Raw genomic sequence first — 66,930 nt, forward strand, 5'->3', positions numbered from 1 at the left:
TATAAATACCCAACCCCTATACATTGATGGGATTGAATTGGAGATAGAGGGAGAATTTTATTTGACTGTGCGAAGCCTCGTTTCTGGCTTGAAGTTATTATCTTCGACTGGTGCGCTCTTTCCCCACTGTTGTAGTGTTCATCCGTTCCGGAGGCACTCTCCACCAACACTAAGTTATGGAGAAAAATAACTAACCCTTTTTGAAAGAAAAAAAATAAAAAATCGCCTCCCCTCCCCTCACTCAGCTGCAATGAACAGTGAGTTCACGGCAGCTTGGAGGGGGGAGGGGTTGGGGTATTTATAGGCGTGGGCCAAAGGCACCGGTTGGTGCTCAATAATCGGTGCCAAACAATAGGCTTAGGCACCGGTTGAAGTTACCAACCGGTGCCTTTGTGGTGGGCACGTGGCAGCACCGGGTCATGGCAAAACCCGGTGCCTATACTGGGGTTTTGGTACTGGGTGATGCTTTAACCCGGTACCAAACCCCTTATCTTTGATCGCCGCTGGCCAAAGGTACCAGCTGCTTTTGCAACCGGTACTGATGCATGGCATCAGTACCGGTTGCAACAGCAGTTGGTACCTTTGGCCAGGACCTTTGGCCCGTTTTCTAGTAGTGGGTACTCACCCACCATCAGACACCATGTTAGATGCTCCATCCAAGAACTGTTTAATGCTATGTGAAAAGACAATTTTGCCCATATTGGCCACACCACCCTTCTCCCTCCTCTGCTCCACCTCGATGCCGGCTGTCGTGCCCTAGCTGGTGGGCGGACGCCGTCGACCGCCCGTGCCCCCGCGGGCGCTCATCCGCGCCGAGGCGCGCGCACCTGCGCCGCCAGTGCCAGGGCCTCGTGGTCGTTCGCACTGCTGATGACACTGCCACGGCCGCCTGCCGCTGCTGACCCTCCCGAAGCAGCCCGCATCCATGCTCCCGTCCAACCACTGTGCCTTGTGGAAGTGTAGTAGCACAAGCACCGCCATGACGTTCTCGACGTAGATGCAGATATCGCTGCGCATGTCCAGGAATGACAAAAGCGCTAGCAGCTGCCACCGCACCTTCACGCCCCCGCCGCACTTCGCTTGGTATGCGTCTAGCGCCTCAGCAATGAGCTTGCGCATCTCCGACACCTCCTGGTTCACCACTATCACGCCGTTGAAGCCCCAGCCTTGATGATGGCCTCCCACAGGGCCTGCCTTCTGTTGGGCACGGCGGCCTCCTTTGGGGCACAGCGGCCGTGGGGCATGGTAGCTGGCAGCGGTGTGGAGCAGCCAGCAGGATCCCGTGCACTACTGCATGGTGCAGTTGGGTCGCTGACATGTGTTGTGGACCCAATCCTACACGTCATTGAAACTGCACTACTGCAGAGGAACTACTTCCGTGGAGCAGATGCGGGAGAAGGGAAGGAGATGAGGAAGAGGGGGTGGCCTATAGAGGTGGAATCATCTTTTCACGGGATATTTAACCGTTCTTGGATGGAAAATCCAACAGAGTGTCATAAAAGGAACCAAAGTTAAACTTGGTATCAAATAGGGAACAAAATTTTTTAAAGTCCAAGAAAGGAACCGGTAATTTTTCTAGTGTCAAATAACGGATTTTTTCTTTGCTTAAAGGGTGAGGAGGTGAGTGAGGACACTTAGCTAGGGCCTAGGGGTAGCTTTTCTAGATTGCTCCTTCACGAGAAAAAGTGCACTTTATGTAGACCCTAGGGAACTAGCGATAAAAGAAAAATAGCTCATTGCAATTCGCAAGCTGGATCAGTATGAACCTTGTGAATTTAAACGAATCACCAATTTTCTTGGTTCATAGTAAGTTTTACATTCAAGCAGGGCTCAACAAATATGAACTATTCCAGCAGTATGGCATCACAGAAAAACAGACTAAGGAGGTCCAGTTCCCACATTTCATAAAGCATGCTTGATCGGGTATTTTTATAGGGGCAACATATCCTATGCAAACCAGTCATTTTGTGGAAACTATGGAAACTACAATCAAAACCACAGGATCCTCATCCAAGGGCTAATAGAAGAGGTGGGTTGTTTTAGCACTTAACCCCTCCCTCTCATCCCTCCTAATCCAAAATTATGCAAATCCCCCCGCTGCCAAAGACTGATCGGATGCTGCCCTCCTCCCGAAAGGCCGCCGCCCTCGTCTGGGGATTTGCTGCGCCATTGGCCGCCGCTGGCTGCTGCCAAGGGACTTCACCGTCCAGTCATCTGGCCGGAGGAGCTTCTAGCCAGAGGAGCATCAAAACGAGTTTGCCTGTGTCTCGCCGCCGCCATGGCCAAGGTCGGGATCTGCTTTGCGCGCGAGTTCGCGAACAGAGACATCCTATAATGCAAAAAAAAACTATTAGCATGGATCAGCCGAGGAGGCTTCGATTCGGCGGCGGCGGCGGCGCAACGCGACACGACGTGATTTACCTTGGTGACCATGAACTGCCACAGCCTCGCTGACCGCGACTGCTTGGCCGACAGCCAGGGCTGGTTGTCAACGAGAATGAACACCTTCTTACTGAGCGGGGCGAAGTAGAGGAATGCTCGTGAGATGTAGGATTGGATGTCCCTGCACGCACGACATGGGAATCAATCCCACACCTTCATCCTTGTACGGATCGTCTTCATCCCAGTAACCAAATTGATGAACAAGAAATTACCCAATCTGCAGGCCTGTCGAGGGGTAGATATCTGGCAAAGGCTGTGTTGGGCGAGGGCCCTGCACCTCCAGGGGCGGGATCTCACAAGGGACCCTGGACCTCCAGGGGCTGCGTCCCCCTGACGGCGGAGGGATCGTAGACCTCCATGGGTGGCGCCTCGTTCTGGTCCACGGCCGACGGAGCTCGCTGGCCGGGCAAGGGGCGGCGGAGCACTGGAGGCGGATGTGGTGCGGCACAGGTTGGGGGAGAAATAGGGGATGGGGGCTGGGCGCCGGAGGGGATGATGTGCAGGGGGTTATCCACAAAAGTTTGATTACTTGGGCTAATGGTGGGAAGGGTTAAGTACTAAAACAACCCACCTCTTCTTCTAGCTCTTGGATGAGGATCCTGTGGCTTTGATTATAGTTTCCATAGTTTCCACAAGTTGGCTAGTTTGCATAGGATATGTTGTCTTTTAGAGGTTATTGCTTCAGAGTTTTGAGTTGATTCCAAACCTGAACACATCTAGCAGGAACCAAGCTACTGAATGAAGAAACGAGCAGCATGTATCGAGATAAAGACACAGAAACATTCCAAGATTCCAACAGCGCTAAAGCACAAGCAGACTGTAGGAGTTCATGAACAAAGATCGATTTACAACTCTTTTCAGTACCCATGAGCAACTGCCGTTCCTCTCCCTCCGTGCTCGGACAGGGACCGCTTTGTCGCTGCAGGCCACCTCTGACGGCGGGTCCAGCCGCCCCTCCTCCCTCTCCCAGCGGTGATGCGGCCGGCGCCCGCCCCTCCTTGCTCTCCCAGCGGCAATTTGACCGGCGTGGAACGGCACCTGCCCCAACGGTGGCGGTGCGGCGAGACCTGCGAGGCGGCACGGCGGCACTAGCCTGTCGGGCCAGTCCAGCACGCCAAACATGCCTCCGTGGCGTGCCTGTGCCTCGGCACGTGGGCCGGTCTGGCCCGACACGAATTGATAAACAAGACAATCGTACAAGGTCTAATCGTGCCAGGCTAAATCAGGCCCGGATCGTGCCGTGCCGAGCCTGGGCAGCCGGAATGGCCAACTATACCTCCGCTCCGCAACATCAGACCCCGTTCGCTGGTCAGCAGTCGGCACCCCACTCCATCCCGGACTTCCGGCTCCCCGCCGTCCAAGAGTCCGAGTCCTATCTAACACTCGACAGGGAACCTTCTTGCCTTCTCTCCCTTTTTGCTACAGTTGAAAAGGGCGACTCGGAGGCGAACCGCATCCCGGCACCGTTCTCGTCGGCTCCCCGTCGTTTCCTGGCAGCCTCGCTGCCGGGAGATGATGGGGAGCTAGGATCCAGTGGCGGGTGTACATACTTTCTCTTTCTAGTCTAGATCTAGGCAGAGTAGAAATAGCTGTTCCCATGTTGAGATACTCGGATGGGCTCTTTTGCTATCTCTGCTTCTTCTCCGGTGATGTTGCTGTCTGTACTGCTTCTTCCGGCGAGGAGAGCGGCAAGATTAGAATAAATCTCCCTATGTTGGTCAGCTCGATTGGGGATCTGTTGTGTCCATGCCTCTCTTTCGTGGCGACGGCGTCGGCTTCAGCTTCGTCTCCGTTGGACGAGGATCCAGCTTCTGCGGTTAAGAAGGAGTATGTTATCTTACCAATCTGTCGAATCGGGTTGGTTGTTCGTCCCACCTCGTGGTGGTTTACTTCCCCTTCGAGGTTCCTGTTGTCCGGCGAGCCGGGGTCGTCCTTTGTGGCGTTAGGCCCCATGTTCCGAGCGCGATTAGGTGTCGCTTCAGGTGACGTTTGCCCCAACTGTCACCTGAAGCGCGGTTCGCTCTGCCTCCGAAAATTTTAATGGGCTGTCAGCCGAACTAAGATGTTTTACGCGTGCAGCATATTTCACGATAGAAAAAGTCTATCAAGTACAGTAATCAATACCACATGCAGCAGATTCCATAGTAGATAAGGCCATCTCCAGTAGCGAGTCGAACCATCCTCTGTAAAAGTAGCCACATAAGCATCCCTTCCAGTCGAATCCTGAGCCAATCCAAACTATGCCCCCCCCCCCCCCCCCCCGCACTCCAAGAAACAAGGCATAAGAGAGCAGGCTTTCTCTTCTAAAAGCTGCAGACACCCAAGGAGCAAGACATGGCAGGTGGGACCGATCCATTTTTTATTTGCGAGGAGTCGACTCCCAACGACGATTCGACTTCTCTCTCTTTCCTTGAAGATTCGCTTTCTACAGTGGTGAATTCGACTCGTGCATGCGTCAGCTCGGACGAGGATTCGCTTTCAACTTCTCACTGGAGAAGCCCTAAGTCCACCAACTATAGGAGTAATCATTACCATATGCAGTGCTCTAGTGAAAGTGATGTGTAGCGAAGTAAAAAAATATATATAAAATTGTGACTCTACGAGCAAGAAACATTCAATGTAAAAAAAGTCGTAAATTTCAAATCGAGTATCTAAATTAAATTTTGATTTCACCATAATGTTTCTCATGATGAGATCTTCAAATCAAGACCGCACTTGACTATGTTTGTACGATATTTTTAAAAATATATATTTTTTAATAATAAATAATTAGTTTCAGCTACTGTGAACAAATATTTTAATAATATGAACAAATAATCATTTTTATGAACAAAAAATTTACACATAACGAACAAATAATAATGTAGAATGAACAAAACATTAAAAGTCATGAACAAATGAGTCAATATGGCCGAACAATTTAATCTACAGAGTGAACAAATAAATTATACACCTCAAACTTTTATATTATGAGCAAAGAATAAAATATAACTATCTATAAAACATAAATGGATAAACAAATTGAATAACAAGGAGTAATAAAAAGTTTTTGTTTATGCATTTTTTAGGAAAAATTAAAAATAAGATGATGGGAAGGAACAAAAAATCAAAGAATGGAAAAGAAAAAAGAATAACAGTGAAATCGCAAACACTAGCTATATAGCTACATAGGTTAGAATCAATACGTTTACATGGGTGCATGCATGCATAAGCTACATGCACACATACATAATAAATCAACTAGAGAATCAACACTCCCTGTATAGCTGCATTCATACATAATAAAGCATTTACGGAATATGAGAAGCGAAGACTGTTCGGTGCACGTGGGACCAAAGGTGGATTAGAAAAGATAAAATTAAAAATAGAAAGGAAAAAGTGGAAGAAAATAAATAGTTTGAAAAATAAGCGAAAAGTGAAAGGAAAAAAATAAAATAGCATGGGACGTGAGCCCCAGCTGTGTTGTTGGTGCTAGAAATAAAATAACTAAACATATAATAAGAAAGTTTAAATGAGTAAATAAGAGAAAAGAGAAATAAATAAATAACTAAATAGATTAGCGAGATACAAAAGAAAAAATAAATATGGCGACAAGAAAGAAAGGGCGAAGAAGATGGAACAGGTAACAAAGGAATAAAAAGGAACGAGATAAGAAGAAAATGAAAGCAAAAAGAAATGGAATAAAGTACGTCGCCGCATATGCAGGCACATAGCAAGATGCTAATGGTTAGATGGGTCACACGTGACTGGATAAATATTTGGAGTGATGGGCCACATGAAACAAACCGAGAAACTATATATTAGGCCGAATTTTAAATAACAGCTCACGTAAAATCCTTTGGATTACCACTTTGTAGCCCGGGTGATATATAGCCACAGGGCCAGGTTCCGGCGGTGTGGCGATCAGCTTCATGGATGGTTGATAGCCACTTCTCCTGGCATGTTCGTTCATCGTCTTCAAGGCGTGTTGGGTCTCCGATGTGCTGTTCATGGTGCCTTTAAAACTTCATTCTTTTGTCGGTGTGGTGGTCAGATTCTTGGATGGCTCTAACCGTCGGCGACTAGGAAGATCGGGGATTGCAAGGATCTGGATGTAATTTTCATTTCTTTGTAGGTTGTATTTGCAAATTGGGTTGTGAACTGTCATCTTTATGGTTAATGATAATCCCGGTTCCTCTAAAAAAATCTAACACTCGACACGCCAGCTCGAGCTCTCGCTGAGCCGAGCCGAGCTAGCTCTCCGGCTCTTTAAGCTGAACCGAGGCGAGCAGAGCCGGCTCGTTATCCAGCCGTGCCAGAACCACCAGTGGGGTCGGCAACCGGCCGTTATAGCCGAGCGGGAGAGCACCCCCGCCGGCCTCTTCGTGGGAAGGAACAGCAGCTCGCGCTGAAAAAAAGAAAAGAAAAGAAAGAAAGACGGAAAGAAAAGCCCACCCATCTCCGGCGGGACCCTCTCCGGCGAGGGCGTGATGGACCCTGGCCGAGGCCCCGCTGAGCGCCCGCCGTCGCTCGCCGCCTCACCTTGTAAGAAGCGAAAGGTAAAGTAATCCCAAAACCCCACGGCGGTTGGTGTTACGGGTTCGAAGCCCGCAGGTCTATTGCTTTCTGTTTTCTTGTGCCAGGAAGATGAATCTATTGCCGATTCACAGGAAGGTTAATCTTGTGTCGATTCAGCCATTCAGGTGGACTTCTTTTCGGGTCTTTTGTATTTGGTGTTATCGAATTGAATGTTTCTTGGCTTCTTATTGATGTAGCCCTACCGATGTTTTGGTTCATGCCTTTCTTGGCTGGAGAATTATAACCCTAATAGGGAATGGATTCTAGGCCCGCGGTGCGTCCACGCTTTCCAATTCTTTTTTTGCCAAGATTTGTTATTTTTTCGGTTCAGACTTCAGAGTAAAAAGATCGTTCTTGTTGTGTCTTTTTGTATTTTGTGGTTTTGAAACTGAATGTTTCTTGGCATTCTGGTGGTTTGAACAGTCCTACCGATGTTGGTGGTTTAAGCCTTTCTTTGACAATTATAGCGCTAGTTTCAAGAGGGAATGGATTCGAGCCAGGCCCGCGTTGCGTAAACACTTTCCAGTTTTTTCCTTCTTTTTTTTGCGCCAAGATTTTTTTCTTACATCGGTTCAGAGCGAAAGATCGATCTTGTTTGGGTTCAGGTGGAATCATTTTTGAGTCTTTGTATTTGGTGGTTCTGGAACTCAATGTTTCTTGGCATTCTTGTGATTTGATCTAGTCCTATCAGATGTTGGTGGTTAATGCCTTCTTTGGCTTAGAATTACGAAAAAAAATTGTATTTCTCCTCATGATTATGTTAGATTATCGGGGCTGGCGGAATATTATATTGAATACCTGTGCTCTGCCATAATACGTGTCATGTTTACCTTTGATAGTTCTTAAATGCACCGTGGCTTGCAAGCAACTTGATCGATTCTTTAGTTGTTTTGAGTTACTGTCTGCACTGGACAGTGCAGTTATTTGACAGGATTGACAGGAGAGGTTATTGTTGTGTTTTGGGAATATCCTCTATGGATGATGTTACTAAGCATCGCATTCTTGCCAGTTGTCACTACGGTGCCTTTTTTGGGCAGCTAAAACCTTGCGGGTTTGCATGAAAAAAATTCTTTATTAATCTGGCTTAGGATTTTGTTTGGTTAACTGAACATTTTATAAAGTTATAAAGTTATCTTCTTCTTCTTTAATCTAGGTTGCTGGTGCACATTCTCATGGTTCTTTGGACTCCCCAAACTTGATCATAGGGATTGGTTTCGCCAAGAGCAATGAATGTACAGGTACGCATATGACTATGTGAACTTTCGCAAATGTTTTTTAACCTTTTCTTCTTGCCTTTTTTTTTCCAAAAGAACTTATGATCACTGTTTGTAAGCAGGGAAAATCTCCAACAAGAATTTGCATGTAATTGGGGACACTCCAAACCCATATGAGCAGGTTATTTCCGCCATAGGGAGAACTCTGTCACCATTTGATGAGGAGAAGCTTATACTATGCTTTGGATTTGGCGATGGTCAGTTGCTAACATGCCTTGATTCGGTCTTTTTACACAAATCTGATACATAATATTTTAACATTTTTTATTGCAGAAAGCACTCGTGACCATTCAGTATTTAGCTTCTATAGTGATAACCAGCCCTGTTGTGGTTTTAAACAAGCACTTGCTCGCTACAGGGAACTTGTTCCGCAACTTAGTTTTGCTGGTTGGTACATCATGTTTTGTGTTAAGCTTCAGTTATAACAACTTATTAAGGTTCATTTGGCTGATGCGTGATGATAATGCCTAACAGGTCCAACTTCATTTGCACCTATCATCGAAACTGTTATAGGAATTGTTGAGAATAGTGGTGGCCAGTATCATGTCCTCCTTATAATTGCAGATGGACAGGTCTGTTCTTGAACAAGTATTTCAGTTCTGTTAGAGAATATTAATTCCTTGCCCTAAAAAAAGAGTATTAATTCCTGGTCTGATGAATTCTTCTGATGTATAACCAGTACTGTGGTGTTTACTGTTTTCTTATTTCCAGGTTACACGAAATATTGAAACTGGAAATGGACAGTTGAGCCCTCAGGAAGAGGAGACCCTAGATGCCATTGTTAAAGCTAGGTAACCATACGCCCAATATTTCTGTATAAATTGCTCATATTAGCAATAAGTAGCTTATTGCTATACTGGGATTTTATGTTCCAACAAAATCCACCAATTTTGCAGTAATTATCCTCTTTCAATTGTGCTTATCGGGATCGGTGATGGACCATGGGACATGATGAGCCGATTTGATGACAACATACCTTATCGTGCATTTGATAATTTTCAGGTAAACCGTGTTTTCATTCTCTGGAGCTATGACACTTCAATGTAGATTAAACATGAGAAATACTAACTGGTGTTGGTGCAATGCAGTTTGTGAGCTTCACAGAGCAGATGTTGAAATCATCATCCAGCAAAAAGGAAGGAGACTTTGCTCTTTCCACATTGATGAAGAGTGCAGGACATTTTGAGGCCGCATCGAGCTTCCAGCTTGATGGGTATTTTTTTTTGTCTGGTCAAAGCCACACTCATCTCTAGAAATTTAGGTCCCTCTTTTAGATCTCGGTTGATTTATATCTAATAACTTTTGGGCAGTGAACAAAGAGGATTTTCAGATCGAAACGTGTTACCTCCACCTGTGGCTGATCAGAGACAGTATTCTGGATATTCATCCACCTGCAATAATGCATCAGTTCAAAAAATTGCATCAGCGGACAGTGATATGTGTGATCCACTGGTATGTCAGTGTCTTCCGAAACAATGAAACTGCAATTGTTGTCGGCCATAGTTCTGTTCCTTTACACATTTTTGCAGTGAATTTTTACTGGTCTTTTTCTGGTAATTGCCACTGGTTATAGTAGCAATCCTACCAATTAAATGATGGGACAGACTATAAATTTAGGTTCTTCCTTATATGTTACACTGATGCCTGACAGTTAATATGGCATATTGTTACCTGTGGGTTTTGAGTTTGCGCATTCCTCCCTCGAATGACAATGACAGGTGCAAAAATGCCATAAGAAAAGTTAGAAACACATGTGGCAAGTTAATGTGGCAGCGAATAACACATTCTAGTTCATAGTCTTAACGAGTTCCTAGGCGGAAGCTTGGATGTTTAGCAGCATAATTATTCGCTATCATTGAATAATGAAATGATATGTGCCGGCATTTCAAAATTGAAAAAAAAAACTTGTAAGTGCACCATCTGGTGATTTCATTTTTAGTCAGAAACTTAACATTAACTATACGTGATTACAGACTGCTGAGGGTCATAAAGTTACCAGTGCGCACAGGAATCCCAAGTTTGTAGAAATTGATAATGTCCATCATCCTGATTTGGAATCATATCTTCACATGACTGAGAGTCCTTCGGAAGAACTTGAAGACATAGAGTGCATTGAAGATCGACATGGTTGCAGATTGAAGCAAGAAATTTGTTCAAATGATAACGGAGATATTTCCAGGTAATATGTTGTTGTGGATTCGTATTTAGCAGAATTCTTTAAACTGTGCGGTATACATAGATCTTCCTGAGTCACTGATATGTACACTGCTCAATATTGTCAGTTGCTACATTCAATATTATACCTAAAATCTATAAGCAGCCAAGCCTTTTTGAACTGTAGTGGTGAAATCGTTTGAATGATGTCGAGGTCCATCTGCTTATGATATTTTTTTAGAAGATAGCTTATTGCTTTGCTTTATAGATTGCCATTTGTTCGAGTAAACTTGCTTATGATATTTATTGCAACAAAATAGTTCAGCTGTGGGCAAATCTGCTTATATGGTGTTTCTAAAGTGCTTTTATTCTCATTCATCTATAGTTCTATACTTGTTTGATGCAGTACATCTGACAAGACAATTGTGAATTGGCTTTCACTCCCACCCGGTGTGGTGTGGCGCATTTGGGGTTCACTTTGCAAAGATTCTGATCGCCAAAAGATGCGCTTTGTCTCTAAGGAGTGGTATAAGGAGATACCTGAAGTTATGGCCCGACGCCCTTGGGTAATTGGGTCTGGTACGATTCATGGAATCTTCCATTCTATTAATGGGAAGAGTCTGTCGCAAATGAAGTTCAGGTGTGAAATACCAGATGGGTCTTTCTATAGTAGCTGTTCAAGCTTTCTCGTGATGCAGACAGACAACGAACATTTTTTGTGGAGCCCTAGCAACAGGATGTCTCTGAAACTGCCACTAAAGACATACGAGAAGATTGTAATGCATGAAGACTCTGATTCTTACGCCTTTGCCTACTCCAGTGGTAAGGTCAAATTTTCCTATGGAAGACCCCAAGTTGAGTCAAGCTGGAAGCAGATATTGTGCTATGACAAATCTATCGGAGATATTTGCCAGTGTGATAATGAATATTATGCTGTCAGTAACATGTTTCGCCTCTACTGGCTGGATCAAAAGAGCAGTAAGCTTGAACTTATTGGACCCGAGCAAACGTCAAATGACATCAAGAAATTACTGCTGGATGGAAATTTTCCAGACCACCTCTTCCTCGCTGATGTAAATCATGAGCTGGTGATTGTCGCAGTTGGCCGAAATCTGCGGTCTGTGGACTTGTTCAAGGTTCTCTGGATCAGTGACCGAATGACAAGTTTGGTAAGGGTCCCGGACCTTGGTATTTGGTCATTGTTTCTCGGCAGAAACCAAGCAATTGCATTAAGTGCTGACGACTTCCCTGGTATTAGTCCAAGCACTTTGTACCTTGCTTTAGATCCGCTGATGGATGATGAGGAGCCTACCGTGCAGTTGTACAATCTTGCGACAAGAAGTGTTGTAGATACAGGCTATCCGGTCCACAAGCTAGGTTCCCCCTTTTTTTACCAACCTGATATAGTTTCAGCATCTGTATTGTATGAGTGATTTGTCAGAACACTCCTGTTGATCATTACATGTTAAACACCGGATAAAATTCATCTAATGCATCTTGTTTACCAAGAGTCCCAGGACCTTGACGCTAGGGGTGGATATCAAGCTGGCTCGGATCGGCTCGGCTTGCTTCCGCTCGTTTTGATAACTTCGGCTCGTTGTGATAACATGCTGGCTCGGCTCGCTTTGGCTCGTTTTGATAACGAGCTAGCTCGGCTCGGCTCGTTATCTAAACGAGCAGAGAATGCGAGCTCGAGAGGGAGAGGACTAGAGGACGCCCGACCGCCGACCGCAGCACGACGGTGTGAGGGCGAAGGCTGGGCAAGGAAATCGAGCAAGAAACGAGAAGAGTTGAGAAATCCAAAACTGGCCGCCAGTAAAAAATAGCACTTAAAAATAATCCAGGCTCGTAGCAACTGTATTCTCATACCGACCCAAATTTAGCGCTTATAGTTATCGCATTGCATCCTTCCTACTTCTTTCTCTCTCTTCCTGGCATCTCCTTGGTCCTTAGCCACGACGCTGGAGCTGCAAACTCTGAGTTGTTATCCGACTACGACTTCTTTGAAAATAATACCCGACTCCGACTCAGTTCCGATCCCTTTCTTGCACTAACCCTACACGGCCTTTGACCGAGAGGTGACAGCCCTTATAATGAGAGCACCGTGCTAGATTTGCAACCTACTATTGTTACCAGCCGCGCGTTCGATCGCCGCCGCCGCCGTCGCAATGTCGTACCACGTCGAACACCTGCACTCGGTCCAGGCCGTGGACGACGCCATCGACGGCGAGGGCGAGAGCGGCCGCCTGGTGGTTGTCCGCTTCGGCCGCGGCGGGCACGCCGACTGCGCGCGCCTCGACGCCGCCCTCGCCGCCGCCGCGGAGCGGGTCGGCCCCGTCGCGGCGCTGTACGCCGTCGACATCGACGAGGTGCAGGGCTTCAACGCCATGTACGAGCTGCACCTGCCCTGCACCCTCATGTTCTTCTACGGGTACCGGCACGTCGACGTTCGCAGCCTCCGCGGCAGGGACGACGTCGACTGGGCCGCGTACTGCGGCGGCGGCGGCGGCGGGTTCCCCGGCCTCGTCCAGACGGTGCACCAGAGGGCTAAGGCCGGGCGTCGACTAGTCATACTCGACTAGTAGTAGGAGGAGGTAGCGAGCACCTAGCAGCGTAGTGAAGTAGTAGCAGCAGTGTGGTTGCAAGTTTTTTTTTTGGATAATTGGTTGCAAGATAGAATAGTTGACAACGCTCATGCAGCAAACATGTTTTTTTTTCTTCATCTGTTCCTTCTTGTTGATGGGGTATCCCTTCATCACACACACATATATATACTTCCAATATGTTCCCCAGACATCAAAGAGAACCCATTCAGATGTATACATTTCCATCTTCTAAGACAAATACAGGTTGTTCCAAACATCAGAACCCAGGGATATATAATGACTGAAATTGGACTCCTCGAGAGTTACAAAACACAAGAAGATTGGTCCATGTTGGGGCTCTCCAAAACTTAACGGTATCGACTAGTTATCGTCCCTCAGAGTTTGCAGCTCCAGAACAATACGTTGAACCATTCTAAGCCGCACGGTTCGAAGACTATAATATATTTACAGGGGTAAAAATAATAATAAAAAACTTCGGGGGACCTGGGAGGCCTGGGCAAAGCTACCACGATATAATTTATATTGAATTCCCGCCAGCGGGCTCATGTAATATCCGCCTTTAGAATCCTCATCTTCCTTGGTCATACATGCTTAGAATCCTCATCTTCCTTGGCCAAACATGCTAGTCAAGTCAATCTTCAGAGTGGCAAGTCCAGTAGATCAGCCCACTGCAAGGTGCATCACCAACATTATAAGCGCTGGCCGGAAGGAAGGCGCAGCAGTGCAAGGAACAGACTATGGTATAGGCACGCGATAAGGAAGTAGCAAATACCTGACTAACACACAAACACACTGTATGACACCAGCAGTGCCAGTCCATGTAGATGGACCTGTGTCTGTAAGTGCGTCTTGAACCAAAAACCCAACCGCCCCAGCCAATGAGACAAAAGATACAACATATGAAATGAAAAGCCAGAGTTTCACCCTGCAATTCAACACATTCAAGGGTAAAAGTTAAAATCAGAGTGCAGCTCAGAGACATTTTGAGAGAATATCCTGACTTACCACAGTGGATCGTGCATGATAGTCTTTCCAAAAATAGCAAGTAGAGAAACAAGTCGTTGAAAACTGTGAACTAATTTTCACAAAGCCCAAAAGTAACAAGATTATGTATCTTTACCTTCCTATACATTTTAGTTTATTTGGCACAAAGGTTGGAAATTAGGGACAGAAGGTCTTGCCTTTGTTCTGATTATACTGATACCTGTTAGGATTTCATTTATGTGTTATTTTTTTGCTTACTGTTGCACTGATCCCAGTTCCATGGTTGTTTGATTCATACAACATGAAAACGGCATCATCACATAATTTTACCACAGTTCAGTTGTTCAAGTGCACAGTTCAACCATAATTTATCAGAACACAATATCTACCCTAGTGCTTCTGTTATGACCCTGTTTTTTAAAGAAATCTTATGACCTTTTAAGTAACCATTGCTTCAAATTCAAACCAAATAAGCCCAAATGCCTAATACACCGCTCCTGTCGAAACAAAATTGAAACAACTAAAAATCCAAAATCACTTGCTCAATCAATCAAGACACTTTGTGATGATGCCCAAATGAAGATTTAATTTTACACCTCATAATGTTCTAGGGTACAATGAAAATTTCTATGCTACAATATGCATATCCAATTTAATTTCAAACCCATGTACATATGGAAAGTCGTCCAGCAAGTAATGCAATCACAACTAGCACGATCAAGCATCGAATTTGCCAAATCAAACTGCTAAACCTCCCAGTGTTCAATTAGACGCATCATAGTACAGTTAACAAACGAAATAACCGCAATTACACCGACAAGTTCGAGAATCTTGGCCTTACCTCCACTCGTAGTCGTCGTAGGGCGAGTAGTAGCCGTCGCCGATGTCCTCCCGGTTGACGCAGTTGAACATGAGCGCCGCGAACATGGCGAAGAACCCTAACGAAGCAAGAACCCAGAGGGCACGATCGGTTGAAAACCCCAAGATTTCGGGACGCACGGAGCGAAGGGAGGCGGGACGGCGGGGACGACGCTTGCGGAGACCGCGCACCGCGCGCGTACGTACCTGGGAGGTAGTGGAGGAAGGGGACGGCGGCGGCGCTGCAGACGACGGCGTCGACCCAGAACCACCACCCGGCCCCGAAGACGGCGCCGGCGACGCCCGGGCCCACGACCGGCCAAGCCGCCAGGAGGTTGTTGTGGTCCATCGCCCCGCGGTGGCCGCCTCCGACTCCGACGCCGGCAAGGGGAGAGACCGACTGGGGAGTGGGGACGGGGAGACGATTTGTTCAGTCTAGTCCTTGAAAGTTTTAGTATTGTGATTTTGCTTAAAGGCTGAGGAGACGAGTGTAGCATTTCTAGATTGCTCCTTCACGAGAGAAAAGGTGCACTTTCTGTAGACCGTAGGGAACTAGCGATAAAAGAAAAATAGCTCATCGCAATTCGGAAGCAGGATCAGTATGAACCTTGCAAATTTAAACGAATCACCAATCTTCTTGGTTCATAATAAGTTCTGCATTCAAGCAGGGCTCGACAAATACGAACTGTTCCAGAAGTATGGCATCACATAAAACAAAGTTAGGAGGTCCAGTTCCCACATTTCGTAAAGCTTGCTTGATCGGGTATTTTTATAGGTTTTTGCTTTAGAGTTTTGAATTGATTCCAAACCTGAACACATCTAGCAGGAACCAAGCTAATGTATATCGAGATAAAGACACAAACACATTTCAAGATTCCAGCAGCGCTGAAGCACAAGCAGACTGCAGGAGTTCATGATCAAAGATCGACATACAACTCTTTTCAATACCCACGATCAGTGACAAGAGCCCACATTTGCAAGACAAACACGGGCCTACAGGAGCGCACCACTATGCCACTACTTGCTAGCCGATTTCGATTGGGAACTCCGATGATCCTTGGCGAGGCCTGACCTCTGGAGACTTTCTACAATCTGTTCCACCGCGCGATCTCCTCTCTCGAGGACGCCCTCCAGCACCTTCACCTTCTCCATCAACTGCTCAGCATCCATGTTCGCTGAGCTCACCAGCTTATCTGCAGCCTTCAACGCCGCGCATAGCTAGAGGCAGACAGAAAAACAACATTCATAGTTCCATAGAACAGCTACAGGCGCAGTTGCATTAAAAAAAAGAAACGGGAAAGCAAGAACCATACCTTCAGCATCAGCGATGGCCATGAAGGATCGTTCTCTTGGAGCGCCTTCATCAGAAACGGGAAAGCAAGAACCATACCTAATAGCACCAGGAATAACCCAAATTCAATGGCTTTGAGTTGAGACTTGAGAGAGATCACGAGTCCAATAAATCAGATCGCAAGTAGGTTACATTATAACAACATATCGATGAACAAAACAGCAGTTTTATGACTTGGGAGGGATGTCTCACTCATATCACTCATTGCTCATTTCACATGAGGATTAAGCAAAGCAGCAAATACAGTGATGACTCAAATTCGCAGCACTGACTAAAATTGCAGCAAGACAACTACTCTTATGACTGAAACTGCAGCAAAGCCAAGCACAGGACACCAGATCTTAAACTAAAAGTTAAGCACGAGAAGACAACTAGCCTTGCATCAATGTAAATCGAGCTGAGCTCTTCTGAGCCGTATATTTTTTTTATCCCCATGAAATCAAGTAAACTAAAATTGTTGCTGCCACATTCGTGGGGGACGGCCGGGTGCCTAACAGAAAACTAAAAGATACGAATCACTTGTTCAGCTCCAAATTGGGATGATTAATTCTACAAATCGAGGAGTACACAAGCAGCAGCATACGATGGATCATGGATGACAATGGAGGGGAACCGGATCGAGAACAGGGGGAGAAAAACGGAACCAAGACCTAACCTCGAAGAGCCGGCTGAGGTCGGACGGGTCGGCTTCCCCCGCCTGTTGTTCCGCCGAGGGAGAGGAGGGAACGGACGCATCTCCGCCAGCGGCGAGGGGATCATCGCCGCCGTCGACGGCGAGGTCGCTGAGGAGATCTCCGATGGTGAGGAGCGGACCTCCGACTCCCCGCATCTCTCCGACTCTGGGGGTGTTTGTATTCGCTTATAATCCGATTGTGGATGGAAATAATCCAAAATCCCACCCAAACGGTCTGCTTATTTCTCGATTAGGTGGGTCGTAGCTTCTCCCGGAATCACGAATACAACGTGAAAGGGGATTTTTCCCACCGCGTCCCAGGAGCCGCGCACCCGAGAAGCGAGGGGATTTTCCTCCCCCTGCCCCCGATACCCCTCGTCCCCGAGCTTCCGCACCCCCGTCTAGCGAGCTGCGCCGCCCCGCCCCCCGAACCCCCTCCTGCGCCGCCTGCCCAGCCCCCCTCCTGCTGCTGCCGCGCCTCCCGCTCGCCCCTGCTGCCGCCGCGCCGCCGCCCTCCCCTGCTGCTGTCGCGCTGCCGCCCGCATGCCGCACGGGCCCTGTTGGGGTGCGCCTGACTGCCACGTAAGGCTAGGATCCCTTCTTATAATATTTGACCCCACCAAGGAATAAGTATAAACAACCACCTTCTTCTCCTTATAAATAAGGGTTAATTGGATTCATGCCATTATAATTTTCCAAACTCCCTGATCTGCCATTATAATTCACCTATTCCGAACGATGTCATTACAATTCACATCTTCTTTGAGTCATGCCATTTTATACGTATTTGATGCTTCCAGGCCCACCCGCAGGTATCCATAGTACCGTATAGACCAAAATACCCCTGCTATGATTCTCTCAACCCGCTCATAGACTGCCAGCCCCACATGTCATCCCCTTTCTCCGTCCTTTTTTCTCCCCCCCCCCCTCCTTTCCTCTGCTCGTTGTCATGCGAGGCCCGCGCCGGCGGCGCCGTGCTGCGCCACGCCCCTGCTCCGCGCCACCGTTCGTCGCCGTCCAGAAGTCCGCTCTTCAGGGCGAACGCGTGCGCCTCACGGCCGAGGCGCAGATTCCCGGTGAGGTGGGAGCACGCGAGCACGGCGGTGAGGAGCGCGTCGGCAACGGCTAGGGAGAGGAGGTTGCAGGGGACGAACGGGTCGGAGTAGTAGGCCGGCGGCGGGGCCCGGGATCCGCCGTTGCTTGCGGCGGCGGACGAGGAGGCAGCCCCGACGCGGCGACGGGCAAAAGCGCGGACAGCAATGGCGTGGGACCGGAGCACTCCACCATATCCCCTGCGAGCGAGTAGACGAGCGGCATCCACGCGGGCACGCATCAACCGCGGCACGGGTGCTGCCGCCGCCGGTGTTGGAGCGCTGGCTCCCGTACAGCTGCCCCGTCCCCATCCCTCTCCCGTTCGGCAAGCTCGAGCAGATCGTCCAGCGGTTCGACGGCCCGCTGTTGGAGGAGTGCTTCCTCGCCTTCCCTGCCAAATTAATCAAAATCTTCCTCACAAATCAATCAAACTAGCACAGAGAGACAAAATTGGCCAGCGAATCGAGCTCCCTGGCAATCGAATTTCTAGTTTCCCTACTGGATCGATCTCCCAAGCATCTGAATTGGAAGTCCCCTTCATATGTGGCCGGAGGCCGGAGCAGAGTGGCCAGACGGAGCAGAGCAGAGAGGGAAGGAACTGAGGACGAGCACGGCCTGCTCGATGCACAGCTGCTGGCGCCCCTCGCGGCACTTGGCGAGGAGGCCGAGCACCTCGACGGCGCGGGCGGAGCCGACGGCGGCGAAGTTGGCGAGCGCGGGCGCGGCGCTCTCGCGCACGGCACGGCGGCGGTTCTCCGGCAGCTTGCAGAGCTCGTAGAGGGTCGTGGCCGCCTCGCGGCGCTCCCGCGGGCCGCCGCGGCGGAGGAGCCCCACCAGCTCCGGGATGGCCGAGCGGTGCGCGCCGATGCTGCACTTGTTGACGTCGACGGTGGCGAGGCTGGTGTGCAGCCGCAGCACGCGCAGGCGCCGGACGACCTCGTCCCTCGGGAGAGGCTCCGCCCGGCCGCTCGAGCCGTTCTCCGCCGGCTAGCTCTGTGCTGTGCTGGATTTGGTGAGGGATTTGGCCGCCGGGGCCGTCGCCGCCGCTGCGTACTGTTTCTTGCGGAGTCCCGCTGCGCTCAGCCCCGACGGGGAGGAGGGGGATTGGGATCAGGGGCGGAGGCGCGGCACGGCGGCGGCGGCGCGGGCCTCGTAGGCGCTGCGTGCGCGGAGCAGGGGCGGAGGCGTGGAACGGCGGTGCCGGCGCTGCGCGGAGCGCGGCCCGGTGGCGGCGTGGAGCAGGGGCCGAGGTGCGGCACGGCATCGCGCGTGCGGAGCAAGGGCGGCGACGTGTTCGGAGGAAGGGGATGACATGGGGCCGGCTGTGTGTGAGTGGAGAGAGAATCATAGCAGTAGGGGCATTTTGGTCTATACGGTAATATGGGCGCCTGCAGGTGGGTCCGAGGGCATCAAATACGTATAAAATGACATGTCTCAGAGAATATAAGAATTGTAATGGCATCGTTCGAAATAGGTGAATTGTAATGGCGGATCACAAAACTTGCAAAATTATAATGACATGGATCCAATTAACCATATAAATAACCCCCATGGAAGGAGGTGGGGGACTTTTGGCCTCTTGTTTATTGGCTCACTTGGCTTGCTCTCCCTTCACTCTATCTCATCTCTTGTCTGTTCGGGGGCAAAACCCCAACAGCTGGCGTCCACCGTGCTTGGCACGTCTTATTTTTTTAGAGAGATGATGATATTGAGATGGAGCGAAGCTTAGTGCGCCTAAGCAATTCAATATTTGCCAAAGAAAAACACCTTCGTGCAACAACATCACCCACATCGAAGGTCCAAGTCGAAGGCTGCTGAAAAGGATCAATACATACTTATCACCTTCGTGTTAAAAGAGGAAAAAAAAGAATAAGGCAAGAAGCAAAGTGTTCCCGGCAACGGAGCAGGCTAGGTCCAGCGAAGCTGCAGATGTCACCTGACCTTCGATCGTGGAAATAATGTCCGGCACCTTCGCCAGTTTTTATTCTGCACCACCATTCTACAGGGTGCATGTATCCTTGAAAGAGCTTTATTAACTATTTATCTTTACCACCTTCGCATGCCATAACCTCATTTTAACTTGGGTTGTTTTCTAGTAGAGCAAATTAACTAACCCCCATTCGAGGTTATTCTGTCTCCCTAAAATGCAGTCATCATCTTACGTGGCTTTTGGAGAAGTTCATGACCTCGCGGATCCTCGCGACAAGCTGCGGTCGTAACTTCCGCAACAAGCCGAGATCATTCAAACACCACACGAAGCTGCTGTCCACTGCACGGAAACCGTGATGAGGGCCAACCTTGTGACAGCTGCCGACGCCCACTGAACCTCCGCGGAGAGTTCGGAAGTTCATATGCAAGCTGAACCTCCGCGGCAAGCATCAATCCTTGCGGCAAGTTCAACCCTCGCAGCAAGAAGCTTCGCGGCCATCAGCAGCCAGCCGAACCTTCACTCGACCATCTGCGACCTCCACGGCAAGACTGAAGTTTCGCACGTGGCCCAAAGCCAACGACGGAGGCAAGAACAAAATCCACATTTGGTGAAAACAAGGAACGAAGGTTGTGTTCTTCCATGGCATAAGTTATTTGGTCGTGTTACCTTCGTTGGTTTCCATTCTGCCTCTAATAAATATATAAAACCTATATTATTTCTAATGCCCTGATTGGCCTATCACTCGTTTTTGACACAACCTGTGGAGGCCCGCATGGCCCGAGCGAAGCTGCCGAGAAAGCAACAAGGCTCAGCTGAAGCCTACCACGAAAGTTATGGAAGCAAGAATACAGAGGCATCCTGGCCTCATCTTTGCACGTGCTGCATGCAGCAGACTGCAGCACAACTCCATCGTGAGCTGTCCAAGGCATCGTGTCCTTCGCGGCCGTCCGTCTGCGGCGAACCTCCGCGGCAAGCTGGACCTTCGCGCACAGGCGAACTTCCACGGCGAGCACGAACCTCCTCGGCAAGTTCAAGCTCCACGGCGAGCTGGACCTTCGCGACCGCCGACGAACCTCCGCCGGAAGCACACGCCAACCTCCGGCCGACCAGCCTCTGGACCCCCACGGCGAACAAGAACCTCCTCGGCAAGCTGAAGCTCCGCGGCGAGCTGGACCTCCGCGGCAAGCCGCGACCTCCGCCGGCGGCCCACCCTTCGGGAAGAGTGGCAAACCTCCACAGCAAGTCGCGACCTTCGCCAGCAGCCCACCCTTCGGGAAGACCGACAAGAAGTCGCGACCTCCGCGGCAAGCCGCGACCTCCGCCGGCAGCTCAACCTTCGGGAAGAGCGACAACATCCGGGACAAGCGGAAACCTCCAAGCCACGACCTCCGCACACAAAACTGCGGAACCCAAGCTGAACCTCCGCGGCGAACCCCTGGAAGCTCCTCTGCAAGCTGAACCTCCGCTCGGCAAGCATCGATCCTTATAGCAAGTCTGAGCCTATCGCAGCAAGAAGCTTCGCGGCCGTTACCGGCCAGCCGTCGAGGTTAGAGAACCGCCCAATTTGATACTATTTTAAATGAATCGCCGGTTATTATCATCCAGATGAGAGTTAACACGTGCATGCCGGAGAGCGTGACACGTGTTATCCCACATCTAGAGACACGAATAACCGACACGTCATTCATCCAAAATAATATCAAATCCGGTAGTCCCGGTATATGCTCCAACATACGCCCAGAATCAGCATATGCACATACCGTTTACAATCGAATACATCGCCAAGAATCCACAAAGAGTAGTTTTATACTATCAGAGTTCACAGCTTAATATTACAAGTTCAACATAGGTGGGTTTCAAACTTCACTTACAAGTCTTGGGCTCACGAAAGTCATATTAAACAGAAACATAAAGTTTATTGCATTTACATGCTCTCCCGAAGCTCGATTACGATAAAGACTTACTAAAGTAATGACGCCTTGCTCAAGGACATCATTACAGCCACCACGACCTAATCTTCCCCCGCGTTTGGATCAGCGGAGTAGAAGTGGCCAAACACCACTTCGGGCTCACCTGCAACTAGGTTTAGAAAGCACCCTGAGTACAAAGGTACTCCGCAAGACTTACGCGATTAAATAAGCAAGGATCATGCATTGGCTCAAGTAAAAGCTTTAAGGTTAAGTAATTATTGCATAAGCATTAGCTTTCTACACTATCACCTATCAGAATTAATTAATCTTGCCCAACCTCAAACACTTTTAGTTGATTAAAAGAGTAATTTAAATAATCAATAGATCATTGACAAGACATGATTCCAAAACCAACAATACCAAAACTCTCTAAGAGGAATTCGGCGAACCAAGAGCTTGCTCATATCCGAGAGCGCGGCAATTCGAATTGATTATAACCTTGCAAGAGTGTACTACTTTACCCACACGACGCGAGGACCATGCGACTCACCCAACCGATCACGCCGGGCAAGGGGGGTACTCACGTCAACCGTTCCCAACAAGGCTCGATCATTGAACCTCACACCTAGATTACGAGTAGAGACTTAGTTCCACCAGGGACATCTCTAAACTTTCCTACACATAGGTCCACCTGGGGACACACTAAGCCTCTCTGCATAGCCCGTAACCACGTATCTAGGACTGCACATCAATGATCAAGTCAAAGAAGGTAATTGGTTCATCCATACCATTATTATTGGATATGTGGTAGCATGGAAAGGTGCTCAAGGCCGATGGCATCCACTCGGTCCTTAATCGATCCAAGCGGACTATGCCCATGTGACTTCATTCTTTAGGCCCTAACATTCCGCTCAAATCTCGGTACTACCACTTCACTAGCCACCAGACCAAACCAGTGCGATCAAGGGTAACCGGTAAATGTGATACTCCAGCTGTTCCTTCTAGTAAGGCAATTGAGTATTCTAAGCAGAACTAAGCATCTAGTCAAATTAAGTTATTAACTGACTAACATGTGGCAAGGACATGGTTAAACAATTCAAGGAAGGATAGTGCATCAAAATAGATACAAAAATGCAATACATACATGCTAAACATATATAGCCCAACAATACCCAGGTGTAATAGCTAAACTAAATTAAATTAGACAGGTGCAAGGAATATGCTTAGCTGCTTGCCTAGGTTAACTTCGGGCTCGACCACAAACGGGACTCCAGGCTCGGGCTCAACAGACTCGGCGGGCTCCACGGGTTCGTTCTCCGACGGTTCGGTCACTGTAATGCATGAATGCGATGCAAGAATTAAGAAATGAACTAAACAACAAGAATAAATCATGAAATAATTTGAGCATGCATAGGACAATGCAAAGAACTCATGAAAATTGGTTTTGCAGCAAAAGCATTTTCCTATAAATAACCATAAATAGATCAATTTTCAGCTACTCTAAGAAAGATAAATCAGAAAAGGCATGCAAACTGAAGTAAACAAATCCAATAAAATTATCATAGAAACTAGGAAGCAACATAAGGCTAAAAAAACTGGTTTTGCCATTTTACCACTTTCCAGCAAAAATTTCTATATTAAATAATTTTCAGACAAAGTATAAGAAAACAAGCTAAATCTTTGCTAAACAGCAAGGAACCAAGTGAACAAATAGTACCACTGGAAACTACATCTCACAAGGAGTCTAACAAAATTTGGTTTGGCATTTTTCAAGCAGTACACAAATAAATAAGCATTAAACTCACTTTTGCAAGATAAATCTATAGATAAATCTATAACAAAGTAACATGCAAAAAAAATATTTTTCCTAAGTAGATCTCAGCTAGAGGAATCCAACAAAACAAGTTTCATAATTTTTGGAGCTATACATGAATTTCTACAAATTTTGCAAGATTGCAGATATATGAAACCTAAGAAACCCTAGCGAAATTGCTAGGTCTACCCGAGGGTAGCCACCCCGGCCACCGATAGGTGGGCCCAGGGGGCCGGGCAGCACCACCAGGCCGGGTCAAGTCCAAGGCCTGCCTTGACCCAGCGCCTGGGCGCGCCCACGCGCGCGGGGCCGGCGGACGGCGGCGCGGCGGAGCGAGGCCGGAGCGGGCCAGGGCGGCGCACACGGGGATGAGGAGGAGGCGGCGAGCCTCACCGGCGGTGGCGCAGGCGAGGAGCGGCGGCGAGGGGGCGGTGCGACGGGCAGGGGCGGCGGCGGGCGGAGGAGAGCGGCGGCGGCCCTGCAGGGAGGCGGATGGGGCCGGGTTAGGGACGAAATCGAAGGCCGACGACGCGAGGAAGCTCCCAACGCGAAGAATCGAGGCGGCGTTCACCGGAGATGGCGAATCGACGGCGGCAAGGAGCTCGGCGGCGACGGCAATGGAGGTGGGGAACGGGGCTAGGGTTTGCGGGGATCGTGACCGGTCGTGCGCGGATAAGGAAGGGCGGAGAGAAGAATGAAGCGGCGGCACGGAACGCGAAGATGAACGGCACGTGGCGCGACGCACGAGGTTGGACGCCTGCGACGGCGACGCGTGCGCGCGGCGTGGCGCCGAGCAGAACAGAGAGGAGGGAGAGGGAGAGGCTGACAGGTGGGCCCGGCGGGGATTTTTCTTTTTCTTCTTTTTTTTTCTCAGGGCTGTGACAGTTACCACTAATCAAGCTTACCATGATGCCACCACCAATCGAAGGCCACGTCCCATTCTTTTTATATACATTACTTTAATCCACTAACCTTTTATGGTTTGTTGCAAGAAATGAAAAGCATCGATTTTAATCATCTCGGTCCTTCGATTCTGTACACAAGCTCGTACAACTAGCTGAACAAAGCACGAAGCTGCCATCAGGCCAAAGCGCATCATTTTACGCGTGCATGCGCATGTGCACGTGCATGCCTGCACTACCTATGCATGCATCTCTTTTTGTCACGTATCTGTATTCTATCGCGTGCATCAAGGCAGCAGCTAGCTTTGCTTCAGGTTGCAACACGAAACTCCAAAACAAGAATGCAGCTGCGGTCACAACGTCAAGCTATGGAACCCTCGCTCAGAACCTCCGCGGTAACCTCGGAACTTCTACTGCGAGCTGAAGCTTCGCGATCACCAGCGGCGAGCTGAACCCTCGCGGCCATCAGCGACTCTCAAACTTCGCGGCTCGCGCTGATGAGCTCCGCGACAGCAGTTGGTGCCTTTGGCCAGGACCTTTGGCTCGTTTTCTAGTAGTGGGACTCACCCACCATCAGACACCCTGTTAGATGCTCCATCCAAGAACTGTTTAATGCTATGTGAAAAGACAATTTTGCCCATATTGGCCACACCACCCTTCTCCCTCCTCTGCTCCACCTCGACGCCGGCTGTCGTGCCCTAGCTGGTGGGCGGACGCCGTCGACCGCCCGTGCCCCCGCGGGCGCTCATCCGCGCCGAGGCGCGCGCACCTGCGCCGCCAGCGCCAAGGCCTCGCGGTCGTTCGCACTGCTGATGACACTGCCACGGCTGCCTGCCGCTGCTGACCCTCCCGAAGCAGCCCGCATCCATGCTTCCGTCCAACCACTGCGCCTTGTGGAAGTGCAGTAGCACAAGCACCGCCATGACGTTCTCGACGCAGATGCAGATATCGTTGTGCATGTCCAGGAATGACAAAAGCGCTAGCAGCCGCCACTGCACCTTCACGCCCCCGCCGCACTTCGCCTGGTATGCGTCTAGCGCCTCAGCAATGAGCTTGCGCATCTCCGATACCTCCTGGTTCACCACCATCACGCCGTTGAAGCCCCAGCCTTGATGATGGCCTCCCACAGGGCCTGCCTTCCGTTGGGCACGGCGGCCTCCTGTTGGGGCACAGCGGCCGTGGGGCATGGTAGCTGGCAGCGGTGTGGAGCAGCCAGCAGGATCCCGTGCACTACTGCATGGTGCAGTTGGGTCGCTGACATGTGTTGTGAATCCAATCCTACACGTCATTGAAACTGCACTACTGCAGAGGAACTACTTCCGTGGAGCAGATGCGGGAGAAGGGAAGGAGATGAGCAAGAGGGGGTGGCCTATAGAGGTGGAATCATCTTTTCACGGGATATTTAACCGTTCTTGGATGGAAAATCCAACAGAGTGTCATAAAAGGAACCAAAGTTAAACTTGGTATCAAATAGGGAGAAAAAAATTTAAAGTCCAAGAAAGGAACCGGTAATTTTTCTAGTGTCAAATAACGGATTTTCTCTTTGCTTAAAGGGTGAGGAGGTGAGTGAGGACGCTTAGCTAGGGCCTAGGGGTAGCTTTTCTAGATTGCTCCTTCACGAGAAAAAGTGCACTTTCTGTAGACCCTAGGGAACTAGCGATAAAAGAAAAATAGCCCATCGCAATTCGCAAGCAGGAATCAGTATGAACCTTGTGAATTTAAACGAATCACCAATTTTCTTGGTTCATACTCAACAAATATGAACTATTCCAGCAGTATGGCATCACAGAAAACAGACTAAGGAGGTCCAGTTCCCAAATTTCATAAAGCATGCTTGATCGGGTATTTTTATAGGGGCAACATATCCTATGCAAACCAGTCATTTTGTGGAAACTATGGAAACTACAATCAAAACCACAGGATCCTCATCCAAGGGCTAATAGAAGAGGTGGGTTGTTTTAGCACTTAACCCCTCCCACTCATCCCTCCTAATCCAAAATTATGCAAATCCCCCCACTGCCAGAGACTGATCGGATGCTGCCCTCCTCCCGAAAGGCCGCCGCCCTCGTCTGGGGATTTGCAGCGCCATTGGCCGCCGCTGGCTGCTACCAAGGGACTTCACCGTCCAGTCATCTGGCCGGAGGAGCTTCAAAACGAGTTTGCCTGTGTCTCGCGACACCTGGTCTCGCCGCCGCCATGGCCAAGGTCGGGACCTGCTTTGCGCGCGAGTTCGCGAACGGAGACATCCTATACTGCAAAAAAAACTATTAGCATGGATCAGCCGAGGAGGCTTCGATTCGTCGGCGGCGGCGGCGGCGCGATGCGACACGACGTGATTTACCTTGGTGACCATGAACTGCCACAGCCTCGCCGACCGCGACTGCTTGGCCGACAGACAGGGCTGGTTGTCCACGAGGATGAACACCTTCTTACTGAGCGGGGTGAAGTAGAGGAACGCCCGTGAGATGTAGGATTGGATGTCCCTGCATGCACGACATGGGAATCAATCCCACGCCTTCATCATTGTACGGATCGTCTTCATCCCAGAAACCAAATTGATGAACAAGAAATTACCCAATCTGCAGGCCTGTCGAGGGGTAGATATCTGGCAAAGGCTGTGTTGGGCGAGGGCCCTGCACCTCCAGGGGCGGGATCTCGCGAGGGACCCTGGACCTCCAGGGGTTGCGTCCCCCTGACGGCGGAGGGGCCGTAGACCTCCATGGGTGGCGCCCCATTCTGGTCCACGGCCGACGGAGCTCGCTGGCCGGGCAAGGGGCGGCGGAGCACTGGAGGCGGATGTGGTGCGGCACAGGTTGGGGGAGAAATAGGGGATGGGGGCTGGGCGCCGGAGGGGATGATGTGCAGGGGGTTATCCACAAAAGTTTGATTACTTGGGCTAATGGTGGGAAGGGTTAAGTACTAAAACAACCCACCTCTTCTTCTAGCTCTTGGATGAGGATCCTGTGGCTTTGATTATAGTTTCCATAGTTTTCACAAGTTGGCTAGTTTGCATAGGATATGTTGTCTTTTAGAGGTTATTGCTTCAGAGTTTTGAGTTGATTCCAAACCTGAACACATCTAGCAGGAACCAAGCTACTGAATGAAGAAACGAGCAGCATGTATCGAGATAAAGACACAGAAACATTCCAAGATTCCAACAGCGCTAAAGCACAAGCAGACTGTAGGAGTTCATGAACAAAGATCGATTTACAACTCTTTTCAGTACCCATGAGCAACTGCCGTTCCTCTCCCTCCGTGCTCGGACAGGGACCGCTTTGTCGCTGCAGGCCACCTCTGACGGCGGGTCCAGCCGCCCCTCCTCCCTCTCCCAGCGGTGATGCGGCCGGCGCCCGCCCCTCCTTGCTCTCCCAGCGGCAATTTGACCGGCGTGGAACGGCACTTGCCCCAACGGTGGCGGTGCGGCGAGACCTGCGAGGCGGCACGGCGGCACTAGCCTGTCGGGCCAGTCCAGCACGCCAAACATGCCTCCGTGGCGTGCCTGTGCCTCGGCACGTGGGCCGGTCTAGCCCGACGCGAATTGATAAACAAGACAATCGTACAAGGTCTAATCGTGCCAGGCTAAATCAGGCCCGGATCGTGTCGTGCCGAGCCTGGGCAGCCGGAATGGCCAACTATACCTCCGCTCCGCAACATCAGACCCCGTTCGCTTGTCAGCAGTCGGCACCCCACTCCATCCCGGACTTCCGGCTCCCCGCCGTCCAAGAGTCCGAGTCCTATCTAACACTCGACAGGGAACCTTCTTGCCTTCTCTCCCTTTTTGCTACAGTTGAAAAGGGCGACTCGGAGGCGAACCGCATCCCGGCACCATTCTCGTCGGCTCCCCGTCGTTTCCGGCAGCCTCGCTGCCGGGAGATAATGGGGAGCTAGGATCCAGTGGCGGGTGTACATACTTTCTCTTTCTAGTCTAGATCTAGGCAGAGTAGAAATAGCTGTTCCCATGTTGAGATACTCGGATGGGCTCTTTTGCTATCTCTGCTTCTTCTCCGGTGATGTTGCTGTCTGTACTGCTTCTTCCGGCGAGGAGAGCGGCAAGATTAGAATAAATCTCCCTATGTTGGTCAGCTCGATTGGGGATCTGTTGTGTCCATGCCTCTCTTTCGTGGCGACGGCGTCGGCTTCAGCTTCGTCTCCGTTGGACGAGGATCCAGCTTCTGCGGTTAAGAAGGAGTATGTTATCTTACCAATCTGTCGAATCAGGGTTGGTTGTTCGTCCCACCTCGTGGTGGTTTACTTCCCCTTCGAGGTTCCTGTTGTCCGGCGAGCCGGGGTCGTCCTTTGTGGCGTTAGGCCCCATGTTCCGAGCGCGATTAGGTGTCGCTTCAGGTGACGTTTGCCCCAACTGTCACCTGAAGCGCGGTTCGCTCTGCCTCCGAAAATTTTAATGGGCTGTCAGCCGAACTAAGATGTTTTACGCGTGCAGCATATTTCACGATAGAAAAAGTCTATCAAGTACAGTAATCAATACCACATGCAGCAGATTCCATAGTAGATAAGGCCATCTCCAGTAGCGAGTCGAACCATCCTCTGTAAAAGTAGCCACATAAGCATCCCTTCCAGTCGAATCCTGAGCCAATCCAAACTATGCCCCCCCCCCCCGCGCACTCCAAGAAACAAGGCATAAGAGAGCAGGCTTTCTCTTCTAAAAGCTGCAGACACCCAAGGAGCAAGACATGGCAGGTGGGACCGATCCATTTTTTATTTGTGAGGAGTCGACTCCCAACGACGATTCGACTTCTCTCTCTTTCCTTGAAGATTCGCTTTCTACAGTGGTGAATTCGACTCGTGCATGCGTCAGCTCGGACGAGGATTCACTTTCAACTTCTCACTGGAGAAGCCCTAAGTCCACCAACTATAGGAGTAATCATTACCATATGCAGTGCTCTAGTGAAAGTGATGTGTAGCGAAGTAAAAAAATATATATAAAATTGTGACTCTACGAGCAAGAAACATTCAATGTAAAAAAAGTCGTAAATTTCAAATCGAGTATCTAAATTAAATTTTGATTTCACCATAATGTTTCTCATGATGAGATCTTCAAATCAAGACCGCACTTGACTATGTTTGTACGATATTTTTAAAAATATATATTTTTTAATAATAAATAATTAGTTTCAGCTACTGTGAACAAATATTTTAATAATATGAACAAATAATCATTTTTATGAACAAAAAATTTACACATAACGAACAAATAATAATGTAGAATGAACAAAACATTAAAAGTCATGAACAAATGAGTCAATATGGCCGAACAATTTAATCTACAGAGTGAACAAATAAATTATACACCTCAAACTTTTATATTATGAGCAAAGAATAAAATATAACTATCTATAAAACATAAATGGATAAACAAATTGAATAACAAGGAGTAATAAAAAGTTTTTGTTTATGCATTTTTTAGGAAAAATTAAAAATAAGATGATGGGAAGGAACAAAAAATCAAAGAATGGAAAAGAAAAAAGAATAACAGTGAAATCGCAAACACTAGCTATATGGCTACATAGGTTAGAATCAATACGTTTACATGGGTGCATGCATGCATAAGCTACATGCACACATACATAATAAATCAACTAGAGAATCAACACTCCCTGTATAGCTGCATTCATACATAATAAAGCATTTACGGAATATGAGAAGCGAAGACTGTTCGGTGCACGTGGGACCAAAGGTGGATTAGAAAAGATAAAATTAAAAATAGAAAGGAAAAAGTGGAAGAAAATAAATAGTTTGAAAAATAAGCGAAAAGTGAAAGGAAAAAAATAAAATAGCATGGGACGTGAGCCCCAGCTGTGTTGTTGGTGCTAGAAATAAAACAACTAAACATATAATAAGAAAGTTTAAATGAGTAAATAAGAGAAAAGAGAAATAAATAAATAACTAAATAGATTAGCGAGATACAAAAGAAAAAATAAATATGGCGACAAGAAAGAAAGGGCGAAGAAGATGGAACAGGTAACAAAGGAATAAAAAGGAACGAGATAAGAAGAAAATGAAAGCAAAAAGAAATGGAATAAAGTATGTCGCCGCATATGCAGGCACATAGCAAGATGCTAATGGTTAGATGGGTCACACGTGACTGGATAAATATTTGGAGTGATGGGCCACATGAAACAAACCGAGAAACTATATATTAGGCCGAATTTTAAATAACAGCTCACGTAAAATCCTTTGGATTGCCACTTTGTAGCCCGGGTGATATATAGCCACAGGGCCAGGTTCCGGCGGTGTGGCGATCAGCTTCATGGATGGTTGATAGCCACTTCTCCTGGCATGTTCGTTCATCGTCTTCAAGGCGTGTTGGGTCTCCGATGTGCTGTTCATGGTGCCTTTAAAACTTCATTCTTTTGTCGGTGTGGTGGTCAGATTCTTGGATGGCTCTACCGTCGGCGACTAGGAAGATCGGGGATTGCAAGGATCTGGATGTAATTTTCATTTCTTTGTAGGTTGTATTTGCAAATTGGGTTGTGAACTGTCATCTTTATGGTTAATGATAATCCCGGTTCCTCTAAAAAAATCTAACACTCGACACGCCAGCTCGAGCTCTCGCTGAGCCGAGCCGAGCTAGCTCTCCGGCTCTTTAAGCTGAACCGAGGCGAGCAGAGCCGGCTCGTTATCCAGCCGTGCCAGAACCACCAGTGGGGTCGGCAACCGGCCGTTATAGCCGAGCGGGAGAGCACCCCCGCCGGCCTCTTCGTGGGAAGGAACAGCAGCTCGCGCTGAAAAAAAGAAAAGAAAAGAAAGAAAGACGGAAAGAAAAGCCCACCCATCTCCGGCGGGACCCTCTCCGGCGAGGGCGTGATGGACCCTGGCCGAGGCCCCGCTGAGCGCCCGCCGTCGCTCGCCGCCTCACCTTGTAAGAAGCGAAAGGTAAAGTAATCCCAAAACCCCACGGCGGTTGGTGTTACGGGTTCGAAGCCCGCAGGTCTATTGCTTTCTGTTTTCTTGTGCCAGGAAGATGAATCTATTGCCGATTCACAGGAAGGTTAATCTTGTGTCGATTCAGCCATTCAGGTGGACTTCTTTTCGGGTCTTTTGTATTTGGTGTTATCGAATTGAATGTTTCTTGGCTTCTTATTGATGTAGCCCTACCGATGTTTTGGTTCATGCCTTTCTTGGCTGGAGAATTATAACCCTAATAGGGAATGGATTCTAGGCCCGCGGTGCGTCCACGCTTTCCAGTTCTTTTTTTGCCAAGATTTGTTATTTTTTCGGTTCAGACTTCAGAGTAAAAAGATCGTTCTTGTTGTGTCTTTTTGTATTTTGTGGTTTTGAAACTGAATGTTTCTTGGCATTCTGGTGGTTTGAACAGTCCTACCGATGTTGGTGGTTTAAGCCTTTCTTTGACAATTATAGCGCTAGTTTCAAGAGGGAATGGATTCGAGCCAGGCCCGCGTTGCGTAAACACTTTCCAGTTTTTTCCTTCTTTTTTTTTGCGCCAAGATTTTTTTCTTACATCGGTTCAGAGCGAAAGATCGATCTTGTTTGGGTTCAGGTGGAATCATTTTTGAGTCTTTGTATTTGGTGGTTCTGGAACTCAATGTTTCTTGGCATTCTTGTGATTTGATCTAGTCCTATCAGATGTTGGTGGTTAATGCCTTCTTTGGCTTAGAATTACGAAAAAAAATTGTATTTCTCCTCATGATTATGTTAGATTATCGGGGCTGGCGGAATATTATATTGAATACCTGTGCTCTGCCATAATACGTGTCATGTTTACCTTTGATAGTTCTTAAATGCACCGTGGCTTGCAAGCAACTTGATCGATTCTTTAGTTGTTTTGAGTTACTGTCTGCACTGGACAGTGCAGTTATTTGACAGGATTGACAGGAGAGGTTATTGTTGTGTTTTGGGAATATCCTCTATGGATGATGTTACTAAGCATCGCATTCTTGCCAGTTGTCACTACGGTGCCTTTTTTGGGCAGCTAAAACCTTGCGGGTTTGCATGAAAAAAATTCTTTATTAATCTGGCTTAGGATTTTGTTTGGTTAACTGAACATTTTATAAAGTTATAAAGTTATCTTCTTCTTCTTTAATCTAGGTTGCTGGTGCACATTCTCATGGTTCTTTGGACTCCCCAAACTTGATCATAGGGATTGGTTTCGCCAAGAGCAATGAATGTACAGGCACGCATATGACTATGTGAACTTTCGCAAATGTTTTTTAACCTTTTCTTCTTGCCTTTTTTTTTCCAAAAGAACTTATGATCACTGTTTGTAAGCAGGGAAAATCTCCAACAAGAATTTGCATGTAATTGGGGACACTCCAAACCCATATGAGCAGGTTATTTCCGCCATAGGGAGAACTCTGTCACCATTTGATGAGGAGAAGCTTATACTATGCTTTGGATTTGGCGATGGCCAGTTGCTAACATGCCTTGATTCGGTCTTTTTACACAAATCTGATACATAATATTTTAACATTTTTTATTGCAGAAAGCACTCGTGACCATTCAGTATTTAGCTTCTATAGTGATAACCAGCCCTGTTGTGGTTTTAAACAAGCACTTGCTCGCTACAGGGAACTTGTTCCGCAACTTAGTTTTGCTGGTTGGTACATCATGTTTTGTGTTAAGCTTCAGTTATAACAACTTATTAAGGTTCATTTGGCTGATGCGTGATGATAATGCCTAACAGGTCCAACTTCATTTGCACCTATCATCGAAACTGTTATAGGAATTGTTGAGAATAGTGGTGGCCAGTATCATGTCCTCCTTATAATTGCAGATGGACAGGTCTGTTCTTGAACAAGTATTTCAGTTCTGTTAGAGAATATTAATTCCTTGCCCTAAAAAAAGAGTATTAATTCCTGGTCTGATGAATTCTTCTGATGTATAACCAGTACTGTGGTGTTTACTGTTTTCTTATTTCCAGGTTACACGAAATATTGAAACTGGAAATGGACAGTTGAGCCCTCAGGAAGAGGAGACCCTAGATGCCATTGTTAAAGCTAGGTAACCATACGCCCAATATTTCTGTATAAATTGCTCATATTAGCAATAAGTAGCTTATTGCTATACTGGGATTTTATGTTCCAACAAAATCCACCAATTTTGCAGTAATTATCCTCTTTCAATTGTGCTTATCGGGATCGGTGATGGACCATGGGACATGATGAGCCGATTTGATGACAACATACCTTATCGTGCATTTGATAATTTTCAGGTAAACCGTGTTTTCATTCTCTGGAGCTATGACACTTCAATGTAGATTAAACATGAGAAATACTAACTGGTGTTGGTGCAATGCAGTTTGTGAGCTTCACAGAGCAGATGTTGAAATCATCATCCAGCAAAAAGGAAGGAGACTTTGCTCTTTCCACATTGATGAAGAGTGCAGGACATTTTGAGGCCGCATCGAGCTTCCAGCTTGATGGGTATTTTTTTTTGTCTGGTCAAAGCCACACTCATCTCTAGAAATTTAGGTCCCTCTTTTAGATCTCGGTTGATTTATATCTAATAACTTTTGGGCAGTGAACAAAGAGGATTTTCAGATCGAAACGTGTTACCTCCACCTGTGGCTGATCAGAGACAGTATTCTGGATATTCATCCACCTGCAATAATGCATCAGTTCAAAAAATTGCATCAGCGGACAGTGATATGTGTGATCCACTGGTATGTCAGTGTCTTCCGAAACAATGAAACTGCAATTGTTGTCGGCCATAGTTCTGTTCCTTTACACATTTTTGCAGTGAATTTTTACTGGTCTTTTTCTGGTAATTGCCACTGGTTATAGTAGCAATCCTACCAATTAAATGATGGGACAGACTATAAATTTAGGTTCTTCCTTATATGTTACACTGATGCCTGACAGTTAATATGGCATATTGTTACCTGTGGGTTTTGAGTTTGCGCATTCCTCCCTCGAATGACAATGACAGGTGCAAAAATGCCATAAGAAAAGTTAGAAACACATGTGGCAAGTTAATGTGGCAGCGAATAACACATTCTAGTTCATAGTCTTAACGAGTTCCTAGGCGGAAGCTTGGATGTTTAGCAGCATAATTATTCGCTATCATTGAATAATGAAATGATATGTGCCGGCATTTCAAAATTGAAAAAAAAAACTTGTAAGTGCACCATCTGGTGATTTCATTTTTAGTCAGAAACTTAACATTAACTATACGTGATTACAGACTGCTGAGGGTCATAAAGTTACCAGTGCGCACAGGAATCCCAAGTTTGTAGAAATTGATAATGTCCATCATCCTGATTTGGAATCATATCTTCACATGACTGAGAGTCCTTCGGAAGAACTTGAAGACATAGAGTGCATTGAAGATCGACATGGTTGCAGATTGAAGCAAGAAATTTGTTCAAATGATAACGGAGATATTTCCAGGTAATATGTTGTTGTGGATTCGTATTTAGCAGAATTCTTTAAACTGTGCGGTATACATAGATCTTCCTGAGTCACTGATATGTACACTGCTCAATATTGTCAGTTGCTACATTCAATATTATACCTAAAATCTATAAGCAGCCAAGCCTTTTTGAACTGTAGTGGTGAAATCGTTTGAATGATGTCGAGGTCCATCTGCTTATGATATTTTTTTAGAAGATAGCTTATTGCTTTGCTTTATAGATTGCCATTTGTTCGAGTAAACTTGCTTATGATATTTATTGCAACAAAATAGTTCAGCTGTGGGCAAATCTGCTTATATGGTGTTTCTAAAGTGCTTTTATTCTCATTCATCTATAGTTCTATACTTGTTTGATGCAGTACATCTGACAAGACAATTGTGAATTGGCTTTCACTCCCACCCGGTGTGGTGTGGCGCATTTGGGGTTCACTTTGCAAAGATTCTGATCGCCAAAAGATGCGCTTTGTCTCTAAGGAGTGGTATAAGGAGATACCTGAAGTTATGGCCCGACGCCCTTGGGTAATTGGGTCTGGTACGATTCATGGAATCTTCCATTCTATTAATGGGAAGAGTCTGTCGCAAATGAAGTTCAGGTGTGAAATACCAGATGGGTCTTTCTATAGTAGCTGTTCAAGCTTTCTCGTGATGCAGACAGACAACGAACATTTTTTGTGGAGCCCTAGCAACAGGATGTCTCTGAAACTGCCACTAAAGACATACGAGAAGATTGTAATGCATGAAGACTCTGATTCTTACGCCTTTGCCTACTCCAGTGGTAAGGTCAAATTTTCCTATGGAAGACCCCAAGTTGAGTCAAGCTGGAAGCAGATATTGTGCTATGACAAATCTATCGGAGATATTTGCCAGTGTGATAATGAATATTATGCTGTCAGTAACATGTTTCGCCTCTACTGGCTGGATCAAAAGAGCAGTAAGCTTGAACTTATTGGACCCGAGCAAACGTCAAATGACATCAAGAAATTACTGCTGGATGGAAATTTTCCAGACCACCTCTTCCTCGCTGATGTAAATCATGAGCTGGTGATTGTCGCAGTTGGCCGAAATCTGCGGTCTGTGGACTTGTTCAAGGTTCTCTGGATCAGTGACCGAATGACAAGTTTGGTAAGGGTCCCGGACCTTGGTATTTGGTCATTGTTTCTCGGCAGAAACCAAGCAATTGCATTAAGTGCTGACGACTTCCCTGGTATTAGTCCAAGCACTTTGTACCTTGCTTTAGATCCGCTGATGGATGATGAGGAGCCTACCGTGCAGTTGTACAATCTTGCGACAAGAAGTGTTGTAGATACAGGCTATCCGGTCCACAAGCTAGGTTCCCCCTTTTTTTACCAACCTGATATAGTTTCAGCATCTGTATTGTATGAGTGATTTGTCAGAACACTCCTGTTGATCATTACATGTTAAACACCGGATAAAATTCATCTAATGCATCTTGTTTACCAAGAGTCCCAGGACCTTGACGCTAGGGGTGGATATCAAGCTGGCTCGGATCGGCTCGGCTTGCTTCCGCTCGTTTTGATAACTTCGGCTCGTTGTGATAACATGCTGGCTCGGCTCGCTTTGGCTCGTTTTGATAACGAGCTAGCTCGGCTCGGCTCGTTATCTAAACGAGCAGAGAATGCGAGCTCGAGAGGGAGAGGACTAGAGGACGCCCGACCGCCGACCGCAGCACGACGGTGTGAGGGCGAAGGCTGGGCAAGGAAATCGAGCAAGAAACGAGAAGAGTTGAGAAATCCAAAACTGGCCGCCAGTAAAAAATAGCACTTAAAAATAATCCAGGCTCGTAGCAACTGTATTCTCATACCGACCCAAATTTAGCGCTTATAGTTATCGCATTGCATCCTTCCTACTTCTTTCTCTCTCTTCCTGGCATCTCCTTGGTCCTTAGCCACGACGCTGGAGCTGCAAACTCTGAGTTGTTATCCGACTACGACTTCTTTGAAAATAATACCCGACTCCGACTCAGTTCCGATCCCTTTCTTGCACTAACCCTACACGGCCTTTGACCGAGAGGTGACAGCCCTTATAATGAGAGCACCGTGCTAGATTTGCAACCTACTATTGTTACCAGCCGCGCGTTCGATCGCCGCCGCCGCCGTCGCAATGTCGTACCACGTCGAACACCTGCACTCGGTCCAGGCCGTGGACGACGCCATCGACGGCGAGGGCGAGAGCGGCCGCCTGGTGGTTGTCCGCTTCGGCCGCGGCGGGCACGCCGACTGCGCGCGCCTCGACGCCGCCCTCGCCGCCGCCGCGGAGCGGGTCGGCCCCGTCGCGGCGCTGTACGCCGTCGACATCGACGAGGTGCAGGGCTTCAACGCCATGTACGAGCTGCACCTGCCCTGCACCCTCATGTTCTTCTACGGGTACCGGCACGTCGACGTTCGCAGCCTCCGCGGCAGGGACGACGTCGACTGGGCCGCGTACTGCGGCGGCGGCGGCGGCGGGTTCCCCGGCCTCGTCCAGACGGTGCACCAGAGGGCTAAGGCCGGGCGTCGACTAGTCATACTCGACTAGTAGTAGGAGGAGGTAGCGAGCACCTAGCAGCGTAGTGAAGTAGTAGCAGCAGTGTGGTTGCAAGTTTTTTTTTTGGATAATTGGTTGCAAGATAGAATAGTTGACAACGCTCATGCAGCAAACATGTTTTTTTTTCTTCATCTGTTCCTTCTTGTTGATGGGGTATCCCTTCATCACACACACATATATATACTTCCAATATGTTCCCCAGACATCAAAGAGAACCCATTCAGATGTATACATTTCCATCTTCTAAGACAAATACAGGTTGTTCCAAACATCAGAACCCAGGGATATATAATGACTGAAATTGGACTCCTCGAGAGTTACAAAACACAAGAAGATTGGTCCATGTTGGGGCTCTCCAAAACTTAACGGTATCGACTAGTTATCGTCCCTCAGAGTTTGCAGCTCCAGAACAATACGTTGAACCATTCTAAGCCGCACGGTTCGAAGACTATAATATATTTACAGGGGTAAAAATAATAATAAAAAACTTCGGGGGACCTGGGAGGCCTGGGCAAAGCTACCACGATATAATTTATATTGAATTCCCGCCAGCGGGCTCATGTAATATCCGCCTTTAGAATCCTCATCTTCCTTGGTCATACATGCTTAGAATCCTCATCTTCCTTGGCCAAACATGCTAGTCAAGTCAATCTTCAGAGTGGCAAGTCCAGTAGATCAGCCCACTGCAAGGTGCATCACCAACATTATAAGCGCTGGCCGGAAGGAAGGCGCAGCAGTGCAAGGAACAGACTATGGTATAGGCACGCGATAAGGAAGTAGCAAATACCTGACTAACACACAAACACACTGTATGACACCAGCAGTGCCAGTCCATGTAGATGGACCTGTGTCTGTAAGTGCGTCTTGAACCAAAAACCCAACCGCCCCAGCCAATGAGACAAAAGATACAACATATGAAATGAAAAGCCAGAGTTTCACCCTGCAATTCAACACATTCAAGGGTAAAAGTTAAAATCAGAGTGCAGCTCAGAGACATTTTGAGAGAATATCCTGACTTACCACAGTGGATCGTGCATGATAGTCTTTCCAAAAATAGCAAGTAGAGAAACAAGTCGTTGAAAACTGTGAACTAATTTTCACAAAGCCCAAAAGTAACAAGATTATGTATCTTTACCTTCCTATACATTTTAGTTTATTTGGCACAAAGGTTGGAAATTAGGGACAGAAGGTCTTGCCTTTGTTCTGATTATACTGATACCTGTTAGGATTTCATTTATGTGTTATTTTTTTGCTTACTGTTGCACTGATCCCAGTTACATGGTTGTTTGATTCATACAACATGAAAACGGCATCATCACATAATTTTACCACAGTTCAGTTGTTCAAGTGCACAGTTCAACCATAATTTATCAGAACACAATATCTACCCTAGTGCTTCTGTTATGACCCTGTTTTTTAAAGAAATCTTATGACCTTTTAAGTAACCATTGCTTCAAATTCAAACCAAATAAGCCCAAATGCCTAATACACCGCTCCTGTCGAAACAAAATTGAAACAACTAAAAATCCAAAATCACTTGCTCAATCAATCAAGACACTTTGTGATGATGCCCAAATGAAGATTTAATTTTACACCTCATAATGTTCTAGGGTACAATGAAAATTTCTATGCTACAATATGCATATCCAATTTAATTTCAAACCCATGTACATATGGAAAGTCGTCCAGCAAGTAATGCAATCACAACTAGCACGATCAAGCATCGAATTTGCCAAATCAAACTGCTAAACCTCCCAGTGTTCAATTAGACGCATCATAGTACAGCTAACAAACGAAATAACCGCAATTACACCGACAAGTTCGAGAATCTGGGCCTTACCTCCACTCGTAGTCGTCGTAGGGCGAGTAGTAGCCGTCGCCGATGTCCTCCCGGTTGACGCAGTTGAACATGAGCGCCGCGAACATGGCGAAGAACCCTAACGAAGCAAGAACCCAGAGGGCACGATCGGTTGAAAACCCCAAGATTTCGGGACGCACGGAGCGAAGGGAGGCGGGACGGCGGGGACGACGCTTGCGGAGACCGCGCACCGCGCGCGTACGTACCTGGGAGGTAGTGGAGGAAGGGGACGGCGGCGGCGCTGCAGACGACGGCGTCGACCCAGAACCACCACCCGGCCCCGAAGACGGCGCCGGCGACGCCCGGGCCCACGACCGGCCAAGCCGCCAGGAGGTTGTTGTGGTCCATCGCCCCGCGGTGGCCGCCTCCGACTCCGACGCCGGCAAGGGGAGAGACCGACTGGGGGGACGGGGAGACGATTTGTTCAGTCTAGTCCTTGAAAGTTTTAGTATTGTGATTTTGCTTAAAGGCTGAGGAGACGAGTGTAGCATTTCTAGATTGCTCCTTCACGAGAGAAAAGGTGCACTTTCTGTAGACCGTAGGGAACTAGCGATAAAAGAAAAATAGCTCATCGCAATTCGGAAGCAGGATCAGTATGAACCTTGCAAATTTAAACGAATCACCAATCTTCTTGGTTCATAATAAGTTCTGCATTCAAGCAGGGCTCGACAAATACGAACTGTTCCAGATGTATGGCATCACAGAAAACAAAGTTAGGAGGTCCAGTTCCCACATTTCGTAAAGCTTGCTTGATCGGGTATTTTTATAGGTTTTTGCTTTAGAGTTTTGAATTGATTCCAAACCTGAACACATCTAGCAGGAACCAAGCTAATGTATATCGAGATAAAGACACAAAAACATTCCAAGATTCCAGCAGCGCTAAAGCACAAGCAGACTGTAGGAGTTCATGATCAAAGATCGATATACAACTCTTTTCAATACCCAAGATCAGTGACAAGAGCCCACATTTGCAAGACAAACACAGGCCCACACGAGCGCACCACTATGCCACTACTTGCTAGCCGATTTCGATTGGGAACTCCGATGATCCTTGGCGAGGCCTGACCTCTGGAGACTTTCTACAATCTGTTCCACCGCGCGATCTCCTCTCTCGAGGACGCCCTCCAGCACTTTCACCTTCTCCATCAACTGCTCAGCATCTGTGTTCGCGGAGCTCACCAGCTTATCTGCAGCCTTCAACGCCGCGCATAGCTAGAGGCAGACAGAAAAACAACATTCATAGTTCCATAGAACAGGTACAGGCGCAGTTGCATTAAAAAAAGAAATGGGGAAGCAAGAACCACACCTTCAGCATCAGCGATGGCCATGAAGGATCGTTATCTTGGAGCGCCTTCATCAAATTGTTGTAGTGTTCCTAATAGCACCAGGAATGAACCCAAATTTCAACGGCTTTGAGTTGAGACTTGAGAGAGATCGCAAGTCCAGTAAATCAGTAGCAAGTGCGGTACATTATAACAACATACCGATGAACAAAACAGCATTTTTATGACGTGGGAGGGAAGTCTCACTGATCACGCATTGCTCATTTGACATGAGGATTAAGCAAAGCAGCAAATACAGTGGATGGGAAACACGGATGACTCAAATTGCAGAGGCATCTCTTCTCTTCTGACTAAAATTGCAGCAAGCCAACTACTCTTATGATTTATGACTGAAACTGCAGCAATGCAACCATCTTCTCTGCTAGATAGGATAGGTTTGCCAAACAAGCCAAGCACAGGACATCAGATCTTAAAGTAAAAGTTAAGAACGAGAAGATAACTAGTCTTGCATCAATGTAATTGAGCCGTTCTCTTCTAAGCCGTATATTTTTTTTTAATCCCCATGAAATCAAGTAAACTAAAATTGTCGCTGCCACATTCGTGGGGGAAGCCGGGTGCCTAATCGAAAACTAAAAGATACGAATCACTTGTCACTTGTTCAGCTCCAAATTGGGATGATTTTAAAAAAAAAACTGCGGGGTTAAGACCGCCCCACAGCATTATTTGAGAGGTAGAATGACATTCTCACAGCAGGCCAAAAAAACCCCGAACCCCTACCCCACCCGTACACGGGGGCTCGTCGCGTTGTGGGATAGGCCAGGCTCCACAGTGATTTGGACATGAGACAGGCGAGGGGTTTTTTTTTAACCGGAGGCGCCCCCCGGATCGAACCCACGACCTTCCGGGCCAAATTGGGATGATTTATTCCAAAAATCGAGGAGTATACAAGTAGCAGCATACGATGGATCATGGATGACAAACCGGATCGAGAACATGGGGAGAAAAACGGAACCAAGACCTAACCTCGAAGAGCCGGCTGAGGTCGGACGGGTCGGCTTCCCCCGCCTGTTGTGCCGCCGAGGGAGAGGAGGGAACGGACGCATCTCCGCCAGCGGCGAGGGGATCATCGCCGCCGTCGACGGCGAGGTCGCTGAGGAGATCCCCGATGGTGAGGAGCGGACCTCCGATTCCCCGCATCTCTCCGAGACTCCGACTCTAGCGATGAGGAACGCGGGCCACACTTGGCTTCTATCAAGGGTTTTGGGCCTAAAAGGGCCAGCCTGTATGGGCCTTAAATGGGCTCTTTCCCAACTCTACTACACTACTAGATTTTATATTTGCTCAAAAAAACTTAATAATTTTATATTTTATACTACTAGAGATTTAACGATTGTGGTGTTTAAATACCTCCTTTCTGATTAAGAATCTTCTACAAAACTTCCATGTCGCGAGTGAAATTATTTTCATGGAAAAAAAAGCCTGCTATATGCAGCATTCACCACGGACGCTGTGACGCAAACAGATCTTCATTTCATTTCTGAATAATAATTTGTTTAAAATTATAACGGATCAACTGATCTTTCAATCAATTGATGAAAGATCCCAATGCAGAACAATTCAATGCCGAGCATTTGATATTTGAATCAGTTCGAGTCATACTGATGAGAATCTGACAGTGGGACAACAAACCAAAGTCGCGTCTTGCAGAGTGCGTCAGATTCCATTGAATGTCTACACTACGGTAGTGTAGCAGCAGTAATGCTTAATTCAGATATTATACATGCCTCGTATTACAGATGATGGTACATTGATCCAGACCCATCATATACCAATAGCTGAAATCTCCCAAATGCGTGGACAGGCATAGGAAAACCAAAGAATCCTGGTTTATGCCCCTAAGTATCTGCACCCTCAAATTGATGTTCCAGTGGAATATCTCTTCAAAAAAAAAACGATGTTCCAGTGGAATATTCACTCCTGCGGCTCTTCTCTGCAAGGGAGATGGAAAGTGCACTTAGCTCAGATACATAATGCACTAATGCAGCAATATGATTTGTGGCTGCCCCGGCCCTTCATCAGACACCACGGAATTTTGGGCACCAGGATTTTTCTCTCTCTCCCTTTCCTTTTCTCCTTTTGGAATCACACACAACTGGAAATTATCCTGGGAACATTTTCCGTAAAAAACTTGGCTCCTGTCTTCCTATAGGAAAAGGCCTGATAGCTTGACAGGCTGAAAGAGATGAACAACTTGTACAGCCACCATCTGCTCTAGCTAGAACATGCTTTTTTTAAAAGAACTAGCAAGAACATGTGCAGTCCATTCTGGAGGAGCATAAGCAAAGAGGCACTCAATCTATTTCGTTGCTACCTAAGAACAGGCCAGGAGATCTTCATAGCTTAATAGCTAGGTCTATGTGCTTGATTAAGTCTGGCTGTAACAATTAGCAAATATAGCCAATATATAGCAATGCAGATTTGGCATAGCAAAGAAATCCTGAATCATGGCAAGTGATGCGAATATGCATATCTTCAGAAGATCTGATGATATCTTCTGAGCTCGAAACAGATCAGAAGGTGCGGTGACTGACTCACTCGGTCGTCTCAGGCTCAGGCGAGGTGTACTTCCCGATGGCGGCGATGATCCTCTCCTTGTCCCTCGTCGCGAACGACTCCACCAGCTCGCCGTCCTTGTAGAAGTGGAACAGCGGCACGACCTTGATCCGCAGCCGTTCCGCCACCTCCGACAGCTCGTCGTACTCGTCGATCACCTGCACCATCAACCCGCAGCATTAATTCCGCATCCGAAGCAACACGTCACCGGGAATGCATCGACCGTGAGCAGATACAGCGGAGAGGGGCGGTGGGTGCGGACGTTGTGCTTGAGGAAGACGACGGGGGCGCCGTCGTCGCCGGAGCCCTTGCAGAGGCGCATGAAGCGCTTCTCGATGTACTTGCAGCTGCCGCACGACGGCCGGTAGAAGTCCACCACCACCAGCGCGCCCGTGGCCCTGGACCGATCCAGGTGCCGCCGGAACTCCTCGTCCGTCTTGAACTCCGTCACGCAGTCCACCGGGCAGAACTCGTCGTCGTCGTCCTCCACGGGGGGAAGGCCCGGGAGGGACCCGTTGGTGCTCCCAGCCGCTTCTTCCTCGCTGCTGCTGCTCTCGGTCGCGGAGGCGGCCAGGCGGCGGCGGTGGCAGCCAAGAGCGATTCTTGGGAAGGGGACCGTGGTGGTCGGAGGGGAGCGGTAGGCGGCGCCGGCGGTGGCGGTGGGGTGGAGGGAGAAGCAGCGGAGGGGGAGCCGCGACAGCGAGGAGGCGATCATGGCTGCATTCTAGTGGTGCGTCGCGGTGTTTGTGGATATTGCTGCTTCGGGAATATTTTTTTTTATCTTGCTCCTTTAAAATATACAATTTCTATTGTGCTGAGTGAGCGAAAGAGAGGTCTTTGGCTGTGATTTCTTAGGAGCATTTCGTCTTTGTCTTTTCTTTTCCAAAACAAGGGGCATATTGCAAGAGGGATCAAATTTGTCAATATCCTCTTTCGTAAATACTATTTCCTACTATGGCACAGAAACAGTGTATTTACTGTTTTGTCTTAAGTCAAACCATCTAAAATTTTATAAGTATATAAAATATGCCAATATTTGTGATACCGAATAAGTATAATTGAACTCATCATGAAATCTATTTTCACTGTATACATATATTGGTGTCATCAATATTAATACTCTTTGTTGTAAAATCAGTTAAATTAGAGTTAAAATTAACTCAGGATACAATTAAAAAGTGTACTTTGTTTTTTAAGGAGGGAGTAGCTCCTAATTCGCGCCAGTTCAAAATATAAAGTGTTTCAGTTGTCTTAAGCATGACTTCCACAACTTTGGTTATGTTTGTGGAAAAATACACTAACATCTACGACACCAAATTAGTTTCGTAAATCCATAATAAAATATGTCTTGATATGTTGATGAGTAATTTAGACTTCTTCCTTTCCATTATATATATTTTGTAGCTATTGCTAGTCAAAATATGATAATTGTGCTAGGAAAAATACGAAAATAACTCAAATGATTGCCTTATATCAGAAAGGATTGCTCATTTATTTGTGAGAGTAGTGGCAAAGTAGGAAAATATATATTTTAAAAAGTGCCTATAAGTTAAAATGATTTTTATTCAGATAATAATTAATAAAGCTAAACAACCTACATTTGAGTTGAATTCGGAGGGAGTATATACACAATATTTTTTTGAAAAATAAAATACAAACAACTCCAGTGAGTCAAGCAGTCCAGCGCAATTTCTTTGTTACAACCGAAAATTCCCAAGACCTTTCGTACAAGAGGGGCACCAAAGGATCCACTAGGCAGGAGAAGAAACAGATCTGTCTTTGTTAGCAAGATTCTGTACATTGTACAAGATAACCAAGATGTCTTGCTGATGAATCACAGCTGTTTCAAATGATTTCTTTAGATGCTAATTACATTGGTGTCAGCAAAGGCTGGACCTCAACAGGGACCGATAATACTCGACCCTAAGTTAAGGCCAGGGGCGAAAAACCGATGGGATGGGCTCACCTATGTGGCTATGTCCTATTTCAGAATCACAATGCCGTAGCTATTCGTCAGAGCTCTATACCATTTAGTGACTTGCATTGCAGCAATTGACCTTAAAATAGACATCCCACGCCATTCTGTCACCTTCAACCTGTATTTGCCATCAAGGTCAAAGGGAGTAAAGCTGCCTACATTCATGGGCAAGAACCTTGCTGTAGGACAAGGCATGCTTCTCACTTGGGATGAGAGCTATTCGGGGGCAGCCACCTCCACATGAAAATTCAATACTTCACTCTAGCTCTAGATCAGAACTCCCAGACATTCCATGTGATCAAGTGCCACAACAGAAGGAAATGCTGCAAAATCTGTGGCGCCGGGGCGTTGTTGGTCAGTAGTTACCCGATCACTCTACACATGACAACTATTCACTGTTTTTTGATGAATCTGCAGAATATTAATGAGGGTTATTATAAGAAAAGGCAGAGTGGTAGTTTCTAAATAGTCAAGAGTAAATAACAGATCTCCAAACAAGACCTCGTAAACGATGCTTTCCCTCCATTGCTTCTTTCTTTTCTTGACAGCTTTGGCAAAGGAATGGACCATCCCAGCGACGCAAGCTCCCAGGTTGTGATGAATCTTCATGTACAGATATCCCTTGGTTTGGCTTCAACTCTACTTGACAAATGGCACATATGAAGAGCTTGAACATATTTCGAACAGGATACTCAGAATCCAACCTGCATTCAACAATGACAACATTGCAAAATCACATTTACAGCTCCTACTGCAATTTTTTTTAAAAAAAAGTGTCCATCAAATTGTACAAGGTTTAACTATCATGATAAACTAGGGAACCAACCGTCTAGAAAGAAGTGCGCATCCATCCTCAAATATTTCCTCCACAATATCTGGATCCATATATTCTCTATCCGCGTGGGGCGATGAGTCGGATGATTTTTTCTTGCAGAACATATTTTTGAAGACGCCAATTCCTGGTTGCTTTTTAGGAAGTGGCATGGAGGAGTTATTTTTTTCTGCTATTATATCAACGACAATACAAGTGGTATCATCCCGCAGTCCTTTTGATTGCACAGCTGTCTGCAAAAGGTTTCAAATGTGTAAAGAAGAGCATCAAGTAAGAATTAGGCTATACATAGAGAGGGAAGTAGGGGGTGGGTGTTACTTTAACAATTTGTTCAGCTGCAGGCTCTGGAGGAAGTTCACGTGAACAGTTAAAAGCTACTTCTGGAGACAAGACATCCCAAACACCATCACTTGCAATAATAAGTCGGCCTCCCGCAGTAGATAGCTAAACACATTAGGTAGCAGATTAAAGTTTGAATGTGGATGATATTGACATAATGCTGAATAATAACTGACGTGAAAATGCCTAACTAAGTTACCATTCTCTCAAAAAAGAAATATGGGAAGGAGCCAGTTTATGCAAGTGGTGTAGTTCACTAGGTTCACAAGAGAAACAGTGGAAACAATACATATCTATTCTTCATGCTGAGCATTATTGAGACCAGAGCAAGTATAGACGTCATTTCAAAAAAAAAAAGAGAGAGAGCTAGTAGAGGCGTGGAACTATTACAAGGGAAAATTGTGGCTATGTGGGAAGAGTTACCACATATGAAACCAAGGCAAGAGACTAGGAGAAAATTATAACTTTATTACCACTAGGAAAAAGTCCATTTTACTCCCCTCAACAATTCACTTTGTCCAATTAACCCCTTGAGCAAAATTTAGGCTCAATTTACTTCCCCAAACTATTTCAATTGGTCCAACCTACTCCCTACTGAGATTTCTCTTTTTTTTTATTTCTCCACGTACAAGTGGACCAAAATTTGCAATATAACTTATAATATGATTCCCTATGCAAGAAAAATACATTATGATTTTTTTAATGAATATTTTTCATGAAGAGTTGTATCTCTGATAAATTTCGTGTTAAATGTTTCCAACCTATGAAACAATCATGAAAAATTCTTAATGTATTTTTTTAGCATAGGGCATCATCTTCTCTATCCACTCACAAAATTTGAACTTGAAATTCACTTTGTACATGGAGAAACAAAAAAGAGAAATATCATTAGGGGGTAGATTGGACTAAGTGGAATTGTAAGGGGGGAGTAAATTGAGCATAGCTTTTGCTTAGGGGTTAAGTGGACAGAGTGAATTGGTGAGGGGAGTAAAATGGACTATTTCTTTACCACTATATGATTTACAGAAGAAAGGAGAAGACATAAGAATCAAAGCAAATTAAGTAGATTTCCTGCGAAGCTGATGTAAAGAATTATACAGGATATACCTTTACTTGCTTCACGAGAGGAACTGGGACGATAAATTGGCCAACATCTTGATCTCCAATTGACCTCGATAAGCACAAACCTCCAGGCCAACACCTAAGGGGTCCAATCTGGAGGTAAGCAAAATAAATATGGGTCAAGCAGGTGGAAAAGAAAAATTACAATAGCACTGGCCTTCTTGTGCTATTAACCCTTGTCCTATCCTACCACTCTCTACCCTTTTCACCTCCTACAGTGAATGGTGAATGCAATGCTTCAGGGGCGGAGCTGCAGTCATTCAACGGGGTCCGACGACCCCGATAACCACCGGCAAATGCCTTAGCATTACTGTTGTTTCATATGAAATGACCCCATAGAAAAATAAAATTACCCTACACAGACCCCGGTGCTTCGAATCCCTGGCTTCGCCCCTGCAATGCTTGGTATAGTATGTCCTACTATTGCAAATGTATAAGCCACTGAGGTGTATGAAATATAACCAAGGCTTTGACATCAGGCATTGAGCAGCCATGGTAGCAAACACTTTAGATTGACAACATAAAGGCAAGCATTAAAGATGAGCATTCAACTAGAGTACCACCTAAATTAGTTGTCAAATTAGTTTTAGAACAGCGTCAAGCACAACCAAACATTATGCGATGTAATTAAACCCTGCATACGTATTGGATTGCGATGAATTTAAGAAATGTCATCAAGATATTCAAGCTTCGGCACCAGCTTACAACAGGGGAAAAAAAAGGAGGGGGGGGGGTGCAAAGTTCAAACCTCGGCACCACCAACAACATTTAGCCTTCCAACATCACCTCCAGCTTCTGTTACACGGTCAACCCTGCACATCAAAGTTAAGTTATAGGGGCAAAGCGACTGCAATGAGAAAGGGGAAGGGACATGTATTAGGAGAAAAACAATCTTACTCCTCTTTACTTGCATCAAATCGATGATCAGAAGATAAATGATAAATTGAGCCTTCAGCCTCCAGTACACAACGGGAATCTCCAACTGATGCAACGGTAATGACCAATCCATCTATTATGACAAATGTCACAGTTGTCCCTGAAGAACGTGCTGTAACAGGCAATCAAATAGGCATGCTCAGGCTCAGCTAGCAAGTATAAACATGAAGAACGTGCTCTATTTAACATGTTGCGGTTACAGGAATCCATTGTAAAACATATGGCAGTATAGTTTACTAGTAGGAGAAATAACTTCCTGTTGGTGTTAGTAAGATTTATCCCAAATTCGTTATGTTGTATAAGTATGACACTAGTGACAATGGCCAGGGAACAATAACATAAAAAATTGTGGCATCATGTATCAATCTTCTGTATGTCCACAAAATAACAGACAAGCAAAAGAATCTAGACAAGTTGATCTGTACAAAACGAAGAGTAATTGATGTTGCTTTCGTCGTCGCATCACGCACCTTTTGTCATGAAATCCTTATCGGTTTTGACGAATGCCGCGACCAGCGATCTTGGGAGCACAGCAAGCCAGTCTTCCCTGTTGAGATCAGCAGGGACCGCGCTCAGGATGTTGTTCAAGAGATTCTCCTTGGTGTAAATCGCGGCTCCATTGCCGTTGTGCCCATCAAACAGCTGCAACCAAACGACCGTGCTAAGAAACCAGGCTTGCGGCATGCCTACCCAGTGCTAGAAGCTGAAGGTCACATTTTCCATCTGCTATATAATAATTCTATTAATTGGCAAGCTTTCGTCTACAGGTAGCACCACGGTTTCAACAGAAACGTCGCTGCAGCGCTAACGGCATTTATATGTCGCGATAGAAGCGTAGAGAATCACCGCGCGTCTGCCCCCATAAGAAGAACAGGGGAAACAAAATCAGAAGAGGTCCCATTTCCCAGCAAACGAATCCGAATTCCGCCGCCCACCCAATCCCCGGCACGAAATTGGCCCTAAACACTCGTCACATTTGGCGCGCCCAGGCCGATCGCGCATTCGCCACCCCGCCCAGACGCCCGGCCCCCGGGCACCGATCCACGTGAGGCCAGATCGGGGGCGCGGTGGGGGGAAGCGATCGCGACGGGAGGGGGGGAGCGAGCGGGAACGCAGGAGTCGGGAGGAGCGCTTACGCCGAAGGCAGAGAAGGAGGAGGACGGGACGCCCGGGAGGCGCTCGCAGTCGGGCTTGAGGAAGGTGAAGTCCTCGCCCTTCTTGGCCTGGCTGAAGAGCCCCGAGTGCAGCTCCGGGCGCTCCGACGCGGTGCGCTCGCTGGCCACCTCCCGGCGCAGCAGCACGGCCAGCGGCACCGCGGCGCCTCCCCCCGCGCTGCTCCCGCCGCCGACGCTCCCGCCGCCCACGGACCCCGACAGCGACGACATCTCCCGCGCGGGAGCCCCAGGCCAGGCCGCCGCCGCCGCCGCCGCTGCAACCACCCCCGCCGCGGCGCCGAATCCGGTGTGCGCGCAGGCGGGCGGGCGGTCCCCGTGCGTCCTCCCCCTCCCTCCTCCTCCTGGCGCGGTGCCTTTTTTTGGGAGGCCGTGGCGAGGAGAGGGAACGAGAAAGAGAGGAAGGGCGGTGGTGGTGGTGGTGGTGGTGCGAGGAAGAGAGGAGAGCGAGCGAGAGGAGGGCGGTGGTGGTGATCGGACGGGTCACATGGGATGAAGGGGAAGAGAGAACGGAGAGAGATACAAGCCTACAGGGACGCGGAAATCCAGCCCGCCACGCGCATTGCCCAATTCTCTCCGGCAAAGGTAGGCCGAGGTGGGGGGGCCCGCCCTCCGGTTTCTCGTTGCACGGCTCGGAGTACAAAGTACAAGCTGGGCTGTGCGCGCACTGTTCATTCCACCACACGCGTGGGTTTTCCCGTCGACGGATTCGAGCCTCTCCGTCTCCGGCCGTGGACACGCGGTTTTCTTCAACTAGATAGATGCGAGTGTGACGTGCGCCTAAATGATACTAATGGTTACGGGACGAGATTGTATGGAGAGTTGATTGGAAAGTTGCATGAGTATGCGCTTAATGTCAGTCTGATGTCGCCACCCGCTTGCTTTTTCTCGGAGCCAGCTGGCCTACCGAAATCTCTCTTCTACTAGTTCGAGATCGATGAAACCTCTCGATCTTAAAGATCTAATAACCCTGCGCGTAGCCAGAGTTTGTTGACATCGATACCAAAATAATGAATCCAATCAAATGAAATTAGAAGACAAATAATAAGTGTTGGAATTTATGGGCTTGGCCCATTTAATTTCATTTACAATTAAAAAATTAAAATTTCACTAATAAAATAAATGCTAGGAAATTAAGTGCTTATTTCCATATGGATAATTGAGGAGGATTCGGAGTATCCGTACATATATCCGGAGTATCCGGATCGTGAATCGGATGTCCGAACACATGTCCGGAGTAACCGGACATATACCCGGAGTATCCGAGTGGTTGATCGGATGTCCGGAGTATCCGGACATATACTCGGAGTATCCATCCCCAGTTCGGTTCTCAACATTGTCTAAGAAAATTCGGTTACGCTTCGATTCCATCTTTTGAGAAACCCTCAGTTATTTTGATTCTTGAATTCGAAGAACTGAGACTCAATATTCAGCTCATTTCTTAGGCCCAGTAGTACCGGCCCAACTAAACTCTAGGGCAGTTGTGAAGTCTTGTTTGTTTGAGTTTCTAGGAACCTTTAACGCTAGCTTTTTCTGATGTCCAGAATCCAGATGTTCCATCACATTAACCTTGGTGCTGCTGATGACAGTTGCCGCGTGCGATTCCTTGACGGGGCCACCCACGACAGGGTGGTGCTGAGCAAGCACGCATGCAGAAACGATCAGTTAGCTCCGGCCGGCACGTCAGCTTGGCGACCAATACGCCTTGGATCGACACGGCTTGCAGTGCAGGAAGCGCACACGCTCCAGCTGGAAGCTGTACTGTACACATGGCAGTACGGCTCAGCCGGTCAACGGGGTGGGGCCGAGGCCCAGCCCTGAGGGGGGACGTCTATTTATCGCGCGCGCGACTAGAATCGCGCACGTCGCAGAAGATCTGGCGGCGGCGAGATCCGGCAACGGAGGAGCTCCGGCGAGCTTCGGGGGAGGCGGAGGTGGCGGACGCGGTGGCGGCGAAGAGGCGGCGGCGGGGGAGGAAGGCGGAGGCGGCTCCAGCGGAGGTGGTTCCGGCGGCGGATATAGATGGCAACGGGTATGAAATACCTGCGAATCTGATACCCGACCCGCTGGGCGCGGATTTGGGTCTGGGTTTGTACCCGCGGGCGCGGGCGCGGGTACAATTCTACACCCGACGGATAATTTATAACGGGTTTCAAAATGTAATACCCGAACTCGAAAACCCGCAAACCCGATGACATGCGGGCCCTAATACCCCATATATATATCTCATCTCTAGGGTTTCTCTCAATTTCCTCCCCACTCTCCACTCCCAGCAGCCGCCCCCACCTCCTGTGTCCTGTCGCGGCTCGCAGCACCAGGCGGCGCCCCCAGCCCCAGCACCGCGCCCCTCAGATCTCGCGTCGGCACGTCGCCCCGGCCCGGCGGCCTCGCCCCTTGCTGCACCCTCCTCGGGCTACCGGCCGCCGCTCCCTCCCTCCTTCTTGGAGCTTGGACCGAGGCGAGGGAGCGCGCCCAAGCGAGCGCAGGCCGGCAGGCGGCCAGCCGCCAGCCCCGCGACGCCCTCCCTCCTCGGGCCAAAGGCAACGCGCGGAGGCGGCCGGGCCCCAGATTCCCTCCCAGTCCTAGGGGACGCGCGCAGGCGATGCGCGCAGGCGGCCGGCAGCCACGCCCCCGACAGCATCTTCGTCCTCAATCCTCGCTTCCTCAGGCGTGCCCGCGGGTACACGGGTATCCGCGGACAGCGGGTATGGGTCTGGATTTCTACCCGTCGCGGATTGCGGGCGCGGGTGCGGGCACGTGTTTTAGTTTGCGGGTGCGGGTCTCAGAGATTAGTATCCGCACGGATTTTACCCGTTGCCATCAAGAGCGGCGGAGGAGGCCGACGAAAGCGGAGGCGGAGGAGACGGCGGGGGCGGGGGTGGAGGCGGCGGCGGGGGCGGGGGCGGAGGCGACGATGAAGACGGAGGCGGAGGTGGAGGTGGCACGGGAGATGGAAGTGCGGGGATTTGTGCGACGCGACGGCTCCCAACCGCCCGCGCGAGGAATAGATGTCCCGGGGGGAGAGGGGCGGCCGCCCTGGCCCCAATTCCAAGGGGCCCCACCCCATATATACATATACATTAAACGTATTAGGTTTAGGTGAAATCAGCTTCCATAATTTCAATCGATGTGTTCTTTTTCCCTGCGCTCACGCGTCGTCGAAGCTCGGAAACTCGCGATGGCCGTCTTTCCAGCTTCCGTGCAGTTTCGCGCCGACGGCAGGCAAGACGCAGACGCACAAGCCAACGGCGCCCGACGGGAAGCCAAGACCAGGACGCTGGATGCATGAGCTCATGCATGCAGCACGCAAGCGGCAGGCCGGAAAGTCATATTCATCTGACATCCAATGATCTATACAAGTTAGTTTTAATTCTATAACTGTAGGTCTCTCTCCTATGAATAAATTGATTACTTACTGTTACTGATCAATCTTGTCTTGTTTTTTTTTAATTTACCACATAGCGCTGCAATCAGCGAGTAGATAGGGACGGGCATCACATTAATCCAAACTCTTGTGCGGAAATCCTTTGGTCTCAATGTTGATGATATTAGGAGTCAAGATTACGATAATGGCTCCAACATGAAAGGACCCATAAGGGAGTGCAAAACAATTGCTTGATATAAATTCAAGAGCTTTGTACATGCCATGTGCTTGCGGTAGTCTTAATTTGGCTCTTTGTGATATATATGGATAATTCTTGTGGTAAAGCTTCACTTAAGTATAAAGACAAGGTTGTTGAATCAAATGAAGAAGTTGCAGTCACCACCCATGTGCATTATTGATACTACCTTAGAATACATAGAAAGGTATAGTGAATTTCTTTGAAAACTATAGAAATGAAAGCAAATATTAGAAATTATTGGATGAAATCGATATTGATACCATCGACTTTGCATCTAGAAATATTATTAGAAGAAATTTTTGAGGTAATATATAGATTGCTTGATATTGATATTTTTTATACAATTTAAGTGTTTAGTGGTGCTATTTATTCATATATTTATTTATTTATTCATTATTATTATTATTATTATTAAAGGGCCCCTGGTATAAATCTCGCCCCGGGCCCCCAAAATCTCAGGGCCGGGCCTAGACGCCCCCATCTCCGCCCCGTTCCCCATTACGTATTCCCCGCCCCGTTCTCGTAAGTCTTAACGGGGCAAATCTCTCCTCCGTCTCCATCCTCGGCAGATCCCCGATCCCCGTTGGGCCTCATGGGGACTGCTAAACAAAGTGAAAAATACCTCATTATGGTCATCTCAGTGCATGCATTCAAGATATAAATAAATACAAGTCGATAACAATAACCACTTGGGCATTAAGCCATTAACTATCGATTGTTACAGCATCTTCTGTTGGACTTAGATCATGTTGGACTACATATTATATGAGTCAGAATATATTTGTTTCTTTTTTCAAGGCACCATGGATCCCCAGGGGGCAAAAATGCCCCCCCCCCCCGCCCCGCCTCCGATTCGGGGGCCGTCCCGCCAGCCCCGCGAGGCAAAACACCCCCCGTCCCCAGTCATTCCTGGGGCGGATCCCCGTGGTTCTCCGGCCCCATGAAAAAAATTGACAGCTTAAAGTACGGCACAATGACACTAGCTCCAAATGGACAAGGGACGACGAGTCCTAGGGATGAAAACGGTCGAGAAAACCCCTAAACCATTCCCGCAACCATATTTTTTGACCGGAAACAGGATCGGGAACGGGAATGTTGGACGGGAAAACGAAATCGGTAATATGGGATATCGGGAACGGAAGAGTTCGATCGGGAACATGTCGATTACGATCGGGAATCGGAAACTCAAGACGGGAGAATATCTAGACAGCTAGAGAGACAGACCTTCATATTACATTGCACAATTCTAGAATGGCAACTGATCACAAATCCTAGAATGACAGCAGCACCGCAGCAAACCAGCAACAACCAATGACCAACAAACCAATATGTAACAGTAGTCAGTAGCCAAAGGCTGATTACAATTCACAGAGCAACAGACCAAGCAATAGGTATCACGCCATCACACACACATACGACAACAGCAGCAACAGACCAGCAAGCCAATGCCCAAGTCTGAAAGTATCCGACTCCCAGGCACAGCAGCACTGCAGCATGTGCATCGGCGGAGCGGCAGGCATCACTGCGGCAGCCGAAGGCAAAAAAGCGAGCTTGAGTTGAGGCGGGCGGCGGTGGGCCTAGGGGCGGCGGCGGGCCTAGGGGCAGCGACAGCCTGGGAGCGACGGGCCTGGGGCCTGCGGCCGCCGGCGATGAGCCTGGGGGCTACGGCTGCTTGGGGGCGACGGGCCCCAGGTGGTGACGCGCTTGGGCAGCGGAGGCCTGGGGGCTTGTGGCGCACGGCGACTTGGCCTCCTGGGACGGCGGCGAACAGAGAGAGTCAAGACTCAAGAGAGGCGAGGCGAGATGATAGGGTCTGCGACGAGGGTGAGAATCTAGGGTTTGGCAGTGGGATGGGGTTTGGCCTCTGCGGCATGCGGCACGCGGGGCGAGGGCGCGGGTGGGCTGGGCCGAGAAAATGAGCGTGGGCTGAAAGCGAGGTTTGAACTTACCGCGGGAACATTCCCGCGTCAATATGGGAACTGTGAAACCGTTGTCGCTCCCGCAACTGCCGGATTTTTCCAGATTTTTTCTCGTTTCTTGTTTTTCCTGCTAATACGGTATCCGATCGGTTTACACGGTATACGGCGCCGTTCGGTACGGGATTTTCCCGTTCCCATTTTCATCCCTAACGACGACCGGTGGTCTGGTGCACAGACACGCAGATCTTGCTCCAGTGGGATCCGCTGCGGCCCGCCGGTCAGCCCTGGGCCCCTGGCCCCGTGGCCTACATTCCCGTGAATCTTGTCGCGGACGAGAAACCCGACGAGCCCAAAATTTACATCGCCAGCAGGGCAAGGGTGCTGCCTAGCTGGATGGCAGTCGGTGGCTCCTGCTGGCTGCAGGCTACTGTTACTAATCACTATTATTTTATTTTTATGGGGTGCTACTAATTACTATGTACCTTCCCGCATCTAGAAGTAGAGAACTAACAAGCCTCTGGCTCTCTCAGGTGAATTTTTTATTTTAACCTATTTTTAAATTTTATTTTAAAATAATAACTCATCCGAACAAATATTTGCAGATCTAGCTCTTTTGATCGCATCAGTCTGCATGGTGTGATAAAAAACAAGCTATCATGCCATGCGCATTATATTGGCGTGACATGGCTATCGTGACAAGGTGGTATTTACTTATCTTTGGGCAAAAGAAAATAGGATAAACATTGAGCTAGTGTATTTAACATTTAAAATACTAAATTTAACATTTTTGCAGATGTAGTTCAACGTTTTGAATAAACAAGTTCAATATTTTTATCAGGTAATGTTGAAATAGTATATCTAAAATGTTGAAGTGGTATATTTAAAATATTGACATTTGAATCATGAAAAAAATATAGTGATAATGGATCTTATTTTGTTAAAATAATTCTAAAGGACATAATAGTTCAAACTGAATTGAAATTAGATGCATGATTAGGAAGAAAATTAGGTTTGAAAATTTGAAATATGGACCTCAAGCAACCCGTCGTCCAGACCTGTCCCTGTTAACCTTATTGTCCTAGCATGCTCGCACGTTCATTGATGGGCCAACGGATTTGCCTTAGCCCGTCTCCCAACATGCAAGCTAGAATCTAGTCCATCGAATTTCAATTACAACATGAATTTTAAAGTGGAAGTCATGTAAGCAACTTTCTTCCTGATATATCTATATGCTGTTCAGCTTGTCTGTTTTCGTCTTATTCTCTCCTATAAAGCACTATCCAATCAATCGAAATCAGATAAGCCAAAGTGCCAAACAGAGGGATATAGGAATTTCCCGCTACAACGCTACCTACCTTAGGGTGTGTTTGGTTGGCCAGCTTTTGGAGCATCTGTTATGAGCCGTGATTTTTAAAAAACCTACTGTGTAATGTTATCTGGAAGCCTGTTTGGTTGAACATATACAGCTTTTGGTAAAACTTCTCTCACTTACGAGCAAACCCCTTATGTTATAGAGACAAATTCCTTCTTCCTCCCTCTCTCTCACCTCGTCTTCTTCTTCCACTCTCTCACCGGGCTGGCGCGTGTGGGAACAGGGACGGATGGGGCACGCAGCGGGGCAGGTGGAGCACGTGGCGCGGCGGCGGGGCGAGCTTGCGACGCCACGATTGGGGCCCGCGATGTGGTGGCGGGTGGGGCACGCGTCATGGCAGGTGGAGCATGTGGCACGGCAGCGGGGCGAGCTCGCATTGCGGTAGAGATGAGAGGCGCCGGAGGGGAGAGCCGCCGAAGGGTAGGCCCTCCATAGGTGAGGAGCACCGGAGAGGTGGCAGAGGGGTGTAGACGAGGAGGCGAGTAGTAGTGGTAATGGGCCATAGCCCAAGTGGTCACTTCACAACCCAATTTGTTTCTTAATTTTTTTAGCTCAAAATTATATAGAATTAGAGCCCGATACTTTTAGAGCCGACTCTTAGATTATCTAGGCCAAATTTGACGGTCCTTTACCACCTCTACTCATGAGAGGGAGGAGAGAGCGACGGAAAAAAGAACGCGGGCCGGTATCCTCATAACCAATGGCAGGTAGATAACTTTTTGTCCAAAAACTAATAAAAGCAGGGCAAAGGTGCTTTTGAATTTGTATTACACAGCTAAAAGTCCAATCAAACACACCTCGGGTCCAACAGAGGCGATTGGAAACTGCCTGCAGTGCAATGACTAAACGGCCCATCGCCAAGTCTAAGCCTAGTCAAAACCTTTGGGTTATTTCGACCACCATTAAGTTGGGTGGGAAAAAAAAGGAAAAATCCAAATCACTACCCTGTACTATAAACAAAATTTGGATAACCCCCTAAACAAAATTACCGTTTACTTAACCCCTCTGGTTTTGTAATCCAGTACACTATTCACCTTTTGACCCATCTCAATCTAGTTTTGCTGACTGTACGGTGGTTTTGGGGGTTAATAGCGCCATGTGGGATGCCAGTGTGGCAGATGGAATCAAAGCTCTCTTAACCCCCTCTCCTGAGTCGGCCCAGCCCATCTCAATCTAGGTCTGTCTCCGTTGCCGCCGGCGCCCTCTCTCCGCCGCCGTCGCCGCCGGCGCCCTCTCTCCGCCGCCGTCGCCGCCGCCGGTGCCTGCCCCTGTGACGGCGAAGGAGCTGACAGGAATAGCGGCCTCCAAGTCGACCTTCCCCGTCGTGTCGTCGCCTGCCTCCCTGCTAGGGGCGCGCACCTCCGCGCTCTCCACTTGCTGCCGCGGCCTTTGGCCCCTGCCTCTCCCGTCCTCATGGTCACGCACTTCCTAGCTCCCCCTTCTTGGCACAAGCTAGGGATGTCGTTTCCACCATTAGGAGCTTGCCGCGCTTGCCGTGCACCCAGGCTGAAACAAAGAGATGAGGAGCAAGCAGGCTGCTTTGCGGGAGGCACTCAACGTAGCTGTGTTTGTGTGTTCAGTTGTTTTGTCTTGGCTGTGCAAGAATGTGTAATGTGTATGCATGTCTATATTGTATATTTCACTGATGCTTGTATAGGAGCAGACAAGAAGATCAATAGAATGAATGTTCCAGTATACTTTGAAGCAATCTTTGAATTATTTTTGCAAAATTTTCTGAACAAGCATTGTCTGAATCCAGAAGATAGTAATGTCTGAATGACTAACAACTGAATCCACTTGGACTTCATAGAAGCTAGAGATGCTAATAAGATAATAAAAGGGCTTCTAAAACATTCGATAGTTGTTTAACATAGAATTTTTCAAACTAACTATATCAACAAAAATATGTAAAGATCAACATTTATTTGTTGGCCGTTGCTTTATTCTTTGTAAGAGCAGGCTGCTTGGAAGTTGCATCTGGTTCCCCCAAGTTGCATCTGGTTCAAACCCCCCAAAACCATGGACATTAGTAGAAACCAGGTAAAATTAGAACCTTAATTCATGAACTAATGGTGATGTCTATTACCGGTACTCATTTGGATCCAAAGCTAACCAACGAAAACACCAAATTCCCACCAGGGTCTAAACCAATGTACTTCCAATTGCTACAACCCTAGCCACCTAATATACACGCAATGAGTATTGTACCTAGGGAAAAAGGGGATAGGGCGGGGTAGGGGACGCACCTGCTTCAAGTAATCGTCGCCGATCAAGTTTTGTGGCCTGCGATCATCACCTTGCTGGATCCGTCGCGAGGTCTATAGGAAGCGACGTGAGGGAGACAGAGACGACGAGGAACACGACGGAGAGTCGCGAGAGTGATGACTTGGGCCGACTCAGGAGAGGGTTTAAGTGGGCTTTGATTCCATCTGCCACGCTGGCATCCCACAAGGCGCTATTAGCCTATAAAACCACCATACAATCAGCAAAACCAGATTGAGATGGGTCAAAAGGTGAATAGTGCACCGGATTGCAAAACTAGAGGGGTTAAGTAAACGGTAATTTTGTTCAGGGGGTTATCTAAACTTTGCTTATAGTACAGGATAGTGATTTGGACTTTTTCCAAAAAAAAAAAAATAGGTGAGGATGGGCCTCAAAGTCCTCGCGGCCTCACCGTGAGGACCGGGCCTGAATTTCTGCCGCGTGGAGGTCTGAGTAGATCGACGCTCGCTACCATCGTACTCCACTCGGCTCATTGTGCGATTGGGAGCTCGGCTCCTAGGCGTACGGACGGACGGCTCGGACCTGTTTGTTGCATGGAACTTTTGCATAAGTTTATGAAATTATTGGGGCTAAAGATCCAAATAGAAGAGATTTTGGGGCTAAAGAATGAGAAGTCTCTCTTGATGTGTTTTTTGGGACTTTTAGCCTATATCAATTTACTTTTCCACCCTAGTACTCCTACATTAATCTACTTTTTGAGACTATAGTGAGCTGGATGTATGCATGCAGGGATAATTTGGTTCTTTCTACACTTCATTTAATTACCTCTAGTCCCTTTAGGGCAAGTACAACAGTGCAGACAGTTGCTGTCTTTTTGTCACAAACAGACAGCTTGTACAATGTGTTGTCTGTTTGGTTGTCCGCAAAGTGATTAATTCATCCTTTAACATACAAACTCATGGTGATCTAGTGCATATTTGATCTTTGTAGCCTTTGTTAGACAACGCACAATACATTCAAATAATTCGAGCTCTGCGATTAAAGGCCAAATTTGAGGATGTGCCTAAAAGGAAAAATGTAGCCAAATGTCAGGTCTAAAACTTTTATATTGAGCGTTTATGATGTTTACATGTGAAATTTGGAGATCCAGGGGCTGCAAGTTTTGAGGTCAGAGACAGTGCAACTCAAATTCAGAAAATGCAGACTAAGTCCGACGTGTTCAGAGCCTTGTCTGAGCAAGATATAGGTTTAATTAAGCCATGTGTCTGTAACAGAAATTGAAGAGGAATATGAAGTCTTCAAATTTCCTATTGGCCGATTTCAAAGTTCATACACGAATTTTGGAGATCTTTGGGCCTGAAGTCACGGGTTCAAACAAGCAGAACACAGACAGAAAACAGGGCAGCTCGAGCTTATCCATGGCCGGCATCGTCAATCGGTTCCCGTGTAAATTCAAAGCACTCCACGCATCCTACATGCAGGAGGACAGCACAACAAGCAATAGCATGAGGTGGCCAATCTTGGGGCGGAATTCAAATAAAAACCACCGTGAGACAGTCATCTTTAACGTCCCGTCATTCTCCCCCTTTGCACGAGCTGTCTTCTCCGGTGAAATTCGCCGTGGTTGCTTGCCCTCCTTTAAATTCCTTGAACACACAGACTCACCACACCATCAACGATCCGTTTGAGTTGTTCCCGAGTTGAATCCACCATGGGAGCTCCAAATTTGGGTCATCTTCTTTCTCAGTGCGTCGCCGTTCAAAACAGAGCAGTTCCGCCACAAGCAAGCAGGCCGCCGGAATTGGCCTCCTAGAGACGAAATCCCCCCAGTGCGCAGTGGATCCGAGCTTCCGGCGTCTCCCAGCAGCTCCTACAACGGGCTTCGAGTCGTCGCTCCGGCCTCGGAGCACGAGCGCTTCGCTCGTAGATGAACGAGACGACGAGGGCGCGTTTACTGCAGTCGCGGAGGGGGCTTTCTACAAAATTTCATTGCATGTATACGGGTCGTTGTACGGGTCTCAACTAACCGTTGTACATGCTCTTATTTATAGCTATATCTATTTCTAAAGCACGGAAGCAATACTTCGTACGTTCTGCCTTTGGTTCTTCCATCTTCGTACGTTCTGCCTTTGGTTCTTCCGTCTCGTGGTTCTGTTTTTAGTTCGTCCGTTTCCGTGGGCACCGATAGAATCCCGCGCGCCATAAGGCAAATCGAGCTGGACTCGAACACCGCCCACGTGGATATAAAACGAGTCCACGCTTCCCTGTCTAGACTTAATGAATCACCATCGCTGCCCATAGTAATCGCTGCCATCATCAATCGATGCCCTCTCCTTTAAGAATTCGACGCTAAGCTCTAATTGAGGTGACGAAGCTTCCCATCCAGCCCCATTTTCTCTCTCGCTCTGCTTCCACACGGCACAGACCAGCGACGAGCTCACCGGCCGCAAACCGAAAAACAGTTTGATGCTGTCGGTGAGTGAGGATGCCGTCTTCGTGGAGGGATCAAGGTTTCATGCTTTCAGCTCTACTCACTAGGGCAGTTGGCTAGAGACTAGAGAGGCGCCTCCTACTCCGGATCATGTCAAATAAAAAATGAGCTAACCAGCCTCCTATGCGTCATCATCGATTCATTTGCTCATCCATCGCTACTCGCAAGCACCACTGCGATCTTTGCCGCCGTCATGCCATGTCACTCCATGCCTAGATCCACGTGTGGCCTGCAAAGCTGTGCAGGCTGCTGGGCGCAACGCCATGCCCCTCGTTGCCACGTCGTTCTCCTCTGCTGCGTGTGCCTCTTCACATCGTCCGCTAGAAAAAAGGAGACCAAAGAGAGAGGAAAGATCCAGATCGATACGAGAGAAATCATGCACAGGAGAAGCCTGTCATAGTAATAGGAGAGATTTTTTTCATTGGCATTTTTATAGCCCTAGCCTTTCCCAAAGATATTTTTCACAAAAGGTCATTTCAGTAGGCAATAAGGATGTGAAATAAAATACAAAATTACAATGCAATCATTCCCATAGGGTTATACTCTATACACAATGTATCTTTTTGAAAAAAAAGCTCAAAATAGCATACAAAGATTAAATTTGTGATTGATCCATGCTTATTATTATATGTGCTTGGTTTAATCTAAAAGTCCTGCCAATAAGATAGCTTCTTATTTGTATTTTTCATCCATCGGTTCACATATTGGGTCCCTATATGGAATTTCCAAATAACTTTGCGACATGAATCTATTCACACTTTTGTGGTGCATCCTTGGGTATCTCATTTCATTATCACATCTAAATTTGAACTAGAACTGATACATATTTCTTGCAGATGGCTTCTTCGAACGGATACGAGAAACACACTCAAATGAATGACCAAAGCACCACCACCAACACAAGTAATATTAATCAATTATCTTCTACAAATGTTTATTCCACCTCGTATTGCAACTAAAAATGAATAATACTATTTTTCAGATGACGACAACATCAGCAATGATAGTGGGCCCATGATATCCGGTGACCAACCATCACTCACAGATCCTAAAGAACGTAAGAGGAAGCGAGAAAGAGATCGGTATGCAAAACTATCTAACCATGAAACAAAAAAGTAATAGTATTATATAAGTCTATTATATTATTACCCGTAGCAACGCACGGACACTATATTAGTATATTTTAAACTAAACAAAGAGACTTTTTGTTTTAGTTCAAAGACTAAAATTAGTACAGGCACTCTTTCACGCCGGCTACCGCATGTCCGCATCGCATCCGCGTCGCCGGCCTCCGCCGTGGTCCCTGCAGTCCTTCGCGCCTGCCGCCTGGTCTTGCTTGATGCGCCTATGGGTAGCGGAGGCCCTGAGCTAGTGAGTTGCCTGCAGCGCTGCAAGTTCGGGTACTTGTAGACCAAAGACCATCCCAGTGGTGCCGTACCCATTGCCTGGCACAAGTTTCACTAGCTGATCGATTATATTAGGTTCTAGCTTTTATAATAGTATCTTCATTGATCCTGTGGTGGGTAGACGTGAATATAGTCATTTGGATGGATCAGTCATTGATTCAGTCCTCTGGTGATGCAAGTTAAAATTGCAAACGACGCATGTGAGGACGGGCATCGATCTGCAGCTAGTGCAGTTCTCTCATGTGCTTTCGCCCCCAATTCTATGAACTTATCTAATGCGATGGCACAGCAGCAGCGCAAGATGACTGGAACTCTGGCGACCATATATCAGATCAGCGGAACACGCCGGCGTGCGGAGGGTGTGGCAGATGCCCTCCGCGTGCGAGGGAGTGCGACGAATCACGGCGGCGGCGTAGGCTCACGGATTTGAGCCTGGGCATCTGTCTGCCGAGGAGCCGAGCGGCTCGGTGACCCGTCCTCCCGGATCTGCGTGTTCTTAGGCACGACCGTGGTGCTTCATGTTAAGCTTTCGGCGGCTTTTGGCTTGGGATTGGATTTTCGGTGAAAACTATGTCTGATGTTTCGGATTGGCGATGCTGGCGCCTGGTGCGTCATATTCCTGTTGAGGGCATTGTTTTGGGATCTCTTCATGCTATAGCTGCTGGCAGTTTGATTTCTTTGCGGCTTGCCGTGGGTGGTCGTCTTCATCTGTATAGTCTACTTGTGCTCTATCGACGCCTCATCACCATGTTTGTTGGAGCTGCGACTATACGACAGATGCTTTGCTGTCGTTGTGCTGGCGGATGCTTTGCTGTCCCTGGTTCGTCTGGCGGATGCTTTGCCGCCCTTGCTACTCCTACTCCGACGAATGCTTTGCCGTCATGCTTGCTATGTGTTGGTCGTCTTCGACGGATGCTTTGCCGTCGTGGTGATGTTCTGGTGGATGCTTGGGCATCCTCATGTTGTTACAAGGTTTCAGTGAACGATGATGGTGCACTTTGTGTAGGTTCAAATGCTTTCTGTCGCTTGGTTTGGCTCGGTGGGTTGAGTGGAGTTTCCTTCTTCTGTGGTCTTTGTTCATCCAGTTTGCTGGCCGTTTAAATTTTCTGACATTTTTCATTTTTTTCTCTATTTTTAGTCTTTTGTGTATTTGGGTAGACTTGCTGCAAGAAATATCTATAAATTATTTTCTTCTTAATGAAATATGTGCTCAGCCACGGTCGCGGAAAAAAAAAGCCGAGCGGCTGATGAGCGAGGTACCACTTACGAGCCGAGCGCCTTGAGCGGGTTATGAGCCGGGTGGAGATGAGGGCTATTTTTCTTCATGAGCGTCGATCTGCTCACGCCTCCACGCGGCAGAAATCTAGCGCGGATCCTCATGGTGAGAACTTTGGGGGACGTCCCCACGCAATTTTCCCCCCAATTTTGTTGGATTGGTTTCTTTCTCTTTTGTCCAGCTCCTTCCTTTCACTTCGTTTTGGTCGCCTTACCTGGTCCACAAATTTGATGCCTAGATCTCCTCCATTTAACTTTCCCTAAGGGATGAAAAAATCAGCAGCAAACCAAACAAAGTAGAGGGCTTGCACTTTAGAAACGAATTCAATTGCACGTTTCATACAAGAGAAAAAAAAGTTCCAACAATGAAGGATTTCTTCTGGAAGCTCGAGCAGCCAGGAAAAATGTCCAGGGTATCCCAGCCCCCGACGTGACCAGTTCAGATCTGGGCAGCGACCGTCAAAAAGAAAAAAAAAAATCTGAGCACCGAGATCCGATCCGAGGTGGCTGATGATGATTGGACAGTCCGACGCCTGGGCCCATCGCGGTTGAAATCGGAGGCGTCTGCAAGCATCCTCTGCTGCCGCAGAGAGTGAAGTCTGGCTGTGTGTTTAGTTCCCCTGAAATCTGCTGTAGCAGTGCGAAAAAACACTGTAGCACACTGTAGCATGTTTCGTTTGTTTGTGGTGGATATTGTTCTACCATAACTTAACTAGTCTCAAAAGATTCGTCTCGCAACGTACATCAAAACTATGCAATTAGTCTTTTTATTTACCTACATTTAGTACTCCATGCATGAGTCATTTACTACATTTAATATTTCGATGTGATGGAGATGTGATGTTTCTGTGGCCTCGCGGTGCATCCGTGGCAGCGTTGATGGCAGCCCTGAAGCCCGAGCAGAGCGCAACGTCCTCGCGCAGGTCAGCATCGCCGGCGGTGTGCGGGCAACCTGCTGCTCCGAGTCCACCAGCACGGCGCACGTGGCCCCTACTCGTCGTCGACGCCAGCCCAGTGCGCCCGTTCCAGGCAACCCCCGTGCCGGTCCGAGCCAAAGACGCCGGCTGTAACACCTAAGGTGATCCTCTATAATTAAATTAATCACGGCCATTAGTTCTAAAATCCACACGGCAAATCACTAAATCAAAGTGTTCTAGACAGTCTGGGCCAGACCGGTCTGGCCGGTAGGGGCAACCGGTCTGACCGGTTAAACCAGTTTCAACTGTTTTAGGCCCCACATCATTTTTCTAATTCTCTCTCCCTCACCGGTTCACTCTACCTCTCTCACGCTCGTTCTCTCTTTCTCTCTCGCTCTCACACCGTGCCCCCTCTCAAACCCTCACTCTCCAAATCCCTCACCCCAAATCCATTCCAAGGCTTGGGGAGACTGCAATTAGCGTGGTGGATCATCTTCTCCACGATTCCCTACCCAGGGGGCAGTAGATCCAAGTTCTTCGTGTCATTCAAGGTATTCTAGCTAGGGATGGGTCGATCTCTTTTTCTAGGAGGTTTTAGTCGATTTCCTCTGGTAGAACACATCCAATTACGTCCATCAACTAGTGCCTAGAAGGGTTTTTGAATTGGTGGGCGAGTTTCGCCGCGCCAAGAGTTCTAGCTTTTGGTCTGGATAGGACCGGTCTGACTGGTCGGAGGGACCGGTCTGACCGGTAGCTTGGTCGGATTGTTTCGGACCGGTCTGACCGGTCGGGTGGACCGGTCTGACCGGTGTGGCAGTGGCTGAGAGGGGTTAGTAAGAGATAGTTAGTGCAAATAAATGAAAACTAATTCGGGTATCGGTTACTTATAATTTTTGCAAATCATGCTTGTATTCCTCATGTCATATGCATGTGCACACGTGTAGCAGCCGTGGCAGAGGAGCTGGTGTACAAGGTGGTTGCGGAGCCACCGGAGCCGCTAGAGCAGGCCCAGCAGGAGGAGAGGCGTGAGGCCCCGGCCCAAGGCCAAGTTCACCCCAGTTCTGAGCAGCAGACGCATGGCAAGCCTCGGTGCACATCCTATTATTTTAAATTATGACACTTATATATGTATCTAATACTTGTGCATTACGTTTAGTAGTGGTTTGGACCCTAGTTGCATGATCCCTAGGTTTCTTTGAGTTATACTAGCATGTATAGGACGATAGAAATGCTATGGTTAATAAGTTCACGATAGAAGTCGAGTGACTTCTTGTCACTCGTGAGATATAGGATATTTAGAAGTCGAGTAATTTCTGGTTACTCGCGAGATATAAGTTTTCTATATTTATATTACAGTCCCTGAGTTATTGAATGTGATATGGAAATGTGAGACCGGACGGGGAGTGATGATGATGTATAGGTATGACAGTAGGACCGGATTCCTGGTTGCCTTAGCCCCGTCTGAGTCGGTTAAGGACCGGTCATTGTCGGCAGTGCTAGTCGGGGATTGAATTGTACTAACCACATGACGGGAGTAGGAGGTAGTCGAAACCGGTAAGCCGAGTACTACCTTGTTTCGAAAGTACAGAACTTCTATCCACCCCTTAGGGCGAGTCGAGTGGCCACGGAGAATTAGTATTCATATGTTTACTTTTGGTGGTCTCTCGTAGGGTTCGGCTGACTATGTGTAGGTGGGGTGGTTCTGTAGTTCGAGACGGGGAGGGGAAGGGTTGGTGCGTGTGGTCCGACCGGGCATACGCGTGCCGTGTTGGTTAGGTCTACCTTGCAAGGTTAAATCGAATTGATTCGCCGTGTCTCACGGATATGAGGGCTTTGATCTCTTTGCTGCATCGTAGCAAAATGTTAGAATGTAAGTTGTTCAAGATTATATATATATATATAATCTTGAACACATTGATATATTTGGGTTGCACCACAATGTTTGCTATAGTTGATTCCTGCAAATATTAGATTAGAGTTAATTCATATATAATCTGAGGTTAAAATAATGAAAGTAAGGAATTATTTTAGTCGCTTTTTCTGCAAAATAACCACCAGCCAAACGCCTTGTATGTCTAGATATGTGGGCTAA

At 47.7% G+C, this 66,930-nt stretch overlaps 10 protein-coding genes across 15 annotated transcripts; 4 read left to right on the forward strand and 6 right to left on the reverse strand.

Moving 5' to 3' along the window:
- The first annotated feature begins 6,794 nt into the window (after positions 1-6,794).
- LOC120705624 (E3 ubiquitin-protein ligase RGLG2-like) lies at positions 6,795-11,937 on the forward strand. Of its 4 annotated transcripts, XM_039990084.1 has the most exons (12): positions 6,796-6,980; positions 8,153-8,237; positions 8,336-8,470; positions 8,547-8,660; positions 8,748-8,845; positions 8,985-9,064; positions 9,170-9,275; positions 9,362-9,486; positions 9,584-9,725; positions 10,247-10,452; positions 10,834-11,249; positions 11,311-11,935. In XM_039990084.1, the coding sequence occupies exons 1-12, from the start codon at positions 6,912-6,914 to the stop codon at positions 11,502-11,504; spliced, it is 1,770 nt and encodes a 589-aa protein (XP_039846018.1). In that variant the 5' UTR covers positions 6,796-6,911; the 3' UTR covers positions 11,505-11,935. The 4 variants fall into 4 exon arrangements, with proteins under 4 accessions (XP_039846024.1, XP_039846018.1, XP_039846006.1 ...); XM_039990090.1 differs by lacking the exon at positions 11,311-11,935 and having other exon boundaries at positions 6,795-6,980; positions 10,813-10,961; XM_039990072.1 differs by having other exon boundaries at positions 10,834-11,937.
- Positions 11,938-12,595: 658 nt separating this feature from the next.
- On the forward strand, positions 12,596-13,009 carry LOC120654910 (thioredoxin-like protein YLS8). Its single transcript, XM_039932594.1, has one exon. It carries the CDS (start codon positions 12,596-12,598, stop codon positions 13,007-13,009), a length of 414 nt encoding a protein of 137 aa, XP_039788528.1.
- Positions 13,010-13,223: 214 nt separating this feature from the next.
- LOC120705675 (transmembrane protein 50 homolog) lies at positions 13,224-15,366 on the reverse strand. Its single transcript, XM_039990151.1, has 4 exons — positions 15,083-15,366; positions 14,859-14,955; positions 13,806-13,958; positions 13,224-13,701 (listed from the first exon to the last, which is right to left on the reverse strand). Exons 1-4 carry the CDS (start codon positions 15,222-15,224, stop codon positions 13,665-13,667), a joined length of 429 nt encoding a protein of 142 aa, XP_039846085.1. The 5' UTR covers positions 15,225-15,366; the 3' UTR covers positions 13,224-13,664.
- A 249-nt stretch (positions 15,367-15,615) lies between these two features.
- Positions 15,616-17,309, reverse strand: LOC120705691. The gene is made up of 3 exons (XM_039990174.1): positions 16,866-17,309; positions 16,189-16,265; positions 15,616-16,093 (listed from the first exon to the last, which is right to left on the reverse strand). Exons 1-3 carry the CDS (start codon positions 17,053-17,055, stop codon positions 15,893-15,895), a joined length of 468 nt encoding a protein of 155 aa, XP_039846108.1. The 5' UTR covers positions 17,056-17,309; the 3' UTR covers positions 15,616-15,892.
- A 13,945-nt stretch (positions 17,310-31,254) lies between these two features.
- On the forward strand, positions 31,255-36,398 carry LOC120705644 (E3 ubiquitin-protein ligase RGLG2-like). 3 transcript variants are annotated; one of them, XM_039990107.1, is made up of 12 exons: positions 31,256-31,440; positions 32,614-32,698; positions 32,797-32,931; positions 33,008-33,121; positions 33,209-33,306; positions 33,446-33,525; positions 33,631-33,736; positions 33,823-33,947; positions 34,045-34,186; positions 34,708-34,913; positions 35,295-35,710; positions 35,772-36,396. In XM_039990107.1, the coding sequence occupies exons 1-12, from the start codon at positions 31,372-31,374 to the stop codon at positions 35,963-35,965; spliced, it is 1,770 nt and encodes a 589-aa protein (XP_039846041.1). In that variant the 5' UTR covers positions 31,256-31,371; the 3' UTR covers positions 35,966-36,396. The 3 variants fall into 3 exon arrangements, with proteins under 3 accessions (XP_039846048.1, XP_039846041.1, XP_039846033.1); XM_039990114.1 differs by lacking the exon at positions 35,772-36,396 and having other exon boundaries at positions 31,255-31,440; positions 35,274-35,422; XM_039990099.1 differs by having other exon boundaries at positions 35,295-36,398.
- Positions 36,399-37,056: 658 nt separating this feature from the next.
- LOC120654920 (thioredoxin-like protein YLS8) lies at positions 37,057-37,470 on the forward strand. The gene has a single exon (XM_039932602.1). The coding sequence runs from the start codon at positions 37,057-37,059 to the stop codon at positions 37,468-37,470; it is 414 nt and encodes a 137-aa protein (XP_039788536.1).
- A 214-nt stretch (positions 37,471-37,684) lies between these two features.
- LOC120705681 (transmembrane protein 50 homolog) lies at positions 37,685-39,795 on the reverse strand. Its single transcript, XM_039990163.1, has 4 exons — positions 39,544-39,795; positions 39,320-39,416; positions 38,267-38,419; positions 37,685-38,162 (listed from the first exon to the last, which is right to left on the reverse strand). Exons 1-4 carry the CDS (start codon positions 39,683-39,685, stop codon positions 38,126-38,128), a joined length of 429 nt encoding a protein of 142 aa, XP_039846097.1. The 5' UTR covers positions 39,686-39,795; the 3' UTR covers positions 37,685-38,125.
- A 308-nt stretch (positions 39,796-40,103) lies between these two features.
- Positions 40,104-41,932, reverse strand: LOC120705670. The gene is made up of 3 exons (XM_039990139.1): positions 41,644-41,932; positions 40,644-40,712; positions 40,104-40,549 (listed from the first exon to the last, which is right to left on the reverse strand). The coding sequence occupies exons 1-3, from the start codon at positions 41,815-41,817 to the stop codon at positions 40,349-40,351; spliced, it is 444 nt and encodes a 147-aa protein (XP_039846073.1). The 5' UTR covers positions 41,818-41,932; the 3' UTR covers positions 40,104-40,348.
- A 294-nt stretch (positions 41,933-42,226) lies between these two features.
- Positions 42,227-44,009, reverse strand: LOC120705666 (thioredoxin-like 4, chloroplastic). The gene is made up of 3 exons (XM_039990124.1): positions 43,496-44,009; positions 43,216-43,391; positions 42,227-42,610 (listed from the first exon to the last, which is right to left on the reverse strand). The coding sequence occupies exons 1-3, from the start codon at positions 43,946-43,948 to the stop codon at positions 42,592-42,594; spliced, it is 648 nt and encodes a 215-aa protein (XP_039846058.1). The 5' UTR covers positions 43,949-44,009; the 3' UTR covers positions 42,227-42,591.
- An 891-nt stretch (positions 44,010-44,900) lies between these two features.
- LOC120705702 (probable protein phosphatase 2C 15) lies at positions 44,901-50,086 on the reverse strand. Its single transcript, XM_039990184.1, has 9 exons — positions 49,577-50,086; positions 48,911-49,082; positions 48,402-48,552; positions 48,253-48,316; positions 47,490-47,597; positions 46,362-46,487; positions 46,038-46,276; positions 45,713-45,915; positions 44,901-45,622 (listed from the first exon to the last, which is right to left on the reverse strand). Exons 1-9 carry the CDS (start codon positions 49,823-49,825, stop codon positions 45,600-45,602), a joined length of 1,335 nt encoding a protein of 444 aa, XP_039846118.1. The 5' UTR covers positions 49,826-50,086; the 3' UTR covers positions 44,901-45,599.
- Positions 50,087-66,930: the final 16,844 nt, after the last annotated feature.

Source organism: Panicum virgatum, chromosome 1K (genome assembly GCF_016808335.1).
Source record: "Panicum virgatum strain AP13 chromosome 1K, P.virgatum_v5, whole genome shotgun sequence".
NCBI classification, from domain to species: domain Eukaryota; kingdom Viridiplantae; phylum Streptophyta; class Magnoliopsida; order Poales; family Poaceae; genus Panicum; species Panicum virgatum.

Bases quoted from the DNA above. Each gene is read 5' to 3' on its own strand.
- LOC120705624 (XM_039990072.1), top strand. From the start codon at position 6,912: ATGGACCCTGGCCGAGGCCCCGCTGAGCGCCCGCCGTCGCTCGCCGCC. The intron at 8,471-8,546 runs GTCAGTTGCTAA...TTTTTATTGCAG, and splicing joins ATGCTTTGGATTTGGCGATG to AAAGCACTCGTGACCATTCA. The intron at 10,453-10,833 runs GTAATATGTTGT...TGTTTGATGCAG, and splicing joins GATAACGGAGATATTTCCAG to TACATCTGACAAGACAATTG.
- LOC120654910 (XM_039932594.1), top strand. From the start codon at position 12,596: ATGTCGTACCACGTCGAACACCTGCACTCGGTCCAGGCCGTGGACGAC.
- LOC120705675 (XM_039990151.1), bottom strand. From the start codon at position 15,224: ATGGACCACAACAACCTCCTGGCGGCTTGGCCGGTCGTGGGCCCGGGC. The intron at 13,959-14,858 runs GTAAGGCCAAGA...GTTGAATTGCAG, and splicing joins TACGACGACTACGAGTGGAG to GGTGAAACTCTGGCTTTTCA. The intron at 13,702-13,805 runs GTATTTGCTACT...TGCACCTTGCAG, and splicing joins TGTGTTTGTGTGTTAGTCAG to TGGGCTGATCTACTGGACTT.
- LOC120705691 (XM_039990174.1), bottom strand. From the start codon at position 17,055: ATGCGGGGAGTCGGAGGTCCGCTCCTCACCATCGGAGATCTCCTCAGC. The intron at 16,266-16,865 runs GTTTTTCTCCCC...TGGTGCTATTAG, and splicing joins CGAGGTTAGGTCTTGGTTCC to GTATGGTTCTTGCTTTCCCG. The intron at 16,094-16,188 runs GTATGGTTCTTG...GTCTGCCTCTAG, and splicing joins GGCCATCGCTGATGCTGAAG to CTATGCGCGGCGTTGAAGGC.
- LOC120705644 (XM_039990099.1), top strand. From the start codon at position 31,372: ATGGACCCTGGCCGAGGCCCCGCTGAGCGCCCGCCGTCGCTCGCCGCC. The intron at 33,307-33,445 runs GTCTGTTCTTGA...TCTTATTTCCAG, and splicing joins TTATAATTGCAGATGGACAG to GTTACACGAAATATTGAAAC. The intron at 33,948-34,044 runs GTATTTTTTTTT...ACTTTTGGGCAG, and splicing joins TCGAGCTTCCAGCTTGATGG to TGAACAAAGAGGATTTTCAG.
- LOC120654920 (XM_039932602.1), top strand. From the start codon at position 37,057: ATGTCGTACCACGTCGAACACCTGCACTCGGTCCAGGCCGTGGACGAC.
- LOC120705681 (XM_039990163.1), bottom strand. From the start codon at position 39,685: ATGGACCACAACAACCTCCTGGCGGCTTGGCCGGTCGTGGGCCCGGGC. The intron at 38,420-39,319 runs GTAAGGCCCAGA...GTTGAATTGCAG, and splicing joins TACGACGACTACGAGTGGAG to GGTGAAACTCTGGCTTTTCA. The intron at 38,163-38,266 runs GTATTTGCTACT...TGCACCTTGCAG, and splicing joins TGTGTTTGTGTGTTAGTCAG to TGGGCTGATCTACTGGACTT.
- LOC120705670 (XM_039990139.1), bottom strand. From the start codon at position 41,817: ATGCGGGGAATCGGAGGTCCGCTCCTCACCATCGGGGATCTCCTCAGC. The intron at 40,713-41,643 runs GTTAGGTCTTGG...TGGTGCTATTAG, and splicing joins ACCTCAGCCGGCTCTTCGAG to GAACACTACAACAATTTGAT. The intron at 40,550-40,643 runs GTGTGGTTCTTG...GTCTGCCTCTAG, and splicing joins GGCCATCGCTGATGCTGAAG to CTATGCGCGGCGTTGAAGGC.
- LOC120705666 (XM_039990124.1), bottom strand. From the start codon at position 43,948: ATGATCGCCTCCTCGCTGTCGCGGCTCCCCCTCCGCTGCTTCTCCCTC. The intron at 43,392-43,495 runs GTCCGCACCCAC...TTGATGGTGCAG, and splicing joins TCGTCTTCCTCAAGCACAAC to GTGATCGACGAGTACGACGA.
- LOC120705702 (XM_039990184.1), bottom strand. From the start codon at position 49,825: ATGTCGTCGCTGTCGGGGTCCGTGGGCGGCGGGAGCGTCGGCGGCGGG. The intron at 46,277-46,361 runs GTAACACCCACC...AACCTTTTGCAG, and splicing joins CAGCTGAACAAATTGTTAAA to ACAGCTGTGCAATCAAAAGG. The intron at 45,623-45,712 runs GTCTTGTTTGGA...AATATTCTGCAG, and splicing joins GGGAAAGCATCGTTTACGAG to ATTCATCAAAAAACAGTGAA.